The sequence below is a fragment of the Marasmius oreades genome, chromosome 3 (genome assembly GCF_018924745.1).
Source record: "Marasmius oreades isolate 03SP1 chromosome 3, whole genome shotgun sequence".
Taxonomy (NCBI): domain Eukaryota; kingdom Fungi; phylum Basidiomycota; class Agaricomycetes; order Agaricales; family Marasmiaceae; genus Marasmius; species Marasmius oreades.
In genome coordinates, this window is record NC_057325.1 from 1,798,088 (window position 1) to 1,857,115 (window position 59,028).

The following is a 59,028-nucleotide window of genomic DNA, read 5'->3' on the forward strand; positions in this document are numbered from 1 at the left end:
TTCTGCGGGATTGTTCTGAGAGCCCGAAACAGAGGTGAAACTGTTTTGTATCAAAGAGGTCACTTGCTGAGTCGTTTTATAAAAGTAGTTACCCATAAGAAGAGCCAATCCAAACCTCTGTACGTCTGGAGTGCGCTTACGATATGGCAGGTAACAATAATCTGACAGGGCGTCATCAAATGAGGATGGTTCAGACAAGGTTTGAGAAATTTTACACACCTGTGTCATAGGCCCCTGGTCGATTTTTCCGAGCCCACTCCGATGCTTTATGCCGCCCCAAGGTCTCCAAAAGGGAAACGGCATCGCTGCAAAGCGCTAGTCGAATGCTCTCGGTGATATCTGGATACACGCCTCTATCGAGAGCGAGTAAAGCGTCTACGCATGCCTTTTCGGCCTGTAGGAAGGTTGGTTGGGTATTGACATCACGAGAGCAAGTTGACAGTGGTCATCCTTGCTCCCCGTAAAATCATAAGTAAAGGGTGTCGTGAATAACTTTCCTGTGTTGACGAAGGAGAGACTGCATCCCGCTACGGCCTCGACTTGGATTCTCGCCTGCTCGAGCAGAGTACAAGGTAGGAGATCGGGCGCTGCTCCACTGCTTTCACCGCTCGGACTCGGACAGGCATCTTGTTTCGGCACTGAAAGAGCGGCTGAACGAGCAGTGGCAAGCGCATTTTGAGTTTTCCGGTGAGATTTGCGGGTGGAGGGGTTTATATACGCTCCCTGTTCCAACTTCCCTGTTCCAACTTCCCTGCCTCCTGATTGAAGGTATTAACCTGAGAACAGAGGTCGCACGAGCACCATTGGACTTTAGGTGACGATTTTGTTTGCCTTGTTCTTGTTTCTGGGGTTGTCATGCCTTAGGCGCCTCGGAAAGTCAGAGCTGCCCTCAGGAACGACGCAAACGCTGAACCGAAGACAGACTCAGAGAATGGTGGAATCGTATGTATGATAGAACAGCGCAAACGCTGAACTTGTAGTTTGGGAGAAAATCAGTGCATTGCGATCAGTATACCTTTACTATTATATCTTGGTCAGGTCGTGGACATATGATCTGGAAAAAGCACATGCATCGACCGACACCATGCGCAAACCCGGTCATCAAGGCCAAGGCGGGTTTGCGCGGCATAAAGCGCTAATTAGAAAACCTGTGGCTGGTGCGTAATGAAAGGCACAATCTCTTCCATATTTCCTTTAAGCGTGGAGAAAGATCCAGTTAGAGATCTGACGACGACGACGACATCTTCAGTACCCTGCAACCTCAGTGGCGGATATAGAGGCCAGAGCTCAGCGCTCAGCGCTCGGCACTGAACGCTGAAACCAGCTGAGTTGGAACGGGGGTATACAGAGAGATCCTGATATTTCGGAAGGGCCCAGAACAGGTTTCTGGGTTATTAACGGAGTGAAACGACATGAGCAAAATCTCGAGCCCGTGGCAGTGCATCACGGGAAAGGTTGGTCATGTCGGATTCGGGGCACATATCCGGGTCAAAGCTGACTATCGTTACGCATGGCACACGTGATTGTGAGTTTGACTCGCGGTCGTCACATCCCACCTACCCATTTAGACCCCAACTCAGATATCTGTTCTGAGCTGGTCCTTTTGATTCTTCAAACGACGATGTCTATATCTTATCAAATCGACCTTTTGCCTTCGCCACAAAAATTCCGTCTTCGATATTTCCCACCGAGAATGAACCCGAACTCAGATATCTGTTCTGGGCTGGTTCGTAATTCTCTCAAGGACGATGTCTGCGTTCTATTCCAGATCAAAACGACATTTTTGCCACCAAAATCTGTCTCCGAGGTCTCTCAACGAGAATGAACCCAGATATCTGTTCTGGGCTGGTTTTCAAAAAACGTTGCTTGTTGTCGACATCCAGTTCGTAGAGCGAGAATGGACCCAAACTCAGATATCTGTCCTGGGCGGGTTTCCAATTCTCTCTTAAGAACGATCCATGCTCGTGTCGATGTTTAGCTCGCACCGTTCTCTAAATGGCTCTTGTTTAACCCGTGGAGTGCTTCAAATGGCATTGAGTTTATCGGAGTTGATGTTCACGGAAACCATCCAGGTACGTACTGCTTCTCGATCTGCATCTAATAAATGACCAAACTGTTTATTCGCATTTGCTACTGCTAGAATTGACTCGAAGGCACTCATCATGGACCTCAGATTCAGGTCGTCTCGCCTTCGCTTGCTGCAACCCTATGCGGTTCAAGCTTTCCGGTCTCCAAACACTTCATGCGGTCGGAATATGCCATACCTATCTCGCGCACTGCAACGAATCTATGTCTGCTGGTGAAGACTTGTGGACAGGTGGACTTGCAGCGTGAAATTCGTTGGATATCCGGTCTGCTCCCCTCAGGTTCAAGCCCACCTTTCCGTTCTTCATACGCTGCAACGGTTGAAAGGCACCGTACATATCTCGTGTCCTGCAATGAATCCATGTCTGCTGGTGAAGACTTGTGGACAGGTGGACTTGCTCTGCACATCGAAGTTATACAGCCTTTGAACCAAGTCATCTTGTGCTTCGATGGAATGGCCTTGTCATCGATCTTCCTCCCGTTCGAGGCGTTGACTCGATGAGACGGACTGTTCAGCGAGTGCGGACGTAAAAGCTGCTGATTAAGTTTGGCGGCTGCGCGAGCATTCGGTATGCTGGGACTTCTTAAGTTGTTCAGACTGCGGTTGAACGCTGAAGGTAGTTCAAGTCCTCTCGTGGTTCCTTCCTCCCGCTCGAGGCGTTGACTCGATGAGACGGACTGTTCAGCGAGTGCGGACGTAAAAGCTGCCGATTAAGTTTGGCGGCTGCGCGAGCATTCGATATGCTGGGACTTCTTGTTGTTCAGACTGCGGTTGAACGCTGAAGGTAGTTCAAGTCCTCTCGTGGTTCAATGGAATGGCCTTGTTGTCGATCTTCCTCCCACTCGAGGCGTTGACTCGATGAGACGGACTGTTCAGCGAATGCGGACGTAAAAGCTGCCGATTAAGTTTGGCGGCTGCGCGAGCATTCGGTATGCTGGGACTTCTCAAGTTGTTCAGACTGTGGTTGGACACTGAGGTAGTTCAAGTCCTTTTGCGCTTCAGTTAAGTAACCTTGTAGTCGATGTCAAGCCGTATCTATCGGATTCAGAGCCTCAGAGGAGCAGGATAAGCATATTCAGCAACGATGGGCTATCGCTGAAGCGGACCTCGGTGACACAGCCTAACCTGCCGTACTTGATTGAAGCACAGGCTGGTGCGCGTAATATCAAGAGGCAGTGTTTGGTCATAAAATTGATCGCTGGAGGATGGTGCCAGGTATCATCTGTCGAGATGCAGCATGCTAGTCTTATGGCCGAGCAGCTATGCGATATGATGAAGACGGATTTCCTCAGTCGTCCCTCATACAAACTTGGAGCCTGTTCAGTGTCAACCGTGCCAGCAAAGCATGCTGTCCTCTCCTCAAATGAGTCTTACCACAAGTGAAATACTCAAGTGAGTCAAGCCTCTTCATAACGAGGAGGACGAATGAATTGGATACGGAGGGTCTACTCCGAACGGATATGTGAAGTTCAGTCAACATGGTGATACGCAAAGCCGAGGGGTCGAATTGAGAACATACTCGGAACCAGGCCTAGGACACGGACAGCTGTCCCAGATCACGGATGTCACAAGAGTTAGTCACGATCTGGATCGGATAACGACGACGTTGACCGCTACTCAGATATCTGTTCTGAGCTGGTCGTTCCTCGAAAAACCCTCCTTTACATTCATTCCTATATACCTTGTCTCAACTCGCGGTCGAATTACCATGCACTCAGCCATCCGTACAGTCCGTTTCGAGGCTTGACTGCTACTCAAATCTGACGAAATTATTCTTTACCGACTCAGCTGTATGCTCCCGGTCCATCCCCAAATTCTCATATGCACTCAAATTACCATCCATGTTGTAGTCCTCCGCTTCGTTATTGGCTCAGAGGTTCTGTTTTGACAGTTTTTCTGCTGAATGCCTTTGTGGTTATTTAGGGATGGGTGCGTTCTTCTTTGCCGTGTGACGGAAGCATTCGAACTGGAATTGCAGACATACCCGTCTGGAACCCGTGTTTGAGGAGTTACGCGATTTGAAAGCCGTAGGGGCTGCTTTATCGGGTATTTGGAACAGATCTGCGAGTTGCAAAGGCCTCGGTTCAGCCCCAGAAGCTGAGGCAGCAGATTGATGGAACTAGGTCAGCTGGTAATTGGGGATAGGATGACCGTAGGCCATGTTTATGATCTGGACCTCAAGGGAAACGAGAGCGTTGAGGAGGTTATTTTACGAGCTGAAGTAGAGGTAAGTTGGCAACTGGAAAGCTTGAGGACGGTTCAAGGGTACTTCAAAACAAATGAAGGAAGCTTGGGCAGATTATAATCATTCTCTTGATCTCGTCAATCATCAGAACAAGCCAGGCTCATTAGGTTCGTAGCAGGCTCTGTTGATTTCACTCAAGAGCGGCTTCTTTTAAAGGGTGGGGTTACTTTATCGTCAACACGGGTTCTTTGATGAAGCTGTGGATGTCGTAAAGCGGTATCTCGGCGGAGGATACGGCTGAGTCTACGGACATCCATATTTCTTGAATGCATGGTACATGACGACAAGATGTGGTGGTGTTTCGAAGGCTCAGAAAGGACTTCATCTCAACGGAAAGGGACGAGATCTTGGATTCGGGACTGTTCTCAATTTCCAGATGAAGCTAGGTACCGGCATCGGCTAGTATTTCGGTGTACCTGGTGCGGGTGTTGAAGCAGAAAACATCCTTTTGTACCGCCTTGCGCACGCGTATACTACGTTGAGTAGCATATGAATCAGATTTCACTGTCTTTGCGATCTTTACTGCCTACATGGGATCGTTGGATCTGTTCATTTTTTCGGACGTTTAAGCAAAAACATTCAAGTTACAAGACAAAAATCAACGAATAACAACTCCCTCGATACGGACTACAGCAGGACGCCTTGCCCGCCCTTCATTCGTGCCTAACTTCATCAATTAACTCCTTGATTTTTCCTACAGCTTCATCGACTGTCTCCCTGGAGCAAATGTATCGTTCGACATGTCCTACACCGCCTTCCATCGCCTGAATGTCAGCAGAGAGATCTACAACGCCGGAGCCAAACGTACAGGCGCATTCGAGCTTGGAGATATGAAAACCAGCCATCTTCAGTTTGATATGAAGCAAGGACTCTAAACGTCTGTTCAGAACACGAAGTAATGTTAATCAAAGCGTTGCAACTTACCTGTGCGATTCGCCCATGGAATTTCCACTTTATAAACCTCTCTCAACTGCGTTTCGTCTAATTTACACCTCCTTCGATGCTCTTTAATCCGACGTTCCGGCTTATTCGTCCTGCCACATTTCACAAACTTCTCTCCCTCCAGAACGTAAATCCAGCCTTTCTTGTCACTTCCCGAGGCCGGTTGGGCTTTCCGGGCGTCGTATTTTGCTTGGAGGGCATCTTGAAGGTCGTTATGCATGGACTGTGAGGACGCTTGGAGGACGCGGGGTGGGCTTGAGTAAGCTAAAGTCTGTATTTGGGCAGCGTAGCCACTTCACTCCTGCTGTAGATTTGAGACTTGGTGAACCATTGACTGGGCAATACCGAACGAGAGCGACCACCGTAGGTACCATAGGCATATGGTGACTCGAAAGGGAGTTCAACTGATTGACGCCAAAATATTCCTGACTCACACTTTCTCTTCACCATCCATGGATCAACAATCGTCGCAATGGGGTAGCAATAATCAGTCGGGTTTCTCTACTACTCAACCTCGGCAAGATATGGAATACCTCTGCGCTGGTAAGGGTCCACTCCCGCTGTTACGGCCCAACTCATTGCTGCACCTACCCTCCATCAACGGATGGACAGACTGCGGGGCTAAAAACGAAATCAAACCAAGAGAACCGATACGTTGTAGGGAATGTGGTCATCGTATAATGTACAAGAAGCGTACTAAAAGAAGTGCGTCTATGTGTTTCCTGGTCATGTACTTTTTTGTGCTTACTCTTCGGTGGTTGAAAAGTGGTACAATACGAAGCTCCATGATAAACATTCTTTAAACGAAGGACGCAAGCTTCGTTCGGGAGGTTTGGAGGGTGTAGGAAGACATTCTTGGAGGGGATTTGCGAAAAACACCCTGTCACACACCACCCATCTAGCCTCAGAATGCTCCGCATAACGCTTGGGTGATGTAATGAAGTGATAGAGTTGAGCGTATGATACACAGGGACGTTACATGAGTGGATAAGAGCAGTGCCATTTATCACAAAAAAGATACATAAGCGAACGTTCTCCGTGACCATACCTAGTGACAGGGAAGATTAGTTACTCTCGATGAGACACGGAGTCGCAATACGTACTTCTGTAATTCCCACTCTCTGTTATCCAGCGGACACACATTTCTAGTCTTCGACCAGCGAGAGATGCAATGGAAGTGGAAGGCGTGCTGTGTTGTACGGGGAACATGTCTTAGTCAATTTCCCTGAATTAAGAAATGGGTTGAAACCGTACGTTGCAAATACCCCAAGCAGCATTACATTCTTCACAGGATACTTGGTTCGCTTGACAATCGATGCCTGTAAATAACGAAAACTTGAGGAAAAGACGAGAATCAGTGAAATCCAACTGCTCGTACAAAGATCCATAATGTGGTTCCGGTAAATGGCACAATTATCGACGACGATATCTGTCTGTAGTTCAGAGGCTGGCAGAGAGGCGAGGGTCGTGGAGAAATTAAGAACTCGTACCCCATGCCCACAGTGCTACGGCATTCCACTACAGAGGAGAACTGACGTTTCAGAGTCGACAAAAATCGGGTTGGCGAGACGCCACGATTACCTTTTTAACCTCGAATCGTTGCTTGCCTTCCTTTACTTCTTTCTCCTTCTTGACTTCGGGCTGATCCACGTCCATGTCGGCCATGATTGCTTAGGATTTGAGGATAAAAGAAAGGTAAAGGAGAGTGGTTGCTGTGGTTGTGTGACACACAACAGACGCGTTTGTGACGGTGTCGCCAGCTTATGAAGCATCAGCTTGGACTCAGTACATGTACCTCAACAGTAGTTACCTCCCATTTCCTATTTCGACAATATATGCCTCAGTAATTTAGAAAACGTCCTGTACAAGCCAAAGTCAAACGGTGAAAGCTGGACAAGTCGGAATCCACGCTCGATCGGAAGGTCGCTCGACCAGGAAGAAGGTGTAACCCACGACGATATGAGGAGTCGGAGGGAGGTAGATCGAAAATATCAAAGTGACTTCACCAAGAGACTCATCGTGCGAAAACACGTAGAAAGTGTCAGGTACAGTCTAGTCGAAGAGAGAGGGGCCATAGCTGAAGAACCTTCGCCCTTTCTCATCTCTGCTCCATATCTTTATCCCCGAATTCAGAAACCATATGCCGATTTTACGTAGTCCTACCACCTTTCCTTCCAAAGACACCACCAGTAATGCCTCCCTTTTCGAAAATATGGTCAATCGCCTCCAACTCCAGGCCACGGGTTTCACGATGGGCACCCACAGAGCATTAACACCCGCCAATTGATATTCGCAATACTGTCATTGCCCCGGAAGTCGGCAATCTAAGGAGAAATTTGTATATAATTAAGAAAATACGTACCAGTACCTGTACAGACGGTATGGTGGCATAGTATACCTTTTAAGGTATACGTCTGCCAATTTTCTTGTGGGGAGGGTGTGATGGTGTGGAGTTATAATTTTTTTGATGAGGGGGTGTCAAAAACGTGGCCCCACGGCGAAGTCGGAAATTGCCGAGTCAAGTGATGTCACACAATCACGCCTAACAATAGAGGGCTCAAAATGAAGCGTGAATATTATTTAACTTAATTCAGTCATATAGATACTGCTGCACAAGACATGGACAGAGTCTGCACTTTTGGGAAAAAATCCTAAATTTATCGGTTTTTCCTCATTTAGGTGGTTCTTCCCAGGATCAGAGGGTGTTGGAGGTGCCAGAATCAATTCTGATTCATTGCTTGGACTAGAAGTAAAAAATCAGAGATCATCTGACCCTGCCAGAGGTGTTTGCTGGCCTTCTTGTACAGTTTATGGGTGAAAAACACAAAAATCTCGGATATTTGCAAACATACACCCTGTGTACCCAAAAAAATTTGCAAAAATTCAAGGACCAAAGATTTGGGTAGCCCAATGGGTGTAATTGCTAGTGCCAAGGGCCTGGCACTCAGTGTGCCAGGCTGGTACAGGAGTAATTGCCACAACTGAGGGTCAAAATGACTGAAAAAATCGGAGTGCTCTGCAGAATTGTGGCCTTGGGCACTTGTAGGTTAGTCATGTTTGTATCTATAGGTATGTGAGAGCAAGAGAAATATTCAGTGATTATAACAAACCAAGAATGAAGAGAATTGATCAGGAACTTGTGCCACAGTGGTGGGATTCTCGATTGGGAAATTTCTCACGCTTAGATTTTCGGCCCGACATTTGACCCGTCGTTGTGTAACCATCGCAAGTCAGCAAGGAGTCCACCCCCCCTTGTGCGGAGTGTTCTGGAGAGGTATCATACACTTCTCCTTAATTTCTGATACTAAAAAGTCTAAAAAAACCAGTCTATTTTTGGCTACAGTACAAATTTCCGAATTCCCGGTTTTTCCGAATTCAGGGTCGATGACAGTAACAGGTGGCGTCGTTTTCACAACTGCGAAAACGCATCCAGTTAAAGAAGCTCGATATTGACGATCCGCGAGCACGTATACGAGTGGTACTGATCTATACAACAAGCAAATTTTGAGCGTTCGTTTTTTTTTTTTTTCAAATTGTGTGTAACGGAGTGGAACCGACCCCATTATGCAGACAACACCGTCTAAATACCCCGATTTCTTGATATATACCTATTTTTCGTATTTCTTGCTTGTTCAACTTCACTACAGTTGTGACAGTTAACTATCTCCATAGGCTTATGACATTCGATAAAATAGATCTCTTTTGAAACGAAACGATATAACACATATTATACGGAACGGTACAGCGAATGAGTGTCGTTTTATTAAGGATACAACAATGCCGAAGTTAATTTTTGAGCTTGAATTGAAGATGGACACCGGGGGGAGAGTGCATCCAGAATCCAGATGAAAAATCCGGACTCCGGAGTCAGAACGGTCTGGAATCTGGACATCCGGACTAATTCCAACTTTTCGAAATGGGAAAAATCAATGGAAACTTCAACTTTCTATACTATATTTGAATAATTTTTCTTGCACTAAAATTCTAAGTTTTTGAGTGCTTTTTGGACTCCAAAAAGGATACTAAAAGTCCAAGTTTTGAGTTCATTTTCATTTGCCTAAAACCTTACAATTATTTGGATTTTTTGTACCCTTTTGGAGTCCCAGAAAGGTGAAAAAAACCCTTCCTTTTCGTAGCCTTTTACAGGCACAAAACCTTTGGGAAAAAACCAGCTTTCAGCAAAATTTTGCAGCATCTATAATTTACCTAAAAGCTGGTCTTTTCAGAGACTTTTGGGACGGCAAAATTCCCTCCAAAATTCCGAGTTTTTGTAAAATTTTTGGACCCAGAAAATTATATCCAAAATTACAGTTTCATCACTATTTCCCTGTCCCATAAAGTTGGCTAACAATCAGAGTTTTTGGCGCTAGAAAACTGTGGGAAAAGTATGTGAAAATGTCTTTATTTTTTCTAGTGAGTGCAAATGTGAGCTACTCAAATTGCGAACGGGAAGATTTGTTCATGCTTGGTACGCTCAACTGTCACGTGCTGAGTAATTTGTCTAACAAATATTCTTTTTTTCCTTCGCGTTCTCTCGGGTCGGTAACTTTTTGCTTCTTCACGTTTTTCTTGCTACCTTCTTTCTATTTTCTATGGCGAGTCTGAGCCCAAGCCCACATCTTCAGCAACTGATTCTATTCTCTACAGGCCGCTCAAGCTACCTTCAAGTCCATCAAGTCTGTTATTCCTCTCTTGGACCGTGTCTTGGTCCAGCGATTCAAGCCTGAGACTGTAAGTCAATATATAAATTTCGTGCTCGACATGGACGTTGATGTTGTGCTAGAAAACGTCCACTGGCATCTTCTTGCCAACTTCCGCTACCAACCAACCTCTACCGGAGGCCACTGTGATTGCTGTTGGTCCTGGTGCCCCCAACAAAGATGGCCAAATCGTTCCATCGACGGTGAAAACTGGTGACCGTGTTTTGCTACCGGGATGGGGAGGAAATCCCATCAAAGTCGGCGATGAGGTACGTCGACACAATTATTCACCTTCGGTTTCCCGAAAACCAATAAGTGTGTGTTGCGACAGGAATACCACCTCTTTAAAGACTCTGAGATCCTTGCCAAAATTCGGGAATGAGTCAATAACTTGATCCTGGAGGTCGCATCTCGCGAAAATAGTGTCAACTATCAAGGGGGACCGGAGAGGCGTAGGAGATGTTGAAAGGTACTCTACAGCTCGGTATTATTTAGCTATGATGGTTGGGGAGATGTTGTCCATCTTTTCCATCCTAATTACTGTTTTGGTGTCTTATGGTTAGTCAAAATGGAATCCCCACTCAAACCACGTTCCGTGCGCCTAGGTGTCACTGGGCGCGTGTATATAGAGCCCAAAATTCACCACTGCCTATAGCGTAATTATGCTTGTGGCTGACACTTTACTTCCACTATTACTTCCACTATCGCTTTTCTGGGTCGTGGTGCATGCGCTCAACGCCTATGCAGGACGCTCTCGATATGTACCACTTCTTCCTAGCAACGTCACCAATGCTCATTCCCGGCCAAGACTTAAACATTGGGGTCTTTCCAGTACAACGCTCAATGTCAAGTACCTACACTTGACCGCCTGTACAACGGCATGGAACTCTTTGTACGACAGGATGGCGGAGAAGCTCGGAACCAAAACGTACGCACGTATAAGATACTGGATGACAGTTTTTTATGATATAGGCGTCGTAATTGGGCTCATGGGGATGTTATGTGCAGTCTGCGCCCTTGCCTGGCTTTCGGGAGTGTTATTGTGGGATTTGGTTCAGATTTCCTCTCGAGTGACAGAGCGATCATCCTCCTTGAGTGTACAGAAAAGGGATGATATGGAACTCAGCCGAGGAACAATGACAACACCAGCCTCAAAGGTATTCATTATCCCCATCGTGAGTTCCCTGTGTCAGTATCGAAACAATGAATTGAGAGTATCGGATTTGCAGATCCCAGGGCTCACCGTACCTTTCGTACATCTTCCGGTGATCTTGTTGGCCGTCTTTCTTTGCCAGATATTTCACGAGTTTGGACATGTTATCAGTGCAGCATTGTCGGTGTCATTTTGTTCGACATTGAACCCCGCTGACTCTTTGGCAGGGAATCGGTCTCGTTATTTTCTGTCGGTGTCTCATTCACTGTGATATTTCCATCTGCACATGTCTCTTTCCCACCTCGTCAGATTGAGAACCTCTCTCCTCGGAGGAAAGGAAGAATAATTGCCGGGGGCCCGTGTCATAATATCGTAATGTGGTTATTGCTTCTGGGGGTTGGAAGGACGTCTGTTTGGTTAGAGAAGTCGACTTCAATTGGAAGTACTTTCCTTGGACTGCTATACGAAGATATCAGTCACATTGGAAGGGCCGTAGTTGACATTGAAGAGGCAAGATTGTTTGAATGTTGCTGGCGGACAAAGTGATCTTACGCCCTTCCAGGGCTCCCCTTTGAAAGATTTCCTGCTAGTCGGATCCATCGTCACCCATCTGGACGATGTTCCGCTAGCCGTGGTCCAGTCCAGGGATGATATCTGGTCTACCTATCTGTCCGAGAAAGGTCCAGATGAGTTTCGACTCTTGAATATGTCTGGATGGTGTGTCCCGCGAACCGCTTTTCAAGGTAAAAGGTCGTTTGGCTTGACCTTAAACACGCTGTTGACGAATACATAGGGGCTGCTTGCTGCTACGGGACTCGAGGTCTCTTAAATCCTGCATTGTCATGTTTCAAACACAAGAAGATCTTGTTGGATGATCGCACTGATTGGAACAAAGGCTGTTTAGATCCGATCGACATCCTTGCCCACTCTCCTCCACGGACACGTTGTATCATAGATGAAGAATGTAGCGGACCAAGAAACCATCATGACAGTGACCCAGACGCTATATGTGTCGGACCTGATGAAGAAACTACTTCATTTACTCGCCTAACTATTCGCCGTCATCATGGAGATGCTGGAGTCGAGACCCTTGTCTGGAATGGTCCCAAAATCGAAATATGGGAACAAGGTTCGCCTTTTTGATTTTGATTTCCTACGAGCTCCATAGTCCTGAACATTGGGGAAGTGAAAGTTAGCCGGTGGGCATCACGATTCTGGTTCGTTCCCATGAGGACACTTTTTTTGGCGGGATCCTGTTTTGAGTCAGTATTAGTTTCGTACTTCGAACATCTTCATTCCCTGCTGATCCTCCGTCTGTGCGTCAGTTACCTTGTAGCGGCAAGCTTGTCTCTCTTTTTCTTCAATCTTTTACCTGTCCCGCTACTAGACGGAGGGCAACTATTGAAAGCTCTCTTGAACAATTTGCCTGAATTGCATGCCGGAGATTTCGACATTGAGTCGATGCGGTCAGGACAGACACCCGGGCGACGTAAGGCAAGAATCGAGAGGGGTATTATGTTTTGGACGACTGGGATGTTGGTGGCTTGTGTGCTCATGGCTGTTCTCCGAACGATGAAAACTTGAGAGTTGTATGTATTTACGTTCTTACTGCAGACTACGGCATCAGGACAATCGGTCGGATTTGTTCTCTGTGAGTCACCACTGAGCAGGGTGGTCGTAACTTGTAAGTAGCATTTAGGGATTACATTAGATATACAAGCTCGAGTCCGATGCATTTCGTCCGTAGTCCGACCCAGTCAAACATTCTCCGTGGCCCACGAACCTCTGGATCTACACGTAATTATATGTCCTTGGTGTCCTCATCGGCCTGTTGGACACATCACCGAAATTCGGCTCTACAGTAGTGAAAGCGTATCCGATATTCATGCCAGGTGCTGGTTGACTGATGTTGCTGATGGTTATGGAGTTGTTTGCAGAATGGCTGGGCTTGTAGGGCATACGCATTTCATCCACACTGGCAGGAGCGCCATCAATTTCGGGAGCTTGGTCACTTTCTTGAGCAAGCTGGCGCACAAAACTGTAAATCATCATGGCCGTATCTATGCGGACGTTAATGTCTAATTGCCCTCAAGGAGGTTGACTTACATGTTTCCAGGAGCCAACTCGCAATGTAAAGAATCACGGCAACCGGCTTCTGTATGGCAATGCCATTCGCACAGACCGTGTTTGTCAAACTGTCTTTTGCTCCGTTCAGACATCTTTTAACGGCCTCTGGGGGATTCCCTCGAAAGAGGACGGATAGTACGAATGCTCCAGCACAGATGCCAACGAACAGATGGAGGACGAGTAGGGCGAGAAACAGGATAAGCACAGGGCGTTTCTTCAATAACGCTGCTACGATTCTACAAGCACAGGATGATTTTCTCGGGGTACAGAATCGGACTGTCTGGCTTACCCTAATACTCCGAACATGGCGAGCAAAGTGAAAATAATGGAGTGAAAAAACAACGCAGTCTCGTCGCTGAGAGGAACGGGATGAGCTGCAAGTTGCATGACTTGTGCCCAAGCTGTGATGGTTACTATTATTGCACCTGACATCATCATCATCGAGAGGGCCTGCGAACATCTGTTAGTATCGCGGTTGTACACAGAAGTCGACTGAGCACCTACGAAGACGCCATAACGGAGTGGTAAAAATCCACAGAAAGTCTTGGGAAGGAGGGCAAACATGTACGAACTCAGACCGAACCGAACCAATAAACCGCCGCTACAAGCGAAAGGCTTGACTAGATAGAAAGTGGGTCGACCACAATCCCTCAGAGAACGAAAGAAAAACGAAGAGTAATAAAGGGCGAAAAGGAATTGGACACAGTCACAATTCGAGTCGTGCGGGGGACGGGGGAAGGAAGGAGAGACAGCATCCTTTAAGAGCTAAGCTCCTGTGACATCTTGTGATGGTCTCCCTCACCACGTCCCGGTGGTCAAGGATTCGAGGTTACGCATGATGATCTGTCAAAAGTCTGCGTAGGTTCCAAGTGTCATCTCTTAGCATGCTTAGTGTTATTCTATAGAAAAGTGTGGAGCCCCGACCTCGGCGTCATTTCGAGTTGTGTTAAGTACACATGGAAGATAACTGTGATATTCGATCATATTAGGGCATGTTGCTGTAAAACATAATTTGGACCCAGCATAATATACACCTGCATATCCATTTTTCCGTTCGGAAAAATGACACGATGGATTCACAAACTCCCGGAAACCAAAGAACAAGTGGTAGCGTTTTACTTTTTCTTGGGAGTGCCACCAACCTCTACGACGTTGAGACCTAAGACAAGCCATAAGAAAGGGGAATCGTATGACGTGGCCTTGTTCACCTGGAGGTAGACTTTGCTGAAGCTTCTCAGCCTTCTCTGGATCGTCCAAGGAAAGAGTGTACAGGTATCGCGAGCATCTCAGCTTGAACTTTGTCTGGAGTTTGCCACCAGGGGTCTTGGACGCAGTTCGTTTGATGCGCGCCTCTGAAAAGCCGAGTTAAGTAGAAAGACAAGAGAAGTTGAAAACGAACGTACGGGAGGCGTCCTTTCTTTTAGAGATCTCCAGGAACTTCTTGATGTCACTGATTTCCTTCGGCTGAGAATGTGTATGTCAGTGTGCGCGGGGGAGACTAGATGACTGCAAGCGTACCATTCTCAAGGCTATTGATGGTGAACGAGCTGATTTTTCTAGACTTGCGTGGCTGAAACTTTATTTCAAAGAAAGTATAGCCCTGCGGGAGATGCCGTAGCCGGCTTCAAACACCACGTGAGTCCTATGGAAGAGTCTGGGACAAGGTCTGGTTCGTTAACGTGGCCTGCCAACTCCGTAATATAGTACGAAGTGTCGAACAGAACTTGGTACTGACCATCATGTCCAGGGCTGTCTCCGTGATCGTAGACTCGCCCGAGATTACAAGGGCAGGTCTACATGTTCGTCTTCCCTGGTATACTCTCCTGTATACACTCCCCATCTTACCTCTTTATCCGTTACTTGCGTATGCATACTACTTCAAGTACGACCAGTGGCTGGTTAGCGAAGAATGGACGTTCTTAGCGTGCGTCACTCTCGGTGCGGGACATGCTTTGAGTTTTTTGGTCACCCGCTGGAGTACTGGGGCAAGGGCCTGGATAGAGACACGAAAAGTACGTCACAGTTTATACGTTGCGAAGCATCTCAACATGGTCTCTAGGCTCGTACCTTGGTGGAGGCGGATTGTATTCGAATTGTCCCGCAAATGCATCGTGGAATAGGAGAGATTGTCCCTCTAATCAAGAAAAATCCCTCCGACCCATCCTCGTACACGTTCAACTATCAACGCGACACTTACAGCGTAGCCAGTATCTCCCTAGGTAAAGACCAACTCACCTTCACCAAGCTCCCATATCCGTCCTCAGGACGGCCTCCTTTGACCGCTTTCCTCAATCCTAAATCTGTACCTGGCGTCAAGTCACCCCAATATGGACTCATGGCCCTAGAGACTGAGGAACTTAAAGCGCTTTATGGACTCAATGAATTCAACATCCCCATTCCATCGTTCAGCGAACTCTTTTCAGAACATGCAACCGCCCCGTTCTTCGTATTCCAGGTGATTTTTCTTTTTCGTTCAACTTGTATGGCACAGGACCTTATTATCGGATAGATCTTTTGTGTAGCCCTATGGTGTTTGGACGAATATTGGTACTACAGTTTATTCACACTTTTCATGTTGGTAGTCTTCGAGTGTACCGTGGTCTGGCAGGTAAGTCTTCTCTCTTATTCTGGACTAGAGGTTGACAAGGCTGGCACAGCGCGTGCGTTCTCTTACGGAATTTCGCACTATGGCGGTCACACCTTACCCGATAAACACCTATCGCGATGGAAAATGGTCCATGATTCAGAGTGACCAACTCCTTCCTGGAGACATTGTCAGCGTCACTCGACAAGGTCCTCGTCCCCACCCACCAAAGGAAAGCAAATCGAACGGAAATATCGCGAACAATCCTCCTTCACCACCTCAACAACACAACTCCAGTGAAGAAACGACGGTTCCAGCTGACATCTTACTTTTGCATGGCCAATGTATCGTGAATGAGGCAATGTTATCTGGAGAGAGCACACCCCTTGTCAAGGAAGGTGCTGACCTCTTAATTGACGAGCAAGCGCAAGGAGTCGGGTTGGATGTGGATGGTGCGCATAAGGGAATTGTAGTCTTCAGCGGCACGAAGATTTTGCAGGCCAGTGGAAGGGCAAATGGTATGTGCTTAATTTGGTGACAGGTCCTTGAACCAGTATTCAAGACCTTTCTGGCAGCCACAGATGGTATTCCTGAACCGCCATTGAAAACACCAGATGGTGGGTGTCTGGGTGTCGTTCTACGCACTGGATTCGGGACGGCACAAGGACAGTTGGTCAGGACTATGATTTTCTCTACTGAACGTGTTTCCGCGAACAATATGGAATCCTTTTTATTTATTGGGTTCTTGTTAGTATTCGCCATCGCTGCCAGTGCTTACGTGTGGATCAAGGGTAAGCAGATAATGACATCCATGACAGGGCCATACTTATTCTTGGTTTTAGGTATTGAACGCGATTTGAAGAAGAGCAAACTTCTACTGGACTGTGTTCTTATCATCACTAGCGTTGTACCACCCGAGCTTCCCATGGAATTGTCGCTGGCAGTAAACGCGAGTTTAGTAGCGCTGAGCAAGTTTGGTAAGTGATCCTGACAACAAGCGTCTCACTTCATGGTCCTGATCGTGAGCAAAGCTATTTTCTGTACCGAGCCATTCAGGATTCCGTCTGCCGGACGAGTGGATGTCTGTTGCTTTGATAAAACGGGGACTATAACTGCTGAGAATCTGGTCTTGGAAGGGGTGGTTGGCGTCAGGTGCGGGTTTTTCATTATGGTTCAATTACTGAGTCACAACTCCATCCTGCTTAGTGCATATTCTAAACAATTGGTCAATGTAAGAGAAGTTACTAGAGAAACTACTTTCTGTCTTGCAGCCGCACATGCACTCGTTCGTATAGACGATGGTACAGTTGTCGGGGATCCGATGGAAAAGACAACTCTGGAGAAAATGGAGTGGCGGGTTGGCAAAGGTATTGTAATACATCTATCTTTGTTGGGGACTTACTGAGGTTTCCAAAGGCGATATCATTTCCCCGCTGGATCCCAAGGCATCCTACAAGGCCAGCATAAATATTCGAAGGCGATTCCAGTTCAGCTCCGCTTTGAAACGCATGTGCACTGTATCAACACTTCAGGCAGGAGGGATTAGTACCCTCGTCGCCGTCAAAGGTGCTCCTGAAACAATTAAGACCATGTTGGCAGTTGTACCGGCTGGATATGACGATATCTACAAAGGCTATACGAGGAAAGGAAGCAGAGTCTTGGCGTTGGCTATGAAGGAGATGGAACCCATGAATGGCGAGCAGGTTTGTGCATCTTAGTATAACGTTGGCAAGGTGATACTGATGCATGAACAGATCAATAAGCATGCCAGAGAGACATATGAGAGTAGTCTGAAATTCGCTGGTTTTCTGGTGTTCCATTGCCCTCTCAAGGCGGATGCGGTTGACACTTTGAAGATGTTGGCAGATTCTTCACATCGAGTGCGAACCTCGCTTCCAGTCTTCTTGGAGAATCCTAATTCGTTCATTAGTGCATCATGATTACTGGTGATAATCCATTGACAGCTGTTCATGTTGCCAAAACTGTGGAAATCGTGGACCGGGAAGTTCTGATTTTAGATCTGAGGGAAAATGCGGTACATGATCGCGGTGCGCCTTCCTCTTAATTATATAGTCATGGTCGATTCAATATCTCTCATAGATCTCGTTTTCCGCACCGTCGACGAAAGTAAAATCATCTCGGTTGACCCCTCAAAACCCATCGATGTGTCCTTATTCGATGAGTATGACATTTGCATTACCGGAGCTGCTATGAAGCAGTACGAGACGCAACCATCTTGGAACGATCTCGTTCAGAATACTTGGGTGTATGCCCGTGTTTCTCCCTCTCAAAAAGAGTACATTCTGACCTCCCTCAAATCCAATGGATATGTCACCCTCATGGCTGGCGATGGCACTAATGATGTCGGAGCGTTGAAACAAGCTCATATCGGTGTGGCGTTACTGGATGGCACTCCGGAAGATTTACAGAAGATTGCTGAACGACAACGAGTCGAAAGAATCAAAAATGTCTATGAAAGCCAGTTGAAAATTTCTGCGCGATTTAACCAGCCACCACCACCTGTTCCACCTGCTATCGCGCACATGTTCCCGGACGCTGTGCAAGCTCAGCAGAGAGCTGCTGCCAACCAAATGACCGCAAGGAGAGCGAACCCGATGGAGAAGGTTAGCAAAGTTCGCTTCTTCTCGGTGGCATTCCGACTAATTGTAATTACTCAGTTCGACCTGAACGCTATCACGGACAAGTTGGCCGAGATGGAAGGCGAGCAGGACGTGCCCAAAATCAAGCTTGGGGATGCTTCTTGTGCTGCACCTTTCACTTCGAAGCTTTCTCATGTTGCTGCTGGTATGGCATGCATACTGAACACAACTAACTGACGGCTAATGGACCTTTTCAGTCACTCATATCATCCGACAAGGACGCTGTACTCTAGTTGCCACTATCCAGATGTACAAGATTCTGGCGTTGAATTGTCTGATCACTGCATACAGTTTGAGTGTTCAATACCTTCAAGGAATCAAATATGGCGATTATCAAGTCACGATTACTGGAATGTTGATGTCGGTCTGTTTCCTCTGCATTTCACGAGCCAAGGTCTGTCAATTGTACACAGCACTATCGTCGCAAGGCATCCGGTACTCAACTTTTCCTATCTTTTCAGCCTGTGGAGAAATTATCGAAAGAGAGACCGTTAGGGAACATCTTCAATTTCTACGTTCTACTCTCTGTGCTTTTGCAGTTCGCACTTCACATCGTTGCCCTTGTGTATATCACGAATCTTTCGGAACTATACGATCCGTGGGTGTTTCTATCAACGATTCCATTGTCAATGACGAATTTGTCTCCTAGTCGGACTGGACCCATCGACTTGGAAGCAAAGTTTACTCCCAGTTTATTAAACACTGCGATTTATCTGCTTGGTCTGCAACAGCAGGTATCTACGTTTGCTATCAATTTCCAGGTATTTACATCCTTATTCTATAATATACGAGAAATCACACTGACAATGTTGATGGCAGGGCCGACCGTTCCGGGAAGGGATCCGCGAGAATCCTGCACTGTATTGGGGACTCGTAGGCGCGAGCGCCGTTGCTATCTCTGGTTCAACCGATTTCATGCCGGAGCTAAACAGATGGTTGCAAATAGTAGAGATGGAGGATTCAGTATGTTATTCTCGATCATCGACTGCCATTTTCTGACAATAAGACTTTTGTATCGCTTCAGTTCAAAATCAAGCTCACTTTGAGCATGGTAATCGACTTTGTTGGATGCTGGATTATTGAACTAGGTTGCAAGTACCTCTTCGCGAATTTGGAGCCTAAACCGATGATCACTAGAGGTCGTGCGAGAAGAGAAGCTCGGAGGGTACTTCAGGAGAGCGAACGTGCCGCTGCTGAAAATGTAGTCACCTCTGTTGCTGAAAAGAAGGTTCAGTGATCAAGTACGGATATTGTTTCTTTCACTCCCCCGATATAATCGATGTATAGTAATGGATCGTGGAGGACGGATGTTCCAAGTCCAGCCATCAATTAATTGCTATTAGTTGCTACCATGTCTTTCGCCCTGGCGACCCGTGCGATGCTTCATTTTGTTTTCTCTGATGTCGAGTCCAGCTGTCATGTATGTGTGCACAGCAATACTGCCTCTTCTACACCCAGCCTGAGGAATGCAACACACGGAGACCGGAACCAAGGAAGGCGCCGTCTGCCGTTCTGGCTGATCTCATCTTAACCTCAAGCTCTTATATATTTATACATCCGGCGCGGGCAGCCTCTTAACCTTATACCACCATCATCACTCTTTATTTTCTCAACGCAGTCATCTAAATGTCCTGGAAACTTGGCGTAAAAAGTAAGCCTCGAATTTTCTCGCTCTAATGATTCTAACACTTCGCTCAGAGGGCAAAGATGCCAAAGAGAACGGCACTTCGTCTCGCTCTGTAACACCGATACCCTCGCGGCCTACCACACCAAGGCCACCGAACGGCGCAGACCAGTTTCGGTCGGGTATGCTAACTATCCGTATATTTCAAGGCATGTCCTCCACCCGTATCGTTGACGGTCTCCATTGCTGAGATGGTATCATCATATAGGTCGTCGTCTTGCGCTCCCACCAGACATACCGCTTCCAGAAGTCATCCAGAGGGCCCTTGAATCACAACCTTCAGCTCGACGTTCGACTAGTAATCGCGAGAGTATGCAAAGGCAGCGCTTTTGGTGGCTTCCTTATGTCGTGCTAGAGTTCGATAAGAACGAAATCTTGATCGATGCTATTGGCGGAGACTTGATCAACCCAGTGTGGAATTACCGGGCCAACTTGTGAGTGAAACGTCCTGTAAACGTCCTCCTACTCCCTAAGATTCTCCTACGCAGTGATGTATCGCGTACTTCGAATATAGCTGTGTCAGCTTATCTCAGGACTGCTGCTGCTCAAGGTCCCGATGATATGGGAAACGATCTCTTACTGTCTCGTGTGGATCTCACTCCTATGCTCGAAGGACACGTATGTGCAATTTCCTCATCGGGACCGCCTTCTGTCCTGACGCATTCCCTCTAGCATGCAACCGATCAATGGTACAACGCATCCGCTGGATCGGGGTCGTTCCACCTGAAAATCGATTTTAAACCGACTCGCAACGAATCTCTGACCATCGAAGCATTTGACCTTCTGAAAGTCATTGGGAAAGGAAGTTTTGGCAAGGTTATGCAAGTTCGGAAAAAAGACACACAGCGGATTTATGCGCTAAAGACTATCCGCAAAGCTCATATCGCACAACGTCCCGGAGAAATTACGCACATTCTTGCGGAAAGAACGGTTTTGGCTCTTGTGAACAATCCGTTCATAGTGCCCCTGAAATTCTCCTTTCAAAATCCCGATAAATTATATCTGGTCATGTCGTTTGGTAATGGTTTTTCCCTGCCGACGAATGGTATCTCACTGAAACACATGCAGTCAACGGAGGAGAACTCTTTTATCATTTACAGCGAGAGGGAAAGTTCGACCAAGATCGTAGTCGATTCTATGCCGCCGAGTTACTTCTGGCGCTCGAGCACCTTCATGGATTCAATGTTGTTTACCGGTTAGCCCCAGTCCTCAACGTGGTCTCCTTCTCCCTCTCACAAATAGTGATAGTGATCTCAAACCTGAGAACATTCTCTTGGATTATACCGGACATATCGCTTTATGTGATTTCGGGTTATGCAAACTCAATATGTCGGAAACGGAAAAGACGAATAGTGCGATTCTTTTTCTCTCTGTATTTAGACCTTTTAGAGAGCTTACCATAACCGCTACAGCATTTTGTGGGACCCCGGAATACATTGCACCTGAGCTCCTGGAGAGTCAAGGGTATACTAAAACCGTTGATTGGTGGACCCTAGGCGTTTTGCTTTACGAAATGATGGTATTGATTCCCACCTTCTCTGTCTATGTATGTTAATTGCTCATCATTGACGGTCTAGACTGGCCTTCCACCGTTCTATGACGAAAATGTCAACACGATGTATCAGCGAATCCTGACGGACCCGCTCAACTTCCCGCCCGATATGTCTCCCGAAGCTAAGAGTGTTATGACAGGATTGCTGCAACGCGATCCTTCAAAGCGGTTGGGTGCAAACGGAGGGGAAGAAATCAAGAGACATCCGTTCTTCGCCAAGTATATCGACTGGAATCGGTGTGTTTGAGCATGGCAATAACCGGTGGTCTTTCTAACGTTCTGATTATGATAGGCTGTTGGCGAAGGGTTATACACCTCCATTCAAACCTGCTGTAGAATCAGTGTTGGATGTGGCCAATTTCGATCCTGACTTTACAAATGAAGAGGCTCAGGATTCGGTGGTGACTGGTTCAGCGCTTTCGCAGACGGTGCAAGAGCAGTTCCATGGTTTCACATACAATCCTGCAAACGAACATCTGAGCGAGAGCGTCAGCTACCCGAATGCGTTGTAGCGGTGATGATTGACGAAAAAGTTGTTGTCAATATTTATATTCATGATTTGGTAGCGCAACGCTTAGCATCAGAACGGCCGTTCCAGTCTCTTCATACGTGTGGTACCGAATTTATGTACTATATATAACTTTCAACGGGTACTTGATGGAGGTGGATGTACACTTAAAACCCACACATTATGATTATATCATACACACAAAGAAAGCCATGAATCAATGAAAAAAGTGATGCTCGTGTCATCTTCCTGACGCGCCTGCGGGCTTTTCCTTCTTGACTATCTTCACTCCTAAAAGACCGGTAGATTTCGCTTTGGTAGGTATTGATTTGGGTGGGGCGGTGAGGCGTAAACCTGAAGACTCCGCGTTGGAGGAAGGTAAGGAATGTTTAGTAGGGCGAGGTGGTGGTTCAGCTGAGGGGTCTACAGGTGGCGGTTTCGACGGGAGGGATGGATGTGTCGACAATGAGGACGGTGATTCGAGAATCGACAGCTTGCTAGCGTCCATTTGCCGAAGCTTTGCTTCCATCAATGCTATTTTATTGGAAGTTCTAGACGAAAACGAATGACTGAGGCCAGATACTTAACGGGGGAAAGTGACATACGGGTCACGCTGATGTCTGCTGGAATGGGCAGTGACACCAGACTTCAGAAGGCTGAGGGTCGTAGGGCGGCCACTATCCATCACGTTCCTTCGAGTTCGTGAGGATGCGATTTCTGCAGGGGCTTGTTGTGCGTATGTTACGACCAGTTTGCGACCTCGAAATAACTTGTCGTGGGCAGAGGCCAATGCCTTTTGGGCTTCCTATTTATCAAAACGTGAGTTTCATGAAATCCTCTGTCCAACCTCTCCCCGGGTAGTTACTGTTGTCGGAGTCCGAGCGTACAAGTTCCATTAGGCGCATGGGGAGAAAACAAAGGGACCCGGGGTGAGCGAGGTGGCCTTAGCTTTATGGAACTGGAACTCACGTCTTTATCTGCATACTCAACAAAAGCGTAACCGCGCGGTTTACCCTTCAGAGGGCCTGATTTGTGGAAAAGAAAATCAAGCTTTGTGACCTTGCCGTATTTTGAGAATAGTTGAAGAAGAGAATATCTAGAATGAAGTGTGAGCAGATATTCATGCATCCGCGATGGGGTGGACTGACTCGTCCACAGATGGGTGAAGATTTCCAATGTAGATCCGGTCGTTACGAACTTGACGTAGAGGAGGAGAGCTGGAACTGGATGAAATTGGAGGAGAATGATCAGATTTTGGGTAAGAAATGAGCTTTTCTGAATCGTTCATGGTCGTCCAGGTTATTCTGGATGGAGGAAGACCGGCGATTTATCTTATCTACATTTTCCCACGAGCTCAGATAAAAAAAGTGGCATGATTCGGTTTGTCGCATTTTGCTTCTTTGAATCTTGAATTTCTACCACCTTCTCCATGGACCTCGTTCTCGAATTATTTGACGAATATTTGCTAGACAGAGCTTGGGCATCTATAGTCCCTATTCACGCATTCCAGCATACCATCGCCAACGGGACCTCCACCGTTCCTCTACTCACTTTGACTTCTAAATGGACTCAGCTTGTGTCCCACCTTCCTCATCCACCACTCACAATCGACAACTCACTCTATGATTCGTTGTCATCTTCGACATCTAGTTTCGTCGTACCAAGGTCGGCTTGGCCTAGAGCATATTTCCCTCGCCAAATAATATCCCTCACACTCATCACTCTCGTCGGAATTTATGCGCTATACTTTTTGTTCGCCTCCCTCTCATATTATTTCATCTTCAATCACGATATGATGCGCCATCCTCGTTTCTTGAAGAATCAAGTAAAGCTCGAAATACAGACGTCTCTCAAAGCATTTCCTGTAATGACTCTCCTTACTCTTCCCTTCTTCCAAGCGGAAGTTATGGGAGTGAGTAAACTTTACGATCGCGTCGACTCGTACGGCTGGACATATTTCATCCTCAGCATTCCTATGTGAGTTTCTAGACGCGGTTTACAATCCCTTTCCTCATCAAATTCGGTCCCCCCCCTAGGTTCTTGCTTTTCACTGATTTTTGCATCTACTGGATTCATCGCTGGCTACATATCCCTATCATATACAAAACTCTTCACAAACCCCATCACAAGTGGATCATACCCACCCCGTTTGCTTCTCATGCTTTCCATCCAATAGACGGGTGGGCTCAGTCTGTCCCGTACCACGCGTTCATCTTCCTCTTCCCGATGCACCGAGTCCTTTACCTTGTTCTCTTCGTTGCGGTCAATTTTTGGAGTATCTTTGTAAGTTACACTGACACCGTTCTTCCTTTGGCTGACGTTACCCGTAGATACATGACTCGGATATGATTACCGGTCATCCACTCGAGAAAATTATCAATGGTCCTGCCCACCATACACTACACCACATATACTTTACCGTAAATTACGGCCAGGTAAGTAGTAGATTACTTGTTAACATTCTATGTTCACGGTTTCTTATCGTATCACAGTATTTCACTTGGGCAGATCGTGCTGGAAACTCCTACCGCCACCCTGACAGCTCCTTAGACCCTCTATTGGAAGTGAAGATAAACGAACACAAGGAACGAGAGGCAGAGGCCAGGAAGACCAAGTAGTTAGATTTTAAGATATGATCCTCATTTGCGTTTGTTGATAGTTTCTTGATACAATATCCATGCTAGTTTAATTTGACGGTATATCAGTAGTATGGTAAAGATAGGTTGGGCGACACTGGAGTGCTCATGAATTGCCGCTGTTTCGGAGCAACGCTTTGGAGCTGCTCTGCGTGGTATCGACAAAATGCTTTCAATGGAAGAAATAATGATTTTAAAGACCACAAGCATTGGACGGCGGTCGAACGGTACTGCTAATCGGTGCCTGGGGATAAATGTTGCTATTATCGACGATACAACGATACGTGTGCGAAGTCGAGTAGAACCTACTTACCTACCCTATGCCTCTCATCGCCCGTTTCAGCTGGGACAGGCACGCTGCAATACACACATAATTGGGTTCATCTAGAGGGATGTCAAGACATGAGTATAAAGAGTCGGGACTGTAACCTCACAAATATAATCTCCGTGAATCTTCATGTCTGTGCGATTCAACCTTAACAACCTGCTTCCATGGAATCAGAACCTGCCCCACATATCTACCCTTGGGATTCTCGAGAAACATCCCATCGCGTATCCGGCCGTCCCAATTAGAGATGTCGGGATCCTTCGAGTGAGCGTTCAGGATGCGGAATTCCTCTGTATCGGCTATAAGCAGGTTGAGAGCTTGATCGGTACCCAGAAAAGATCCTAGAAAGATGCGTCCGTCAAGGACAGAGATTCGAAGGACGTTATTGAGTAGAGAACGAAGAGAGTTCACTGCATCCAACGGGTGTGTGGACATTGGAGGACAAGTGTGACATGGACTGTGACAGGCGTCCCGTCAATTTGAAATTCCAGTTAAACCCTCCCCATCGTCAACGACGTCAACGCTCAGCTCACTCCTCACGGCTCTCCTGATTGACAATTTTTTTTGAACTGGATTCAGTACAGACTCCGACGATCCTTTGAAACACCTGGCGTTGAATGAACCCCTTCGAAAGCACCGTATCCCTCAATATGCAAGGTCAATTCGCTTCCAACGATACCCACAAATACTCTGTCATCCTTCCGACCTACAACGAGCGGAAGAATCTACCCATAATCATTTGGCTTCTTGCCAAAATGTTTGAAGAAAAGTGGGTCTGCAGCTGGGACTTGGCTCTCACAATTAATCTATTCACAGCAAGCTGGAATGGGAGGTCATCGTCGTTGATGATGCAAGTCCCGACGGAACACAAGAGGTAGCAAAACAGCTGGCTTCTGTTTATGGGGAATATAAAATTGTGTGTATTACATCCCCTCCAGTTACGTTGAAGGTATCGTTTAACCCCCGGTAAATTTAGGTCTTGAAGCCGCGGTCCGGGAAGCTGGGGCTGGGGTGCGACCACAGATCTCTTTCAAGACTGGTCTATTGATGAAAGAAACCAGGACAGCATATATCCATGGCCTGAATTTTTGTTCTGGTGACTTTGTTATCATTATGGACGCGGATTTCTCGCATCATGTACGTGTCCGAGTTTCTCCCTCTTTTTCCATCGACTGGAACTTGTCTCTTTTCCGTGCGGTGTCCGTAAAAACAGCATTAACCGCAACTCTCCTTTACAGCCCAAATTCATACCGCAATTTATCCGGTCAGTTTTATTTATGACGCTTGAATACGTGGCGTTTCCTGATAGAATTTTCATCGTGTCTAGCCTTCAAAAGGCCCACAATCTTGATATTGTGACCGGCACACGGTACCGATCCACGTCCAAACCTTACCTTACTGATGCGACGCCAGGAGGCGTTCATGGCTGGGATTTGAAGCGGAAGTTAATATCTCGAGGTGCTAACTTCTTGGCTATGACCGTCCTGAATCCTGGCGTCAGCGATTTGACGGGAAGTTTCCGGTGAGCAGCAATGATTTATCAGAGAATTTTTTACTTCGCTTCCTTTACCGTTCGTATCGACTGATATATCTCCCTCTCCGTTTCAGGCTATATCGAGTCTCTGTTCTTCGACACATCATAACGGTAACTCAATCGAAAGGTTATGTTTTTCAAATGGAAATGATGGTTCGAGCGAAGGCTTTGGGCTATACTGTTGGGGAGGTTCCCATCACCTTTGTGGACAGATTGTTCGGTGAGAGTAAATTGGGTGCAGACGAAGTGGTTTCATATGCAAAGGGTGTATGGCAACTTTTTACTGGCGTGTAAAATCCCCGTGATGTCATGATCATGTCAGCAATTTTGCAGATTTTCCTTTTAAAGGAGCTTGAAATAACTTAGGTTTATTTCTTCCCCCTCTCTTCCCACTAAGTTATCACCACGATGAGTACATTGTTACAAGATGTATTACGCTCAAGCGCAGATTCAATTGCGATAGAGAAGAAGCTGAACAGTATCAGCTTACAGCACACGAAGTCTGCTAATGGTCATACCAATACGAGCGATGGTGATTCGGACGACTCAGACGAGTGGGTCAATGTGGTGGGTCGCTAAGTAGAGACAAATCACAGCTGTTTTGATTGAATTACACAGGTATCAGTGCCGGGAACCCCAGCACGGACTAGACCGTCTTCACCGACCAAGAGTGGTGGAGGAGCACATCTACGACCTTTGAAGGGACCATTGCGTCTGTCATCGTCGTCTTCGAGGGATATACTCAAAGCATTTCCCACAGAAGTGTCTCAAGAGATATTTAGCAAGCTACCTATCAGAGATCTAGCGAAATGCGCTTTGGTGTCGAAGAAGTGGAATAGAAGTCAGACCATAAATTATGGCGAGTCAATAAGCTGCATGGTGATCAATTGTCTATCGGGACTGACGATCTGTCGCTCTAGTATGGTTCCAACATTATAGAAAGGAGAATTTTCACGATGATAGCTTACCGCCCGGCAAATGGACTAAACGAGAATCCAAACAGAATTGGGTACGTTCCGAGCAAATCGAAAGCCTCTTTTCTTGTCTTACCGACCCACCCATAAACCATCAGCGTATAATGCACCTCAAAACGAGTCGTGAACGCTCACCCTCATATACTTCTAGCCTCACAAGCTATTCCCGTGGCTCCCGATCGGGATACGTTTCCCCATCCTACAATTCGGGCTACCAAACCCCCAGAGAGATCCGGGAAGAGAGGTGGAGGCAAGAGGCGGAAGTAGCGGCGTCTCCCGGGAAGCTAGAGATGCGTGCGATGTACAAAGAACTCGGCGGAAGGAAGGCCCGGTCAAAGACGAAACTTGGAAGTACAGGGGTTAGAGACAAAGGCGGCTGGGCGGAAGACGGTGACGGTTGGTGAACGCGTCCTTTGGAGTTGATCTATTCCGGGAGGTTGGGTCTATCGAGAATATTGTAATTGACAGAACAGCTGGACATCAACTGATACAGAAGCGGTATTTCGGCGCATACTTTTCCCCTTAGCCCCCAAGTGCTTGCGGTCGGAAACCAGATCAAGAGGTGTACATCTGATTTTTGTATAATAGTGACTGCAGAATTGGCGCAGAATGTCGTTCTCTCCTTTGTGGTAGTACGTCATTCCTGAGGCTCAAATTTGGCCGCATAACCATTCTAAGCCGTATCAAACGTTTACAGCCGCTGCTTGTTTCTCCCTGTCGTGTGTGGTTCCGCCTTCAGTTATGTGCATGGTTTCTGACGAGCCACAAAGTCCATGAAATTCTGAATTATACTTCATGATTTTCGTCAGCTAGAAAACCGCTTGCTCATACATACATAAACCTAGCTAACGGTGGTTGTCGTGTTCGCATTCGTTGACATGATTCCGGGTCTCGCCACAGCAGCTCCCAAGGCTTGCGTACGAATTGCGAGACCCCGAGTTTTTTCGATGACTGATTGATATATCGGCTGAGGTGGTCTCGATATTTGAATCAAATTCTATATGGTTGCGAGATGAGCAGAATTTGATGGTCAACGAGAGACATCCCACCTTTTCTAGATCAATCTTAGCATCTTGTCCCATCCTCGTCTCACGAATCAAGTTCACGATCCACTTCTCGCCTTCGTCTCGAGGGAGGTTGAGCCGCTCAGATAGGTCGCTGAAAGGGTAGAGACGAACATCAGAGCGACCGTAATGAGATATTAGAGGCGAAACTGACCCGATGTCGATTCTTTGATGAATCCTGCAATATGCCTCGCTTACAAGACACCTTGCACTTTCTAGAAACTCTTCTCGGAACTCTCCCAAGAAGAAGTCATCTGATACGACCTTTTCTGCTTTCCTAAGTGCCTTCTGGGCAGCCTCGAAATCAAATTCGACATGAAGCTGCATCAGGAACTCCGTCACGGGATCGAAGTATTGAGATCCCTCCAGTTGGATGACTTTCACGACATCCCGAACGGCATTTTTTACGCGTGAGGAGAGTGGAATAGAATTGGTAGATGAGGGTGTAGGAGTCGAAATGACTGCTGCTGCCGCGAGGTAGCGCAATATCCACGGACACGAGGTTTGAATAGTATTGAGATAGGTCGGGGAAAGAAAGGTTTCGAGTAGGAGGGCGCGCCCCTGGGGATGATTGAAGTAGACAAACAGGGACCAGTGTACGAGCCATGTCCTCGAATGAAGTTGGTTAAGAGCCGGATCGACGGCTTGAGAGCCGTTCCCCGAAGGAACAAGTGAAGATGGAGTTCGCGAATCAATAGTTTCACGTAAAGTATTCAATTCTTCAAGAGCTGTGTCCCATTTCCCAGCGAGAATATCACAAGCAAGCTTGCCCCAATGTGCCGAAAGATTCAAATCTGCATCGGTCGACAGAACTCGGAAATGGTAGAGGTAGTCAGCAGCTCCGCTATAATTTCCGTACGAATACTGAAATTTTCCAAAGTTGTAAAGTGCCGTAATTTGCTCAAGAGTGAGCTAGATGATGCTCGATCAGTACAGCTGGTAAGTAAGACGGCTGTATATACGCACATTGTAGTGCTCCTTCAGGTAGTGGAGATTTTGGTTCTTATCTTGTCGTAAAGACTGCGCCACGTCTAGGTTTTCTATAACGTCGAGTACGGCTTGTGCTTCTTGTTGAAGCGTCTCATGCATGGAGACTACATTTTGTCGCTTCTCGTCGAATTCTGCGTTTGTTTAGATGTAAAGTAGAAGAACGTTGGTGAAATTAAGAACCTTTCGGAACCTCCTGATTAGAATAGATTTGCCTGAACAAGGAAGCAGCATAGTCAAACATGTTTGTCCCACTGGCAAGCTCATATTGAGCGATTTGAACCTCGTTCTCAGGAAAGATTCCAGTTTCTGCTAAATGCGCCAACAGGGGGAAAGCGAGATGACGGTCGAGAAAAGGGATAATTGTTTTCGAGAGGTCATAGTCGGCCATTTTTGCGGTCGCGGGGAGGAAGAAACGAAGGTGGCAGTGTGAAAAATTGCAGGGGCGGAGCACGTGCTTGAGTGGCTTGCTCAGTTTTTTCACCTAACTCAGACTCAACTCAGACTGTTAGGCTCTACCTCGCTTCTCTGGACATGGCACAGCAAAGAATGGCATTATGGGCCGCAGAGGACATTGACGAAGAGCTTCAGGGCGTTGACCTTTCCCTAGCGATTGGTAACTACGGCCAGAGCAATCATTACGACGATGGTGCGCAGTAACCCAAAACACTTCCTGATGCCTGGCTTACGCGCTTGTATAGCCCATATGCAACATGCTCCTATAGACGAATCTACTTTAATTGCTATGCAGCAGCGTATGGCTCAGCAAGCAGCTTTTGCACAGATCCCCGATGTCGTGAAAGCCGTACGTCGTCTTGCGATCCTGCAACCGATAGCGGTTGATACTTTGAGCAGTTCATCGTACATTTCCACCAAGCTGTACTCGATAACAACCTTGCAGAAATAACCGTTGCATACGAGAGTGGATGGAACAAATACACAGAAAAATTCTATGCCAGATCGGAATGGCCCGAAGCAGAGATTATCGCTCCTCTCGTCAACGATGGTTAGCAGCTATTTCCTTTCTTGTTTCTTGACTTTCGGTCTTACAAGCTTCTGAAAGATCCCATTTTCCTTATCTTGTACCGCGAACTCTACTATCGCCACGTATATTCCCGCCTCCAGCCAAACATCGACGACCGCCTGCACTCATATGAAAATAGTTGCGAGTTGTTCAACTATCTACTCAGTGTGTCTTTGAATATCTAAAATGACGACATTTGACATTCGACTTAGATTCCGAGGGTCCCGTTCAGCTCGAGCTTCCAGAACAATGGCTTTGGGATATTATTGATGAATTTATCTACCAGTTCCAAGTATTTTGCTCCTGGCGCTCGAAAGTGAAAACAAAGACCGATGATGAACTCACTATGCTCGCTGAGGAGACTGGAGTAAGGCCACATCATCTGCTTGATCGTCGTTCTTAAGCACCTAAAAATTTTGCCAGGTCTGGAGTTCGTACAGCGTCTTAAATGTCCTCTATTCTCTTATCCAAAAGTCCAAGACCAATGAGTATATCATCGCTCATCAGGAAGGAAAAAGCTCAGAAGAAATATTGTACGTGGTAGTACCATCTTGGCTCGGACCTTCCTGATCGCCCATCAGGAAAATAGTCGGGGATTACGGCTCTAAACCGCTCTATCGCATGCTTGGATACTTCAGCATCATCGGTCTCCTTCGTGTACATGTATTATTGGGCGATTTCACCTTAGCTTTAAAGGTGATGGATAATGTCGAGCTCAACCAAAAGGTAAATAATCCGTCCATCATTTGAGCATCGACTCACGCTCCCTTCCAAAGTCACCCTTCACTAGGGTGACAGCCTGTCATGTACAAACGTATTATTACGTCGGCTTTTGTTACCTCATGCTTCGCCGCTATCCTGATGCCATACGCACCTTTGTGACAATACTAAACTTCGTTCAACGAATGAAGCAGTATCATACTCGAAGTTACCAGTATGATCAAGTGCGTATCAGCTTCAACTCACTCAACAGCAGTCTAATCATCAAAAACAGATCAGCAAAACAGCTGACAGAATGTACGCTCTGTATGCTATCTGTCACGCGTTGTCGCCGAGTCGGTTAGATGACAACATAACAAATACTACGAAGGAGCGTTACGGTGAACAATTGTCAAGAATGTCAAGAGGAGGGTACGAAGTTCGATTTTGCTAACCGTGCAGGATGCTAAGATTGAAGTAGTGAAGACGCCCTACCAGCTTTCGAGGAACTTTTCCTATATGCATGCCCAAAATTCATCAACGCTAACTCCCCCCCATACAACGACCCTGTAGCGATTGCCCAGATACTTTCTGTTTCTCCCACAACTTCACCTTCACAGCGAACCGTTGAACTTCCCACTTCCGCGACGCATACTGATCCGGCGCACAGACACCTTCGTTTATTCCTCTCCGATGTTACTGCTCAATCTCAAGTACCTACCTTGCGCAGTTTCTTGAAGTTATACACCAGCTTAGGTTCTAAAAAGCTGGCGAACTTCCTGGATGCTGAGGAGGAGGAGGTAGTCCAAGAGATGATGCTCATGAAACAGTCTAGTCGATGTATCAGTCGTGTCGGTACTGAAAAAGGCAACCTTCTCGACGGAGAAACGATAACAACAAGTGATCTCAACTTTATCATTGAGAAGGTGAGTAGCAGCTTGTTGTTTCATGATACCCGATGCTCAGAGAAGTATCAAGAGTATGGTACATATTGTGGAGTCAACGGTCGGGCGTAGATACGCAGGGTGGTTCATCAAAAACACAGAACGGACACAGCGAATATTTGACGACCTGAAGAGCACACCCTTACCCGCTCCAACAAAAGCTGCATTGCTTCCAACGCCCGCCGAAGTACCAGCAAAAATCGCTAAACCCAAGCTCGCTTGGGGAGGTGCGAAGGCCGTGTAGATTAGGTATGGCATCTGATTACACCTACAGTACTGTACATCTGTATGGTTTGTGAACTTATTTGTCATTTCTATTCGTTACAAATGAATCGTGAGTTCAAGTCCGAAAAGTACACAATCGAGGGAGAAAAATGATACAGAAAAGGTCTTGATACTACTTGCGGGGCGAACTTGATGGTGATCCAAATGCAGACGATGGTCGATCCATTCTTCCCCTCAAACGATCTAGTTCACGCTCAAGGCTAACCGAATGTTTCAATCGATGGATTTGACAATCAAACAACAAGCTAACCTTAATGCCTTCTGCTTGAAGTCTGTCGCTTCACGTTCTGCTCTCCGTTTCGCGGACTGGAGAAGGTTGTCATCCGTTTGCTAATAAAGGAATCAGTAGGCTTGCCGATAACGGTTAATAGTCTACATGCCATCTTGTCCAGCTGGTTCCTAAGACTTATAATCTGGGTCTCGTAGGTTCTCCTCTCTTCTTCCATCTTTGACCTCTGTCTGTCAAGTTCTGTTTGTTGGAACTTGAAATCCCTAGACATCCGATCTGCTGAACGTAGAACACGCGAATTCCCTGATTGTTGACTGAGTTGACTGGTTATTTCTTCGATGCGGCTATCTGTCCGTCTAGCAAGGGTACCTGGCCGTGACGAATTAGCGTAAGACTTCGTTTCTAAGTCAACCACTCGGACGTGGAGTTCTTTGACTTGATTTTCCAGGTTGGCCTGTGGTAGAGGTTATCGACAGAGGAAATGGCCACGAAATTCTGTTGTGTACTGACGTTAAGCCTGTCCAATTCAGAGTTGTCCACTCGCACTTTGCCCAGCTCCACTTGACACTCATTTGCATATGCTTCCGCTTTCTTCATTCGGTCGAAAGCGTTTGTAACACGGTCCTCCTGTTCCTCCAACAATCTTTCTAGATCTTGTTTTTGTAGCAAGAGTTTTTGGAATTCCTGTTCAGAGGACATCTTGTTAGTGTCAATGTGGTCAAGTTTAATCCCGTCGAGTTCTGCTTGTAAAGCGCGGCGAGCTTTCTGGAGCAAGGCACGATCCGCCTCCACATCATCCAGCACACCCCGAAGCTCGCGTACTTGTGAATGGAGAGCAACAATCTGGGCCTGTTGTTCCGATTGAGCTGCTACGGACACCTCATAGGCTTTGGTTATGTCGCCAATCTTAGTCTCCAGACGCTCCTTTTCTTTCCTCCAGCCGCCACTATTATATACTTCGTCGTCGAATCGTAACTGAAGCTCATCGTAATCTGAACGGATCTTCCTGTTCTCTTCCCGCAAGCGTGTCAGACTATCACGTTGCGATTGCAGCTCTAGCATATATGTTCATTGTCCATTAGATTGATGACCCGAAGAAAACATGGGTTAGAAAAACAGACCTTCGCTCAAGGAGGCAAGCTCCGCTGGTAATTTAGTTTTAGTTAGCATTTGCCTAAATACGAGTGATCATGACATGCCTTGGTATTTCTTGCGTGTCTGATCGCTCGTGAAAGCACTGGCCTCGATATCTTTCTGATGTTGCTTCTTCTCATCCTCCAGTTCTTCAGCAAGTCTCTGGTTGAAGATAACCAGATCAGAGGATTCATGGTCACCGTCCTCAAGTTTACGCTCTAGCTCTTGAATACGAGTTTGGGCTGTTTGAAATTTGCCTTCAAGCAACTTGTGTTTTGCAAGCGAGTCATTTTGCGTTTTTTCCAGTTCGGATACGGTGCGACGAACTTTACAGAGAATGAATGTTTCAAGAGGTCAAAGTCTTTTAACCAACTGACCTGAAGCTTCAGCTCTTGCGGCTTTCGCTCGAGCTATTTCAGCTGCCTCAAGCCTTTCTCGATAGGATTGCTCTTTCACTTTGAAAGTATCAACCAACGTCTTCATCTCTGCAGGAACTGCGTTAGACGCATGACACAGATTGAGCATGAAAACATACCGCCTTGCACGGCGGGGGTGGACGACAGAGACATCTCGTCTTCTTGTTTTCGTTTCTGTAGTTGGCGCTTCAAAGCTTTGCAACGATTAGTGCACTCCTACGCAACACACAGAACAAAAACTTACAGGCTACCTCACTTTGAGCTTTGTCAAGCCGAGCCGATAATTCGGTCGGCTCTCCCATTTCCGCATCGACTTTAGCGGAACGCTCGCGTTCTATATCTGCCAACACACGAACAACACGATCCTCCTGTGCCTTCACCGCTTTTTCCTGGTTTCGCAACTCCATGCGCTCCCTTTCGGTTTCGCGAATCAGGTCCTCTGCCTCTCCGGCTAAACGTGCTTTGGCCTTCTCGAGTGAGCGAATGTATGCTGCATTTTTTTGCAGTTCAATCTGAGCCTCATGCAATTGCCTGTCAGTGACGCGCTTGGCCTCCTCCAAAACATGCACATGTTCTACAATTGTTTTGTCCTGCTTGGATTCCAGTTGCTTTATCTCCCATTCACGATTCTTTAGGTCGTCTAGAGCCTTTTTCAGTTCGCGTTCGGACTTCACTCCCCGATCTTTAACTCTTGACAATTCGGATTTCTGAGAAGAGACGATTTGTTCGAGTTGGTTTCGGCGGACCAACTCTGCGTCAAGTTGTTTCCGAGTAGATTCAAGCTGACGATCGTTATGAGCTTTCTCCCTCTCCAACTGAAGCATCATGTCTTCAATACCGTGGTACTTGCTCTGTGCAGCGGCAAGCTGCCGTTCCAGGCCCTGTAATTCCAATGTGAGAGGTAGATATGGTTCGAGTGATAGATGACAGACCTGTTTCGCTTTTTGAGCGTCTGCGAGAGCAGCCTCAGTGTCATGTTGACGTGATCGGAGAGATTGAACCTCGGATTCCAGAGAACGTTGGGTCTTCTCGAGTTCCGTTACATTTTGTTGTGATTGATTAGCAAGAGATTTGTAATCCCGCTCCCGTTCAGCAAGCGTCGCATGTGCTTCTTGCAGAGACAATAGTTCTCGAGTTGCATAATCCAGCTCGAGCTTCAGTTTGCTTTGGTTTTCGAGTGCAGATCGTCGAGCATCAGTGAGCTCTTGCTCCAGCTTGGCCACTTGCGACCGAAGCCCTGCGAGCTCTACTTCTTTGCTCTTCTCAACTTCGTTCCGACGCGTCTCTTCGCTTGATTTTGCCTGTAAAAGTGCTCTTAATTCATCCAGTTCCACCCGGAGTTTGGCACGCAACGAATCGCCCAGGGACCGGTCGTCTTTCTCAGCTTGTAGCTCAGCGGATAACGTGTCTATATCGCTCCGCAACTCGAGAATTTCCTTCGCAGAATTGTGATGCTCCATATTTAATTCATCAAGCTGTTGGGCGAGTTCCGTAATCCGCTCCTCCTTCTTTTGAATCATACCAGAATAATCTGTGGTGGTTCTGGCTAGTTCAGATAGTTGTTCTTTCACTTGACGAGCCTCGTTCTCCAAGGCATCGCACCGCGCCTTGAAAATGTTCCTTTGAGAAATGTTAATGAACGATTCAATTAGTGGCGAGAAGAACGTACTTGCTGCTCGATTCGATGTCGAGTTTACCTTCGAGTTCTTTGATGAGAATATCAGATCTGTCTCGAGACCGCTGCAGATCTTCTTCGCGCTGTATGGCAAGGCTCTTGAGCTCCTCACTCACTTTCGTGAGTGCATCCAGGTCATTCTGGAGTTCTTCGATTTCTTGCGTAGCGGCAGCTAGTTCATAGGCAGCTTCAGTTTCTCGAGTGGTCCACTCCTTCTGTTCGTTCTCTAAGCGGACCAGATGTTCGGCGGCCTGATCAAACATACGACGAAGTTCACTGTGATGTTGTTCACTGTCCTTGTGCATCTTCATAGCACGTTCCAATTGAGATTGAAGATCGTCAATGTCTGCCTGAAGATCGGAGGCTTCTTCCTCAAGCTCCGCCTCACGTTTCTTGCTACGCTCCAACAAGGCTTCTTTATCCAACGCGAGGTTTCGTTCTGCCTCGAGCTGATCTTCAACCTTCCGCTTCTCCGCTTCCAGAGACATCTTCATTTTCTCCAAATGCTCTTTCTCGTGGCGATCGCGCTCAGCTCTCTCCTTATGGAGTGCGAGTTCCGCTTCTTTTCTTCGCAACTCATCATCGTTTCGAGTGGCTGCTAGCAGCGGCCGCACCTACTCAACTTCGTGTAAGGGAAAGGAAGGCAGAAAAAGCACAAACCATTGAGAGCGCACCTTAGTGTATAATTGCCACCATGGCCAATCCCGCAGACTACCATAAACGCGAGCGTTACGTTGTATTGTGCGAATAGCAATGGCACGATTGAGGATCTTCTTGATCTGTCGCCTTGCAGTCCACGTCCTGGCAACTGCTTGTAGCCTGGAGAACATATCGTAAAGCAGGTTATCTCGACGCTCCTCGAGCTCCGCTAGTACACCGGCCTTGAAGAAAATCTTTGAGGTCCCGATTTTGAAGAGGGCTTCATCTAGCTCTAAAGTGGAAACCATTCGTCGACATGCTTCTCTTCCATCCATGTAACCTGGCGGTATGATACCAGGAGTGAGAACTTCATAACGCTGGCGGAATTCCACAAAGGGGAGACGATTGGGGTAGCCAAGACGAGCAATCCTGATTCCCTCCAGTACACCGTTACAACGGAGTTGATCAAGGACTAGAGGGACGTCAATGCGGCCGGGCTTCTTATGAGCGTTTGGGATAATGCAACGCACAAAGTGAGGCTGGGTGGCCTGTAACTGTGCCATAAGACTGGCTAGCTGCTCCTTATGTCTCTGCCCCACGGTTCTGAAGGCGCCTCTCTTGATACCCCGCTTTCTTCCTACAGTGTGAAGATTGCCTTGAGAACCTGCCTTTGGAGGAATCGGAGCATCGGCGTATTCAAAAAAGAGGCTGGAAACGTAGCGCTCCGACGACGATGCAAGGACTCGAGTTAGATTGTCGTTCAGGGGATCTTTATTTTTTTCGAGCCACCCATCTGTTCTGTATTCAACTTTGGCGGCATAATGTTGAATCAAAAAGCCTTGGTCAAACCGCGCTGCTTCGTACTTGTCTCTAGCTGGATGATGATCGTCTGAATCGCCGTTGGCTGCCCATAAGTTATGTAGCTTATGGGTGAATGTAAGGTCGGTAGCTTTTGGCATGATGCACTCCTCATCTAAGCAACTGAGGATCCCAATGACACTCCCACTGGACTCGATCAGGTCTACCGTCGGCTGTAGATCAAGGCCAAAGTTGACATAGTCCCATTTAATGCCCTCCCGACTGTACTCTTCCTGCTCCAATACAAACATGTGGTGATTGAAAAATTGCTGCAGTTTCTCGTTCGTGTAATTGATAAGCAACTGTTCGTATGTGTTGATCTCGAAAATCTCGAAACCCGCGATGTCAAGGACTCCGATAAAAGTGGATTTGGAAGAGGGCCGATCGAGAGCTTGATTGATGCGGTCCACAAGAAAACTAAAAGATTTTTCGTATAGCGTTTTGCACAAAGCACCGAGCTCATCAACCGCTTGTTGCCTGGTGCGAGCCTGGGAGACCCATTCTCGACCAGCTAAGACGCGAGGTTGTAGGACGGCACGAGTGAACTCTGAAATGGGAATGCCGAGAAGATGACAGACACGTTCCGCCTGAGAAGGATCGGACATTATAGCGTCATCCGCGCGAGTCGAGGATACGACGATGTTTCCGATGTGTAGGATTGCCGCAACGATACGGAACAGGTCAAACTGCTCTGTGGGGGAAAATCCGACTACGTCGAGAGCACCCTGAGATGCCGAATGAGCACAACATAGCGCGGAATTTGGAAGGTCACCCTTACTAATAATGCTGACCATTCCTGTTTATCATCCACGCCGTCTATCTCACGCCTGCTCTTGTTGAGATACTCGTAGTCTTCGATTCCACCCCCTAGAAGTAAATTTTCTTCGAGTATGAGTCAGTATTACTGGACAGACCTCAATCCACAACCATTGCACACCTTTCAACTGTTCTCCTGCTCCAAGTAGCTGGTAAAAAACATGGAAACTCCTTTCAGCTTCACTCCTGACTACGACTCTACTTTTCTCTAGAAGATACCAGTCGATGTTGGCGCCAGCGATGCTGCCGTCTGGGGCAAACATAATGCGCACGAATTTTCCGAAACGACTGGAATTGTTGTTTCGTTGCGTTTGAGCATTTCCGAATGCTTCAAGGATGGGATTGGCTTGGAGAATCTGCCTTTCCAAGAGGCCCAAGCGACCTTTGGCATTGAGAAACCCGCTTCCAGTCATTGAAGGCGTTGCGGTATGAGTTTTTCTCGCAGAATTGCTTCGAGGAAGACCTGCCGCTGGCATAGTCGAGAAAGAAGTGGGTACTGGAACTGTTGGAGATCGAGAATGAGAGGGGGCAGATGGGTGTACATCAGTCGCTATAGCAGCAAGATATTGGATGACTTTCTTCGTACTCTCTGTCTTACCGGCGCCAGATTCTCCCCTGCGCGTCTAGGAATGAGTATTGACCAAATATCACAGATAGTGAATGACGCACGTTATGAGAATACTCTGATTCTCTCGTTCGTCGCCCATGTTGACCCATGCACGTTCCGCAACCGCGAAGATATGAGGTGGGTTCTCGTCTCGACGTTTACTTCGGTACTGGTGGACTATGGCGTCAGAGTACAAAGGAAGAGTCTGGTATGGGTTGATTGCGACCAAGAACAGGCCAGAAAAGGTCTATTCAGAAAGATGAGAACCGATAAAAGAGTCAAACAACGGTATTAATAAACCCACTTACATATATTGAGCCAGAGCCATACCTCAATCTCAAGTTATGCACGACGCTCGCTTCATTCAAAAAAGTAAGATCTGCAATATCTTCCACGCGATCGAACTTTGGGGGATTCATTTTCGACAAGGCATACAGAGGCATTCTTCGAATCTGAAAGAAGTTGAGGAATATAACAAAAACAGATAGTAATAGTGAAGCAGACCTCTCCCCCAGCTGCCATTACGATCTCGGCAAACTCACCATCTTCTTTATTCACCCAACCTGAAAGATACCCATCTTTGTCGTCTGGAACCCAAACCCATTTCTTCTCGTTGAACTCTGCCTGTTGTGCTGCAGAACGAGCCGCTTCGGCACTCTGAGAGATTCGAGGTACAGGCATGGATGGACAATACGGTCGAACAAAAAAGCCTAAATGATTGCGCCGGTCAAGAATTCGTTTATGTTTGAGAGTAAGAATATCAAGGAGATACGAAGTATCGCATGCGCAGCGCCAAGTTTCAACTGAAACAGGATGAGGTGCAAGCCAACAACTCCAAATTTGGAAATAAGATTAGATTAGATTCTCTGAGATTGGCCCCTGCGTAACGGAGTGTGTGATATGTGACACATCTCCTCTCCTCCATGAAGATCTACTCCATTTCAGTCATCCTCGCCCCCCCTTCTGGTGCTTCTACCGTCCTTAGCCGTGCAATTGAGCTTTCATCATTTTCATTCTATCAGAGGAGTTCAGTCGGGGAGTTCATGTCCTTTATGTCCAAGACAGTCGCCGAGCGGACATCTCAAGGGCAACGTCAAAGCGTACAGGAAAACAATTATGTCGCTCACGTTTATAATAGAGGAGGCCCAGAGCAACTCGCAGGCAAGCCATTCATACTTCTCATCAGGCGACTATTCATAATCTACCGCTCACCAGGTGTCATGATCACCGATCAAGAGTACCCAGTCCGCCCCGCCTTCTCTCTTCTCACTAAACTACTCGACGAATTTACTTCCAAAGTTCCCCAATCACAATTTGCTAAACCTACCGAAATAATGTTCCCTGATATCAACACATACATCCAGCAATACCAGGATCCAAGCCAGGCAGATACCATTATGAGGGTGCAGCAGGAACTAGATGAAACCAAGATAGTGCTGGTGCGTAGATGTCGCCTCAACATCCGTGACTGATCGTGACCATCCATAGCACAAGACAATTGAATCAGTTCTTCAGCGAGGGGAGAAACTCGACAATCTAGTGGATAGGTCCAACGCATTGTCTGCACAGAGCAAGATGTTCTACAAGACGGCTAAAAAGGTATGTCCTCCCAGTTATGAATTGTCTAACAACGTAGCAACTGAACCTTCCAAGCAAAACGCTTGTTGTATCATCATGTGAAGCTACTACCGTCCCAACGTCATCTATACCTATGATACTACATGTTCTACTCCACATAATACATACTTGCCCTGCCAACTTACACTGAATTTGGCAGTCATGGATGGGAGCACCGCCGGCATCTGTAGGTGGTAGCGGCTGCTCTCTGATCTCTGCAGTCGCTGATCATGCATGATTTTGTCCTACTGACTCGCCCATTTTGGTAATGTGACATGAATTGTGTGACTGATAACCTACCTTTCGCTCCGAAATTACCGAAAACTAACCTGTGAATTGATTGTAGCTATTAATCAGGTAATAGATACATATAATTGAAAGGTTATTTAATACATGCCGAAATAAGTTTGCTTGAATTGTTAATTAATATCTACCAAATCAGGACTAGTTTCACATCGCCCAAAAGGAGAAATGATTTGTGAAATATTGGTTGTGTGGAAAAATGAACTGATTATGTGGATGTCAGGAGGGTGAACCGCCTATGCATATGCTGGGCCACGAGCCCTGACACTGAGGATAGCATACACCTAAAACAACCCAACACCCACGTAGGGCGTACTCCGAGGGGTACCAAACCCCAGTACTCTGACCTACTATGAGATCATACTCCAGACTAATGCTGGCTAGTGTTCTCATGAGTTCGGGCTAGTGCTGGTTTGTAACCAAACTGCAAACCAAATTACCGAAATAGTTCCATAAACGGTTTGCCGAAAAAACCAAATATAGAACGGCTTCGGCCCGAGAAACCCTGTTTTCGAACCATGCGACTCAGTGGGTCACTTGCACCTATGAGTCACAAGAAATGTCACATCAGAGCACCATCATTGTCACATCAAAGTGGTGCCATTTGCCATCATTTCAAAAAAAGTCGGCAAAAAGTTTAATATATTTGTCTGAGGAATTTTACTCAGGAACTGCAGTTTAACTGGTTTGGGTCAGGTTTTCAGCCCGAACCATGTCCCTGAATGGTTCCTGCCGACCCATCAAAGCCCAAACTGGTACAGACCACGCTGAACTGAACCGAACGTGCCGACGATAACACTAATGCTGGCAGATCATCCTATGGGCCTATCGGCAATAGAGGATGACAAGAGCTGGCGACCAAGGAGAATGAATAATGATGATGTCCAGTATCGTGAATATCCGTGAGCTGTACGACGAACCGTACTCCTATAACGAGAGTAGACCTTCGGTGATGAGAGCGTCCTACGATGAGGACCGTATTCTCACAGGTCAGTACTCCAATGATAATGAGAGCATATGATAGACAGTACCCAATGTACACCAGTGTAGTGTACCACATACCTGTAACCTAATCCATGTGTACCCCATCCTGTACTCTAGGACAAGTCTGGACTACAATTAGACGGCGAGTCTCCTAATAAAGGCAACCTGGGTGACGTTGAGCGACAGAGTGAATGGGGTAGAGGCGAAAGGTAAGGATAGGAAAGGATATAAAGGAAGACAAAGGATAAAGGACAAAGGACAAAGGAGATCAAATTCTAGGGAAATATCTACCACTAAGTACTCCTTATATACCTATCTAGTAGAAAGGGTTGTACTTCTATACCGATGACCCCTTCTCTAAGATTAGGAGTACTCTCCTATGAATCGACCTATTTCACATGATATCTCCCTTGATCATATGCTGAGTCCAACTGCAGTTGACCATATAGGAGGGAAAGTCGGCAGTAGGTACTACTTCTGGTTCAGTTCATGGCAGTGGAAATCAGTGTGTCATGAACTGAACCAGGGGTAGTACCTACTGTCAAATTTTCTGCCTATAGAGTCAACTGCAGTTGGACTCGGTGTACAATCAAGGGAAATATCATGTGAAATGGGTTGATTCATAGGAGAGTACTCCTAATCTTAGAGAAGGGGTCATCAGTATAGGAGTACAACCCTTTCTATTATATAGGTATATAAGGAGTACTTAATGGTAGATATTTCCCTAGAATTTGATCTCCTTTGTCCTCTTTTATCCTTTCCTATCCTTACCTTTCGCCTCTGCCCCATTCACTCTGTCGCTCAACATCATCCAGGTTGCCTTTATTAGGGGACTCACCGTCCAATTGTGGTCGGGACTTGTCCTAGAGTCCCTTCTCTTGTGTTAGAGTACAGGATGGGGTACACATGGATTAGGTATGTGGTACACTACATTGGTGTACGTTGGGTACTGTCTATCATATGCTCTAGTCGTCATTGGAGTACCGGCTCGTGAGGATATGGTCCTCGTCACAGGACGCTCTCATTGCCGAAGGTTTACTCTCACTATAGGAGTACGGTTTGTCATACGGCTCACTGCACGGTTCATGGATATTCATGGTATCGGACATCATCATTATTCATTCTCCTTGGTTGCCAGCTCTTGTCATCCTCTATTGCTGATAGGCTCATAGGATGGTCCGCCAGCATTAGTCTGGAGTATGATCTCATAGTATGTCGGAGTACCGGGGGTTGGTACCCCTCGGAGTACGCCCTATGTGGGTGTTGGGTTGTTTTAGGCGTATGCTATCCTCAGTGTCAGGGCTCGAGGCCCAGCATACGCATAGGCGGTTCACCCTCCTGACACAGTGCTCATTTTGCCAGGTAGACTGAATATACTGATATTGGTCATCCCAATAATGCAACTTAGTTGAACTATGCTACAAGGTTCTTTTTGCACTCTAAACAGTGCTATGGAGCGATATTTATTGTATTAAGAACTAGAGTGAGGCCAAATTGCTAGTTAAAGCTAGTGCTGCTAGTAGGATGTGCTGTAGGTGCAGCTAGATCAGCTAGAGAGCCATAGATTGTGTCGGAAAACTGTATGACTGTTCGAAACACTATGAGCAGAGTACTTAGACAAAGTTCTACTCTTTGTTAAAGACATGCAAAATGAACCAGAACTGAGTGGAACTGAGATAGACAGATATGATAGAGATAAGATATGTACTGAAGACATACTACATCAGCAAAATGACATAATGCTTTTTGCCCTTTTTAGGCTTTTTTCGGCTTTTTTGATGGCAGGCAAGTCGCAAGACACTTTTTGTTACGTTTTTAACTATATATAGATATAAAAAGCCGTAATTACTCTTTCTAATTCTATTTACTTCTATTTGATGTGCACACTCGGAACCGACTTGTCCCCAAAGGGACATAGATTGCGGCTTGTCGGCTTTCCCGTATTTTTGGTGGGGAAAAAGCCGAAAAAAGCCGGACAAGCCGGCACTGTATGTTTACTGATGTAGAAGAGGAACAATCTAAGATGCAGAAGAGGAAGAGAATGGAGTTGAGCGGGAAGTGTTGAAGAGTGACAAGGGAGGAGAATGACAGAGTCTTGACAGTAGCCAAAGTTATTGGACAATGGCTTCCTGAGTTGAGCTGCCTTAGACCAGGTCACTGGGAAACCAGAGTCGAGTTTAATTCTGAAAGAAGTATCTACTAAGTCGTACATCTTATATCGGATGGAAATATCTATGGTCTGAGTTGGACCAGTTGCCGGATCTCCATTCAGACCGTCAACTCCCAAGCTGATAATTAGGCTGTAAGGGAACTACAGAGATTAAGGTAAGTGGAGTAAGTAAGAATGGAGTGGAGTTGATCATAATCTGGTCGGACTGTATTGGTCCAGCACAGATGTAACAGTATCCCCCTGTCAGGAGTCGATCCTTGAGTGAGGCGAGCTGACAATCAAAGGGAAAAAGAATGACAGGATTGACCAGACAAGAGTGAAGTTCTACAGTACACTTGGAGTATTTATATACTACACTACTTAAGAAGTAAGGGGTCGAGGAGGTAGGAGCCTCCCTATCTACGATGGTCTACGGTGATCGCAAGTCAGACAGAGTGGGCAATGGTGAGGAGTCAAAGGGATTGAAGGGATGGCAATTGCAGAGATCGGAACGATCAAGTGCAAAAATGGAAGGGGTCACGATAACATGTGAAGCACTATGGAGGAGCACAATGAGTACAATGAGTTCGTGACATTACCCCCCCCTTAAGGGAAGGCTTTGTGGTTATACCGTACACCCAAGGCTGGCTTTTTCGAGTACTTTTGGTGTAATTTTCTCGCAGTCGAAATGGCAAGATTGTGTTAATCCATCATGGTGCACTTGTATTAGAACAATGGAACTTTTCGATCATCTTCTTACACCCATCACCAAAGTTGTCGATTGGTTCTCATGTTGATTCTGATAAAGGATAAGTGAGCCATTTGATGAGGTAGTGTAAGACAGAAGCTTTTGTTTGATGATTGTACACCATCTTGGAGTCCAATATCTCTTCCACGTCCCACACTGCCTTGCCATCCTCAACACTCGCCAGTTCTCGGGACACATCTTCTTCTTGGTGCTCAGCGACAGAAGGTCGGTGACCAGTGAGGAGTACTGTATGAAAGACATTGTGCACTTGCTTCCATGTCACAGGGAGGTTCAACTTGTAGGACAAACTACCAACTTTCTCGATAATTTTGAAAGGACCGTAACATCTATCTCCAAGCTTCACCGATGATCGTTCTGTTCTAACATTTTTTCCTTCAAGATACTGACCTATTTCAGTCAATCCGGATGGGGGTGTGACGTGTGACCCCCTCATCCGAATTTGAGAATCCGGATCAACAGCCACCTGCCCGTGACCAAACCAAAATTTTCGGACAGACAATGGAACTTATACCCTGAGTATCAGTATTGTTTTACATTAGTGGTAGATAATAGGGCGAGATATGTGGAGCTTGCAGGCTACTTTTATCTGATACTGGAAGGTTGTCTTTCATCTTCAACATGGTCCCAACCATACCACTCGAGGTTCGGAACGCAACTTTTCCAAGTAGCCGACTCTCTATTTCAGAATTCCTCGAATACCCTCTACCTATACAACAAGATTTAACAACCATCACAGAAACTCATTGGTTTCTGAATGCTGCACCTCCGAACTGCACGACATTTGATCCACGGGAAATTCCAATCCCCCATGCATCTGTCGTTCATACAATCTCTAAAGCCCTCGACCTGAAAAATATCCACTGTCACTTGCCCACACAGTCTACTCCAGAGTGGTAAGTTCTACCCTCTGTGGCTTGTCACATTCTGGCAATGTCAGATCAAACTACACGAAGTCAAGCGAAAGTGGAATGGCATATTCAACACTCTGGAGCAGCGCAGACAGACATGCCAATCCGAACCAAGTCTTTGCTTGATACGTAAAGCGGAAACAGCACTCAAATCTGTCGTGTGGACAGGGGACATCAGAGGATTCTCTGACTATGATGCAATCCATCGACTCGGAGATTACTGTACGACAGAATGGCTGGGGACAATTCATGAAAATCAGATGATTGAACTTATGCAGAACGAACTGGGCCTCACCGCTTCCTCCGACACCTTATTAGTTGACAGCTTTCATGCTCAGGCCGTGAGGAGTGCCTACTCGACACCTGACCAATATGTGAATGATAAACACGAGGCTTGGCTTCGGAATCAGGCACAGGACCTTGCGACGGGGATGAGAAAGTGCTTGGCAACAGTGGCAAATGTCAGTGGTTACCACTGGGTAGGGCTTGTGGTTGATTTTCGACAACAGAAATTCTATTATGGATGTTCGTTAGGGCGGAAGATGAATCAGGTTTTGAAGGATACGTACAGCTGGTGGGTATATCAGCATATGAGCAGGATATTCAAATGGGAGACAATGAAGAGCACGGTACAGCGTGACGGATTCTCTTGCGGAATTCTTGCTGTCAATGCTCTTGGACATCATCTCAATCCGGCCAAATATCCATTACTTGATGCCAAGAAGGTTGCCGATGAACGATTGAATATTCTGTTGAGGGTGATTGAGCGGCATCAGGCAAAGGTAGCTATTGACCTGCTACTGTAAATGAGCTTCGGAACTTACGTGAATAAACAGGACTTCCACAATGAATCATTGGAGTGTCAGTTCCCGTTTAGATTCCCATCTGAATCTTCACCACTGAACGAGAATATTGACAACAACAACAAGCCGAGTTGTGATGACCAAGATCTTCCAGAATTTCCGTTCTCCGTCTTGCCAAACTCACCACCACAATCCAGCAATCCACTAGTTCACTACTCATCTGAATCTGAATCCAACAATGATGGCAACGGATCCATCACTGGTGACGAGGCTTGTAAAAGGAAGGTTGTCGACACCGAGTCCAATCTTGACCAATCTCCAAAAAGATCAAAGGCTGAGGGACTGCTCCGTTACTTCAAAAGAGAGACGAAGGAGGAACATGAGGACCGTTTGAAGCGCGAGGCTGAAGCTGACAATGAGCGATTTGAGGCTGCGATGATGAAAGCAGAGCGCTGGAAAATGAGGATGGAAGAGGAAAAGCGAGAACAGAATCGACTGCGGAAGCAGAAAAGTCGAGCACGAAAACGAAAACAAGAGATTGTCCAGGGTATAAGAGATGAGGATGGTCAGCTGCCCAAGAGACAAAAAGTCTGTGTCCAACTTCTCAACGAGGACCAAACACTCATATACTTATAGACCATGGACCTTCATGATATTACAGAGGCATTTGACGTTGCGGAAGAGTCACGACCAGCGTGGGCCATTGCCGAGAAGATAAAATCGAAAACGAGGAAGGCTGCTGGTCGTAAACTATTGGAGAACCCGGTTCACGAAAAGCGCCCTGCAAGATATGTGAATTGGTTGACACCATTCTGTTGGACCCAGATCAAGACTGTGGCGAAAAAGACAGGGATGAGTCCTACTGAGATCGTGTGAGAGTTGAAAAAACGAGATGCACGAACTTTTGGGCAGCTCAGTACTAGCACAGTTTCTGACTGGATTGACCGGTCAGGTCTCGAACCAAAATGGAAGGACTCAGTCTTGAAGCGCGCTGAGCGGGGAAATATGCCGGGCCATAGCAATGGTGGCAGCAAGGGTATTCTGGTATGTTTGTTGAGATATTTAGAGGTTTTGTACTCATGCAAGTACAGACACCTTACCCACAACTCGTTGAGAAAATTCAAAGCCAGCTCACAGGACTTCGTGAAGCGGGTGCACCACTTTCGCTCATCTCCGTACGAGCAATCATTGTGGCCATTATCGAGTATGAAGAACCCTTGCTATTCCTGAAGGAGTTCAAAGACAAGTCTGTCTTTCGAGTGTCAGAGTCATACTGTTGTCAATTTCTCCGGGATACGATGGCTTGGTTGGAGCGAAAAGGAACGAAGGCAGCACACAAGTTGCCTGATGACTGGGAAAAGCTCTGTGAGGACTCATGTTACCGAAAAGTCTTCATAATCAAAGAGGAAGACATACCCATTGAGTTGTTTGTCAATTCTGACCAGACTCCCATTGTCTATAACCCTGGCTCAAAACTCACATGGGCACCACGAGGAGAAAAGCAAGTGTCCCTTATTGGCCTGGAGGAAAAACGGGTGTTCACAGCCCTACTATCAATCTCGGCCGACGGTTACGTGCTTCCTATCCAATGCGTGTTTGGCAGCGAGACTGCCCGTGTATGCCCTTCACCTGCGGCACCAAATTACGGTGACTGTATCACTGCTGGCTTCGATTTTGTTCCATCGGGAGTTAAATCGAATCACTGGTCAAATCAGAACACCATGCGGCGATTTGTTGACAAAATCCTCGCACCGTATTTCGAGCGCCAAAAGAAAGAGCTGGGCCTTCCTCCCACTCAGAAATCTTTGTGGCTAATTGACGTCTGGTCCATACATCGGTCAAAAGCATTTCGTGGCTGGATGCGAGCAACTCACCCAACTATCTTGATCAACTTTGTGCCGGCTAAATGCACAAGCGTTGCGCAACCCCTAGATGTTGTGGTCAACCGCATATTCAAACAGTTGTTGAAAATTTCTTACCATGCATGGCTCGTCGACAACTTGCTGTCGCAGATGAAACATGGCAAAGACATGTCCCTCGACACCTCTATTGGACCTATGCGTGATGCAAGCGTTGGATGGCTTTGGAACGCGTACTCAGCAATCCAGAAAACTGTGTTAGTTCAAAGGGTGGGTCTCGTACCAAAATCATGTAGTAGATACGGAGCTGACTTGACTTCCAGGCATTTGAAATGTGTTCCGCAGGGTGCCTAAATCTCTCCTACAAAAGTCTTACGTCATTCACAGCCCGCGAGAATCTTAGAAACATAAAACATACCCAGCCAGAGTTCTGGTGAGAACTCAACACAATGACAACAGACGAACTGTGCCCAGCCACTGACGAGAAGCTAACAGAGGATATTGAGGCAACGGAACTCAACGACGAAGGAGGACTTGATGACAGCGACGTACTTATGGCAGACTTGACCGCGCATGTCATGAAGAAACCCGGGAGAAACCACTGTTATACTGAACGCACACTACAGGCGGGGCTTTCATCCTGTGCCGAAGCCGAGGGCAATCTACCTGAACTTGCAGAAGTCTTGGCAACAGATGCACAGAGAAAGAGCCGGCGAGAAAGAAAGCCCAATCGGTTGTATACCGGTTGGTGGAGGCACGCGAATGACCAAGACCAGGACTTGAGCTTGAATGCCGAGAATGGGATGGATTCAGAGATTGTTGGTCTAGCCTCGCAAACCAGGACCGAGACCAAGAATCAGTCGCAAAAAGGAAGGGAAGGTAAAAAGAACGCACCAAAGCGGTTCTAAGAGCTCCTTTGCGTTGTCATGACAGTTGATGAAGAAGAGATGCCAAGTGTGGGAACTCCCTTTGAGCTGTGACTGGTTTCGATGCTTCTCGAATGATATTTTCACTGTAGTTTGTACTCAATTGTATTTAACCAAACTGGAAACTCTTACAGGCCAGAATTCGGTCAGAAAGAAAAAAGTTTGGTCACACTTTTTTGGTTTCGGACAAGCCCCCTGTGACCTGTGACCATCCGAAAAATTTCGCAAATTTGAGTGGCTGTGACCTGTGACCTTCCGGATTGACTGAAATAGGTCAGTAGACTAAGTCTCCAGGTTTATAGTCCTCTGCTGTGTCATAGTACTCCTTCATGAGTTCTGTGCTGCGATGAAGGCATGCTTGAGCATCGCGTGCTCGATTAAGTCTGGCAAAGAACTCTTCTGCCGTTTTGTTGTTCGTCTTTGTAAACGGTTCAGTTGCTTTCCAGGGGTGGAAGCTGCATGTCAGGTAGAACGGGGAGTACCCGGTCAAACTATGGGCGTGGTCATTGTAACAGAATTCAGCCATAGGAATCTACTCGTCCCAATCGTCTTGTCTCCAATTACAAAAGACCCGCAGATATTGTTTGATTTCCATGTTGACAGACTCTGTTTGGCCATCTGTTTGTGGGTGATATGCTATGGATACATTCATCTTGATATCAAAGATGTTGTACAGCGCCTTTAGGAACTTGGAGATAAACACCGTACCCCAATCACTGATCACCCATTCTGGGAGGCTGAAATCTCTCCAAACCTGATCAAGGAAGAGCTTTGCGATTCCTTTGCTATCAACTTCATCATGGGTGGGTACGGCACATACTCTCTTACTAAGTTGATCAACCACTACCAGTATGGCGGTATACCCATGAGCTTCCAGGAGTTTGGTGATCAAGTTGCAGGATATATACTGCCATAATTGACTGGGTACGATGTTGGGGCTTAAAAGTCCTCGCGGTTTACCAGGGAAGGTTTTCGTTCTCTGGCAGGTAGGACATCCCCTAGCGTATGCTTTGACATCCCGATAGATTGTGGGCCACCAATAATATTGTAGTATAAGTTCAGTGGTTTTTGCCTGGTCTGGGTGTCCCACAAAGTAGGCGTCATGATGAAACCGAATAATCTTGTGCTGCAAGCTCTTTTCAGGGGGTACATAAAGCAGGTTGTCCTTGGTCAAGCAGTCCCTGTGGTTCTCGATGTTGCCCTTGTTTTCTCCCATTTCCAAGACCTTGGCTTCCCATTTTGCCTTGTGTCTCTTGATTTCTTCCAGGAAGTGATCCCCAGGAGTACCTTCGGTACTCATAGCGTGAATGGCGCAAAGGAATTCAGGTTTTAAGAGGACGATGTCTCTGTTATCATTTTCCCCCCTCTCATGGCCCTTTCGTCTTGAAAGTAAGTCTGGCTTAGTCTGCAATAATGCAACTTAGTTGACCATGCTACAAGGTTCTTTTTGCACTTTAAACAGTGCTATGGAGCAATATTTATTGTATTAAGAACTGGCACAGCTAGACCAGTTAGAGAGAGCCGTAGATTGTGTCAGAAAACTGTATGACCGTTTGAAACCTGTAGAACACTATGAGCAGAGGACTTAAGCAGTAATTCACCAAGTTCTACTCTCTACATTCTACTATGCATTGGTATATCAAGGGATTGTACTATTAGAAGACTTGTAGTCTTCACAGAACCGTTCATAGCAGAACTTAACAAAGTCTAAAGACCTTCATACTAGGAGTACCTACTTCTACGGGGGATTTAGTTGACAAGAAATCGGACATAGGACCACACAGACTAGGAGAAATTTGATATAACCATAGATCAAGTCCCAATCTGAGGAAAAGACAAAAAGACATGATACAGATCACAGATCACAGATAGAGTACCTAGGAACCAGGCAGAAATGAACAACGGATCTCGGAGTCTGCGCTGTTCATGTGCTACGGCAGTTCAGAACTCTGGATCCATATGCTGGAACTACTTGGACACACAAAGTCTATATGATTTGATAACATCGAAATGCAGGATAAGGTCCATAGGCAGGAAATACCGCATGGTACACCTATGTAGGTCCATTCTACATGCTGAAACAAGAATGAAGGATGGTCCAGACTGGTCCAAAACATATGATTCGAATATGGAAAAGCTCCGTAGACAAGATTCTGCACATGTAACGGTCCCTAGCAATAAGATTTCACATGGATTCATAGCTACAGTGCATTATATTTAGAGATTAAGTCCACATACTGCTGTGCATCCATCCTCCCTTCCACCTCTACCATTTCCCCCACTCCATTCCACCCCATACATCTCCAAACCATGATATTTCCTCCTCCAAACTTGACTGTACCTTCAACCTCCTTCTCTAACAGTGGATCATCCTTCTCCTTCCACACCCACTTGTGCCCATCTGACCCAAATCTATTGATTTTAGTACCGCTTAAGTCCTCTGCTCATAGTGTTCTACAGGTTTCGAATGGTCATACAGTTTTCTGACACAATCTACGGCTCTCTCTAACTGGTCTAGCTGCACCTATGACACATTCTACTAGCGGCACTAGCTTTAACTAGCAATTCGGGCTCACTCTAGTTCTTAATACGATAAATATCGCTCCGTAGCACTGTTTAAAGTGCAAAAAGAACCTTGTAGCATAGTCAACTAAGTCATTAATGGGTGAAGTATACCACTCAAGAGTCAACCTAATATCAGAGCTACGGGAGTAGCACCAACACCAAATCAACCCAAAAACTAGTAAACCTCCGTGTAAAGTCTATCAATAACTCTACAAAAAGGCATTTGGTCATCCACTGTTTCGTAAATGGTAAGTTGAATCCCTTGTCTTAAAAGTTGATCCTAACTCTTCATTAGAGTGTAGTCTTTCTTCTTTTGGACTTGGTGTATCTCAGTGAACTCAAACTTCATATATTTTTGTAGTCATTTCTTGTTGTCCTGTCTTGTATCAATAGCTTACAGTTACTGTAGCTTCTCTTGATTCTTGTACTGGGCTTCTAGCCCTCTTATCTTGTATCCCTTTTTATTTTTGGCACACGCTACGGCGCCTAAAATCCTCTTTTGTATTTTATTTCATATCTTGTAGTAAATCAAAACTTGTTTGATTTGTACCACGCATGAACTGAGTTCAAATGAGTTTGACTTAACTCCACTGTTTAAGTTAGAGTATTGACAGGCGTGCCCATGTATCTCTATGCTCGGAGTTAGATGAATCTATCCATAGCACATTGATTTATCATTCTAATTGCTATGCATCTCTCATGTAGGTTCTCGCTTATAAGTTTTTCTTAAGCGATGGTTATCTTTTCAGGATCCGTAGGTACACCCGTATGTTCATGTAGGTGTTCAAATCGCAAAACTTGAATCTACAGTCAAATTTTCAGGAACCTAAGGTACCTCTCCCCCAAACAAATGAGCAGTCAACTCCTGTTGACTAGATGTTGGATCCGGGAGTCCTTTTAAGGTAGAGAAAGTCATCTACGGCTGGATAGTAGAGCGCAAAGGGTATAAAAGGTTGACCATAGACAGCCAATTCTTCACTACCCAGCTCAAACAGCATTCTTAGTAATCAGTTCTCAACTCTTACATTCTCATATCATCTTTAAAATGTCCACTCGTAGCGAATTTGTTCCCATTAAAATCTGGGTTGAACATGCTGCTCCGATTATTGAACAAGTCAGCCAGTTGTGTCCCTACGCTAACAAGCTGTCCACCGAGCTGTTCACCAAACAGCTTCTCGACGTTGTGGTACGTTCAGCACCACTCTTCTATCTGTTTCATTGTAATGCTTCTGCCGTAGGTTCAGACCAAGCTCCAAAGCTACCAGTCTGCCAAAGACGATGTCGCATTCGATCTTTATTGCAACGTCGTCGAGATGGTCACCGCCGACATCGAGCAGTTCTCCCTCGATAAGAGCGTTAACTTTGCAAAGGCCAAATCCTTCTACGTCGAGATGTGCGCTGTGCGCAACAAGGCATCTGCTATCAAGCGCAAGAATGTAAGCTCTTATTTTATTAATCTTTCTAATTTTCGATATTGACTTTGCCGTAGGGAGCTAGCTCTTCTTGCAACGAAGCTACTATTGAAATCTCTGATACTGAAGAAGCAAACATTAAAGTAAGCCCTCCAGTTCATTCTAAACCTATCTACGGCTCAATCCTTTTACCAGAATGACGACTTCAAGATGAAGGACGCCACTAAAGGGAAGGATCCTATGAAAATTCGCATTTCCAAGAAGAAAAAGGTCCATAGATCGCGTTATTCGTTTCATATAAATCATTTTTAATCTTTCTGTAGATCGAAGCAAAGCCTGCTAAGAAGGCTCGTATTGATAAGGCAGGCATAGACCTTATGCCCAAATCTGAGGGTGAGTGTCCACCTTGGGACCGTCCTCTCTTTATTCGTGGCCGTAGCATCACTTATGACAACTTGTTGGACAGAGGAGAAGAAATGCAGAGAGTCTACACATCTCTCTGTACTCAAGGTCATAGCCAGCATGCCGGCCCATTTTGGTATGGACTCCCTTTCTGCGTCCGACCTCGCCGCCATTCAGACCCTCCTCCATATGGAGGTCAATGCATCGGCCTTTTCGATCCTTCACCAAGGAGCAGCATACCAGGCAGCCCAGAAAAAACTTGTTGAGGCAAATCAGCTAGTCCTTTCCCACCTCGCCCTTTCCGTCGAACAGTCAGCTACGTCGACTTCAGCACAGGAGGGGTCTACAAACCAGCCTACTGAGGTGGATGCAGGTGCTCCCATGGAGTCTATTCAGTAGTGTATCTTTCCGTAGATCACTCTATAACAACGGCTGGCTGTAGCGATAAACGGTGTCCGCTCCTTTCATATTACTGTCATTTCGTATACTTGTGCACTAGTTAGATTTTATTAGAATCTAACTGGATTTTTCGGTTTCATATGTTCAGTCAGATCTGAGAGAATCTAACTTTCTTCTTAGCAGACCTAGTAACTCTTACTGGATTGTCCATTGGATCCTCAGATTCGCTAGGTAGCTCAATTCCATTATCATTTTCTGCCGTAGCTGAGGCATTACCATTCAGCCTCAAGTTTTGAACCCTGTCAAAGATGTAGTCCACTCCAAGTTCGTACTCAGTTGGTTCATCTTTGTTAGCCATGGCTTCTAACTCATCTTTAGATAGCTGAATTAAATCCTTTATTTCTGTAGGAAGGTCAATGTGGTATTGCGCTGCGTGAGGTAGGATGCGAAAGGCTCCGTATTTTCCCCGTAGCAATGTTCCATCCATTTCCACTAAGATATAAGAGCCACCTTTAGTACGTCGAATGACTACGCAAGGCCCAAAGTATCTAGGGAACATTTTCCTATCCAAGTTCTTTTCAATAGCTGTATTCCGTACTTGAACCAAGTCTCCGGGTTCAAAGTTTAAGGGTTTTATAGTATGTATATATTCCCGTTCATACTTGATCAAGTGTCTATGCAAGGCCCAAAGTATCTAGGGAACATTTTCCTATCCAAGTTCTTTTCAATAGCTGTATTCCGTACTTGAACCAAGTCTCCGGGTTCAAAGTTTAAGGGTTTTATAGTATGTATATATTCCCGTTCATACTTGATCAAGTGTCTATGCTTTTCTTCTGTAATTCTATCTCACATAGCTGTTACATGCGTTCTATGTTTAGCTAGAGCTTGCACTCGAAAGCCAATCAACTCTTCTCGTGATAGAAACCTATTGGGTAGCTTTACTAGCCACGTAGATTCCACAATATCAAGCGGTAGTATAGGTTCTGCACCGGTAACAAAGAAGTGGGGGGAGCAACCTAGGTCTTTCCTAGTTGTTACTCTATCCGCCCATAAAATATGCTTCAAAAACCAGTACCATTTCGCAAGGTCTCCAGCTACAGCTTTCGAAAGCGCGCTCCGTAGATCGAAATGCGCTCTCTCAATCTTTCTGTTTGCTTGAGAATTGTATGGTGAAATCTTAATGCTACGGACACCATATTTGTCTGTAAGCCACCTTGCCATAGCAATCATTTGTGGTGCATTATCCGTAACAACCTCCTTGGGACAACCCCATCTACTAATAATATCATCAAAGAACCACTCTGCGAGTATCCTGGCTGTATCACTTTGAATAGCCCTTGCTTCAGACCATCTCGATAGTGCACATCGTCCGTGAACAATCAGTTTGCAACTGTTGCTAGCGGGAGTCATACTCAAAACATCTACATGGATCACTTGGAACAGCGACGGAGTGTGAGTAACCACTGGTGGTATTCTCAAAAGATTGAGTCTTCGATCCTGGCATTCTTGACAGCTATGGACAAACCAATCTATGTCCTTGTCCATATGCGGCCACCAAAATCGTTTCTCCATGATTGACTTAGTCACAAACATTCCTTTATGTCCCAGATGATCGTGACTTGCTACGAGCATCCACATCCTCTTATCAGGAACTACATACAACCTATGTTGTGTAGAACCATCCGTAGATCGTTTGTACAGTCTCCCATTGGGGTCTAGAAAGAATTTTGATCCCAATGTAATGAAACTGTTCATTTCGTTTTTAGGCAACTCGCGTACAAAATCTGCTTCAGGATCTAAAAGCCACTCTTCAATTTGCGGAACTTTCTCATCGAATTTTTTAATCTCATTCGTATATTCATGTATAGGTCTATATGGATGAGAATCGTTCCAATTGTCATCTACGGCGGGCAGAACCACTGGTACTTGCTTCAAAAATGTTGAAACATAGTCAGGAGGTTTCCGTAGCACCCAATTTCTTATCTTATCTACAAAATTTGCTTCATCTACAGCAGACCATAAGTCTTCTAAATAGCAAAAGACAGATGTAGCCAACTTTGGTTCTTTCTCAGCTAATGAAACTAAATAACCTGACCGCGGATCTATATCATCCTTGAATGTATCAATGTCAAAAGGTTCATCCTCGATTCCATCTCCCATCTGAAACTTTACTGGCTGACTGTCATCGTCGACCAGGAATTCTTCCCATCCTTCTGGTCTAGGCATAGATATCCCACCAGGAGGAGGCCTTGAAAGTCCATCCAGACCATGTACAAGTCCTTTAATATGAACTAGTTCAAAATGATAGAGTCTGATCTCTTCAATCCACCGGTTAATGCTAGCATTCGGAGCACTATCCAGATTGTTCAACATTCCTTTGATATAGCTGGCATCCATTTCTACAGTTAACGGTCTACATCCAAAAGTTTGATACTTTGACGCCCGTAGCGCCATAAGTAACCCGTAGAGTTCTCTTTTCGGTTGTGAGAAGCGTGCTTCTCTCTCATTGAACGTTATAGACCCAAAGTAATTGTAGAACTTCATTTTCGGATTTTCGGGGTCTACTTGGTACAAGTAATAGCCTACACCTTGCCAAGACAAATCTACGGCCAAAGTGATACCCGTCAGATTCTTATAATCGATGGGCCGTAGCGCGGGTGCATCACGGATTCCATCTTGAACCTCTCGGACAGCTTCACAAGCATCCTTGTTCATTTCAAACAGTACAAAAGCTCCAGTGAGCTTATTCAATGGTCTTGTCTTCTTAGTGTAGTCCTTAATGAACATGCGCATTTGTCCTGTGATTTCCAGAAACGATCGAATATCAGTTTTGCTTCTGAAGTTTTTCGGATTCCAAGAGAGAATGATCTCTGCAAACTTCTCTACAGGTTTTTCACCGTCGTAGGACACTCTATGGCCTACTACCATTCCTTCAGCGCAACAAATGAAAGCCTTTGGACCTGAAAAGGTACCTCCTGCATACTTCATCCTCTGAACTATTCGATTCATGTTCTGTAGATGCTCCCAAACGAATCTACGGATGCCTGGATTCTCAGGAATCACCTCATAGCCTCCGTCAGGCAACTCATATCTAGTACTAGGTCCTTGTATAGGTACGTTGTCAATGTATGGTCTAGTAACATGAGGAATTTCTTCCCGTAGAATGTATGTTACATCCTCATGAAACAAAGGGACTGAATTAGTCCATCCCATAGGTAGTTTCACTAATCTATAGGGACCAAAGGGCGTTTGGAATGTAGTAAAGTCTCTCGATTCCTCGTCGATAAGCCTTTCATCGTAGCCAACCCAAATGTCTAACATTCCTATACATGCTCTTCCGGAAAAGCTACTAGCAATCTCAGCTGTTCCAGGTGGAATTCCAGAATGCTGAATCGTGACTGCATTCAATGGTTCTAACGAATGAACCAACCGTAGACTCTTTCCATCTTTCTTTAGTACCATGAACCACTTCGATCGATACGACGACGTAGTAGGTTCGTATACTCCTGCTGCGATTTTGTCCTTCAAAATCTGGCAGACTTCTTCGTAAATCCCAGGTGGAATAGGGATATTACGCTCAACCCAGGGCTTGTGAGGCAACACTGGAAACTTAATCGGCGGGAAGAAATCTGTACGAAAGGTTCCACCTTCATCTGCACTCCAAGCGAATCCTTTCTCTTGAATTTTCATTAGATGGTGTACTAACTTTATTTCTTCAGGCCATAGAAAGCCTTCATTATGATTCTTTTCTATGATTCCCTTACATTCTTCTGTATACCGTTCTCCTGGACTGAATTCAGGAGGGTGCAGCGATAGTACTGGCATCCCTTCAAGCGGATCCCCAGTAATATTCCTAAGAACTTGGAATTCTTCTGGCGTCTTAGCCAATTGTGGTCGGACTTTAAGTGCTACTGGCTTATATTTTCTGTAGACCGACTGAACTGTATGTTCTCATGCTCTATAGACTGCGAGCTATATTAAACGAAGTAAGCTTTTGTAGCTGTTCTTCTCCTATACCAGAGAACCTAGCCTTCAACAGATCTAAATTCTCCAGTGCTCCTATTTCTAAATCCCTAATCGACAGGAACGAATCAAACATCTCTTTTTCAAATGCGGCCCAACTATAGCCTCTCGTAGATGGCAAATGATGTGCCAGGAGTCGAGAGGTCTCGAACTCCATCTGAATCATAGCTAGAATGATAAAAGATTCATCTAACTTCCAGCCCTTGACTTTCCCATATTGTAGGATAGCCGCCATCCATTCCTGTAGATTTCCAGGATCTAGCCGGTTGAACGTGGGGAGCCTTCGTTTCGACGTATCTTTATCCAATTCTTTCAAACCACCTTTAGAGAACTCCGTCCAGGACTTCTTTATCGGTCTTTCTTCATCTGGCACACCTGCCACTACTGGGTCATTCAATATATGGGACATACTTGTTAACAGTCTCTCAAGAAATAAACTCGGGTTTAGTTCAAAAGAACAAAACTCTTCTTCCCGTAGGTCGAAGTCTGAATTGTATTCGGAGGGTAGAGATGATAATGGTGAAGAAAACGGTTCAATATCTTCCGTTAAAATCTCTGAGGCTTCGTATGGGGGTTTCTAACGCTTGGTTTCTAGGACCTTGTGTAGATCTCGTGTCTCAGAAAGCTTCTCTCGGACTTCTGTCAAAAGAGAAACCAGGGTTTCTTAAATCGTTTGGGATAACTTGGGTAGTTTCTCTTCCTTGCGTAGAATTGCGCATAGTAGATCGAGAAGACTGACCAGCTCTCGGTACTTGAGCTGGAGTACTAGATGCTAAAGCTGTAAGACTATGTGTCTGTAAGACTTGTTTGCCAGCCGCT

The 59,028-nt window shown here is 46.0% G+C and overlaps 18 protein-coding genes across 22 annotated transcripts; 11 read left to right on the forward strand and 7 right to left on the reverse strand.

Annotated features, from left to right (window-relative positions):
* Positions 1–4,984: 4,984 nt before the first annotated feature.
* E1B28_005912 (uncharacterized protein) lies at positions 4,985–5,493 on the reverse strand (the record flags this gene model as incomplete). Its single annotated transcript, XM_043150511.1, has 2 exons — positions 4,985–5,202; positions 5,256–5,493. 2 exons carry the CDS (start codon positions 5,491–5,493, stop codon positions 4,985–4,987), a joined length of 456 nt encoding a protein of 151 aa, XP_043011599.1.
* Positions 5,494–9,801: 4,308 nt separating this feature from the next.
* On the forward strand, positions 9,802–10,575 carry E1B28_005913 (uncharacterized protein). The gene is made up of 4 exons (XM_043150512.1): positions 9,802–9,868; positions 9,921–10,004; positions 10,057–10,242; positions 10,305–10,575. The coding sequence occupies exons 1-4, from the start codon at positions 9,866–9,868 to the stop codon at positions 10,353–10,355; spliced, it is 324 nt and encodes a 107-aa protein (XP_043011600.1). The 5' UTR covers positions 9,802–9,865; the 3' UTR covers positions 10,356–10,575.
* A 59-nt stretch (positions 10,576–10,634) lies between these two features.
* Positions 10,635–12,758, forward strand: E1B28_005914 (uncharacterized protein). Of its 3 annotated transcripts, XM_043150515.1 has the most exons (9): positions 10,635–10,901; positions 10,946–11,148; positions 11,203–11,306; positions 11,354–11,375; positions 11,436–11,636; positions 11,689–11,869; positions 11,920–12,255; positions 12,313–12,388; positions 12,452–12,758. In XM_043150515.1, exons 2-9 carry the CDS (start codon positions 10,963–10,965, stop codon positions 12,708–12,710), a joined length of 1,365 nt encoding a protein of 454 aa, XP_043011603.1. In that variant the 5' UTR covers positions 10,635–10,901; positions 10,946–10,962; the 3' UTR covers positions 12,711–12,758. The 3 variants fall into 3 exon arrangements, with proteins under 3 accessions (XP_043011603.1, XP_043011602.1, XP_043011601.1); XM_043150514.1 differs by having other exon boundaries at positions 10,982–11,148; positions 11,354–11,636; XM_043150513.1 differs by having other exon boundaries at positions 10,635–11,148; positions 11,354–11,636.
* Positions 12,759–12,917: 159 nt separating this feature from the next.
* On the reverse strand, positions 12,918–13,817 carry E1B28_005915 (uncharacterized protein; the record flags this gene model as incomplete). Its single annotated transcript, XM_043150516.1, has 4 exons — positions 12,918–13,186; positions 13,233–13,489; positions 13,543–13,703; positions 13,758–13,817. 4 exons carry the CDS (start codon positions 13,815–13,817, stop codon positions 12,918–12,920), a joined length of 747 nt encoding a protein of 248 aa, XP_043011604.1.
* A 551-nt stretch (positions 13,818–14,368) lies between these two features.
* Positions 14,369–14,774, reverse strand: E1B28_005916 (uncharacterized protein; the record flags this gene model as incomplete). Its single annotated transcript, XM_043150517.1, has 4 exons — positions 14,369–14,412; positions 14,462–14,605; positions 14,657–14,717; positions 14,772–14,774. The coding sequence occupies 4 exons, from the start codon at positions 14,772–14,774 to the stop codon at positions 14,369–14,371; spliced, it is 252 nt and encodes an 83-aa protein (XP_043011605.1).
* Positions 14,775–14,937: 163 nt separating this feature from the next.
* Positions 14,938–19,850, forward strand: E1B28_005917 (uncharacterized protein). Its single transcript, XM_043150518.1, has 18 exons — positions 14,938–15,265; positions 15,313–15,708; positions 15,763–15,861; positions 15,911–16,355; positions 16,413–16,628; positions 16,680–16,814; positions 16,869–16,989; positions 17,044–17,204; positions 17,254–17,540; positions 17,592–17,717; positions 17,768–17,885; positions 17,938–18,461; positions 18,516–18,642; positions 18,695–18,891; positions 18,959–19,095; positions 19,147–19,258; positions 19,317–19,460; positions 19,522–19,850. Exons 1-18 carry the CDS (start codon positions 14,993–14,995, stop codon positions 19,732–19,734), a joined length of 3,831 nt encoding a protein of 1,276 aa, XP_043011606.1. The 5' UTR covers positions 14,938–14,992; the 3' UTR covers positions 19,735–19,850.
* A 273-nt stretch (positions 19,851–20,123) lies between these two features.
* Positions 20,124–22,245, forward strand: E1B28_005918 (uncharacterized protein; the record flags this gene model as incomplete). The annotated part of the gene is made up of 10 exons (XM_043150519.1): positions 20,124–20,148; positions 20,196–20,330; positions 20,390–20,615; positions 20,670–20,799; positions 20,854–21,199; positions 21,250–21,376; positions 21,430–21,533; positions 21,594–21,700; positions 21,759–21,970; positions 22,026–22,245. 10 exons carry the CDS (start codon positions 20,124–20,126, stop codon positions 22,243–22,245), a joined length of 1,632 nt encoding a protein of 543 aa, XP_043011607.1.
* A 237-nt stretch (positions 22,246–22,482) lies between these two features.
* E1B28_005919 (uncharacterized protein) lies at positions 22,483–23,529 on the reverse strand (the record flags this gene model as incomplete). Its single annotated transcript, XM_043150520.1, has 4 exons — positions 22,483–22,792; positions 22,847–23,046; positions 23,211–23,337; positions 23,390–23,529. The coding sequence occupies 4 exons, from the start codon at positions 23,527–23,529 to the stop codon at positions 22,483–22,485; spliced, it is 777 nt and encodes a 258-aa protein (XP_043011608.1).
* A 141-nt stretch (positions 23,530–23,670) lies between these two features.
* Positions 23,671–24,859, forward strand: E1B28_005920 (uncharacterized protein; the record flags this gene model as incomplete). The annotated part of the gene is made up of 4 exons (XM_043150521.1): positions 23,671–24,218; positions 24,278–24,524; positions 24,572–24,676; positions 24,734–24,859. The coding sequence occupies 4 exons, from the start codon at positions 23,671–23,673 to the stop codon at positions 24,857–24,859; spliced, it is 1,026 nt and encodes a 341-aa protein (XP_043011609.1).
* A 106-nt stretch (positions 24,860–24,965) lies between these two features.
* On the reverse strand, positions 24,966–25,673 carry E1B28_005921 (uncharacterized protein). The gene is made up of 2 exons (XM_043150522.1): positions 25,312–25,673; positions 24,966–25,261 (listed from the first exon to the last, which is right to left on the reverse strand). Exons 1-2 carry the CDS (start codon positions 25,638–25,640, stop codon positions 25,258–25,260), a joined length of 333 nt encoding a protein of 110 aa, XP_043011610.1. The 5' UTR covers positions 25,641–25,673; the 3' UTR covers positions 24,966–25,257.
* A 182-nt stretch (positions 25,674–25,855) lies between these two features.
* Positions 25,856–27,033, forward strand: DPM1 (dolichol-P-mannose synthesis; the record flags this gene model as incomplete). The annotated part of the gene is made up of 7 exons (XM_043150523.1): positions 25,856–25,974; positions 26,022–26,121; positions 26,182–26,216; positions 26,267–26,342; positions 26,444–26,469; positions 26,533–26,727; positions 26,814–27,033. 7 exons carry the CDS (start codon positions 25,856–25,858, stop codon positions 27,031–27,033), a joined length of 771 nt encoding a protein of 256 aa, XP_043011611.1.
* On the reverse strand, positions 26,539–30,181 carry E1B28_005923 (uncharacterized protein). 2 transcript variants are annotated; one of them, XM_043150526.1, is made up of 6 exons: positions 29,948–30,181; positions 29,744–29,898; positions 28,932–29,689; positions 28,763–28,871; positions 27,849–28,710; positions 26,539–27,784 (listed from the first exon to the last, which is right to left on the reverse strand). In XM_043150526.1, exons 1-5 carry the CDS (start codon positions 30,153–30,155, stop codon positions 28,555–28,557), a joined length of 1,386 nt encoding a protein of 461 aa, XP_043011613.1. In that variant the 5' UTR covers positions 30,156–30,181; the 3' UTR covers positions 26,539–27,784; positions 27,849–28,554. The 2 variants fall into 2 exon arrangements, with proteins under 2 accessions (XP_043011613.1, XP_043011612.1); XM_043150525.1 differs by lacking the exon at positions 26,539–27,784 and having other exon boundaries at positions 28,530–28,710; positions 29,744–29,947; positions 30,007–30,181.
* Positions 27,148–28,117, forward strand: E1B28_005924 (uncharacterized protein; the record flags this gene model as incomplete). Its single annotated transcript, XM_043150524.1, has 4 exons — positions 27,148–27,306; positions 27,358–27,598; positions 27,660–27,748; positions 27,812–28,117. 4 exons carry the CDS (start codon positions 27,148–27,150, stop codon positions 28,115–28,117), a joined length of 795 nt encoding a protein of 264 aa, XP_043011614.1.
* A 71-nt stretch (positions 30,182–30,252) lies between the features above and the next one.
* On the forward strand, positions 30,253–32,675 carry E1B28_005925 (uncharacterized protein; the record flags this gene model as incomplete). 2 transcript variants are annotated; one of them, XM_043150527.1, is made up of 11 exons in its annotated part: positions 30,253–30,413; positions 30,466–30,569; positions 30,620–30,770; positions 30,828–30,953; positions 31,001–31,155; positions 31,212–31,321; positions 31,370–31,514; positions 31,565–31,732; positions 31,783–31,919; positions 31,969–32,413; positions 32,466–32,675. In XM_043150527.1, the coding sequence occupies exons 1-11, from the start codon at positions 30,299–30,301 to the stop codon at positions 32,673–32,675; spliced, it is 1,866 nt and encodes a 621-aa protein (XP_043011615.1). In that variant the 5' UTR covers positions 30,253–30,298. The 2 variants fall into 2 exon arrangements, with proteins under 2 accessions (XP_043011615.1, XP_043011616.1); XM_043150528.1 differs by having other exon boundaries at positions 31,009–31,155.
* Positions 32,676–32,718: 43 nt separating this feature from the next.
* E1B28_005926 (uncharacterized protein) lies at positions 32,719–39,926 on the reverse strand. Its single transcript, XM_043150529.1, has 17 exons — positions 39,595–39,926; positions 39,399–39,542; positions 39,153–39,337; positions 38,605–39,098; positions 38,446–38,549; positions 36,845–38,392; positions 36,165–36,784; positions 35,428–36,115; positions 34,740–35,376; positions 34,615–34,689; positions 34,457–34,564; positions 34,145–34,405; positions 34,067–34,090; positions 33,456–34,000; positions 33,097–33,399; positions 32,967–33,046; positions 32,719–32,916 (listed from the first exon to the last, which is right to left on the reverse strand). Exons 1-17 carry the CDS (start codon positions 39,769–39,771, stop codon positions 32,829–32,831), a joined length of 6,081 nt encoding a protein of 2,026 aa, XP_043011617.1. The 5' UTR covers positions 39,772–39,926; the 3' UTR covers positions 32,719–32,828.
* A 72-nt stretch (positions 39,927–39,998) lies between these two features.
* Positions 39,999–40,926, forward strand: YKT6 (palmitoyltransferase). The gene is made up of 4 exons (XM_043150530.1): positions 39,999–40,251; positions 40,306–40,529; positions 40,579–40,689; positions 40,744–40,926. Exons 1-4 carry the CDS (start codon positions 40,014–40,016, stop codon positions 40,768–40,770), a joined length of 600 nt encoding a protein of 199 aa, XP_043011618.1. The 5' UTR covers positions 39,999–40,013; the 3' UTR covers positions 40,771–40,926.
* Positions 40,927–46,092: 5,166 nt separating this feature from the next.
* On the forward strand, positions 46,093–47,499 carry E1B28_005928 (uncharacterized protein; the record flags this gene model as incomplete). The annotated part of the gene is made up of 3 exons (XM_043150531.1): positions 46,093–46,602; positions 46,657–47,211; positions 47,260–47,499. 3 exons carry the CDS (start codon positions 46,093–46,095, stop codon positions 47,497–47,499), a joined length of 1,305 nt encoding a protein of 434 aa, XP_043011619.1.
* Positions 47,500–48,931: 1,432 nt separating this feature from the next.
* On the forward strand, positions 48,932–49,390 carry E1B28_005929 (uncharacterized protein; the record flags this gene model as incomplete). The annotated part of the gene is made up of 1 exon (XM_043150532.1): positions 48,932–49,390. The coding sequence occupies one exon, from the start codon at positions 48,932–48,934 to the stop codon at positions 49,388–49,390; it is 459 nt and encodes a 152-aa protein (XP_043011620.1).
* Positions 49,391–59,028: the final 9,638 nt, after the last annotated feature.

Excerpts from the sequence above, each read along its gene's own strand:
- E1B28_005913 (XM_043150512.1), top strand. Across the intron at positions 10,005-10,056 it reads AGCGATTCAAGCCTGAGACT|AAAACGTCCACTGGCATCTT; the intron begins GTAAGTCAATAT and ends ATGTTGTGCTAG. Across the intron at positions 10,243-10,304 it reads CCATCAAAGTCGGCGATGAG|GAATACCACCTCTTTAAAGA; the intron begins GTACGTCGACAC and ends GTGTTGCGACAG.
- E1B28_005926 (XM_043150529.1), bottom strand. The coding sequence starts at position 39,771 with ATGCCTGTACCTCGAATCTCTCAGAGTGCCGAAGCGGCTCGTTCTGCA. Across the intron at positions 34,690-34,739 it reads AGCTCAAAGTGAGGTAGCCT|CTTTGAAGCGCCAACTACAG; the intron begins GTAAGTTTTTGT and ends ATCGTTGCAAAG. Across the intron at positions 34,001-34,066 it reads GCTTGCCTCCTTGAGCGAAG|AGCTGCAATCGCAACGTGAT; the intron begins GTCTGTTTTTCT and ends CATATATGCTAG.
- E1B28_005914 (XM_043150513.1), top strand. The coding sequence starts at position 10,636 with ATGCTTGTGGCTGACACTTTACTTCCACTATTACTTCCACTATCGCTT. Across the intron at positions 11,870-11,919 it reads CCCGCGAACCGCTTTTCAAG|GGGCTGCTTGCTGCTACGGG; the intron begins GTAAAAGGTCGT and ends ACGAATACATAG. Across the intron at positions 12,256-12,312 it reads AATCGAAATATGGGAACAAG|TGAAAGTTAGCCGGTGGGCA; the intron begins GTTCGCCTTTTT and ends ACATTGGGGAAG.
- YKT6 (XM_043150530.1), top strand. The coding sequence starts at position 40,014 with ATGAAGATCTACTCCATTTCAGTCATCCTCGCCCCCCCTTCTGGTGCT. Across the intron at positions 40,252-40,305 it reads AGGCCCAGAGCAACTCGCAG|GTGTCATGATCACCGATCAA; the intron begins GCAAGCCATTCA and ends ACCGCTCACCAG. Across the intron at positions 40,690-40,743 it reads TCTACAAGACGGCTAAAAAG|CAAAACGCTTGTTGTATCAT; the intron begins GTATGTCCTCCC and ends GAACCTTCCAAG.
- E1B28_005921 (XM_043150522.1), bottom strand. The coding sequence starts at position 25,640 with ATGTCCACACACCCGTTGGATGCAGTGAACTCTCTTCGTTCTCTACTC.
- E1B28_005917 (XM_043150518.1), top strand. The coding sequence starts at position 14,993 with ATGTCCAGGGCTGTCTCCGTGATCGTAGACTCGCCCGAGATTACAAGG. Across the intron at positions 16,815-16,868 it reads AGTAGCGCTGAGCAAGTTTG|CTATTTTCTGTACCGAGCCA; the intron begins GTAAGTGATCCT and ends TCGTGAGCAAAG. Across the intron at positions 18,643-18,694 it reads GCTTTCTCATGTTGCTGCTG|TCACTCATATCATCCGACAA; the intron begins GTATGGCATGCA and ends GGACCTTTTCAG.
- E1B28_005923 (XM_043150526.1), bottom strand. The coding sequence starts at position 30,155 with ATGGCCGACTATGACCTCTCGAAAACAATTATCCCTTTTCTCGACCGT. Across the intron at positions 29,690-29,743 it reads ACCTGAAGGAGCACTACAAT|CTCACTCTTGAGCAAATTAC; the intron begins GTGCGTATATAC and ends AGCATCATCTAG. Across the intron at positions 28,872-28,931 it reads CATCAAAGAATCGACATCGG|CGACCTATCTGAGCGGCTCA; the intron begins GTCAGTTTCGCC and ends CTACCCTTTCAG.